Source organism: Camponotus floridanus, unplaced genomic scaffold, assembly GCF_003227725.1.
Source record: "Camponotus floridanus strain SB8 unplaced genomic scaffold, Cflo_v7.5 scaffold261, whole genome shotgun sequence".
NCBI lineage: Eukaryota > Metazoa > Arthropoda > Insecta > Hymenoptera > Formicidae > Camponotus > Camponotus floridanus.
In genome coordinates, this window is record NW_020229394.1 from 116,973 (window position 1) to 189,061 (window position 72,089).

General features: G+C 35.2%; 2 protein-coding genes across 2 annotated transcripts; both read right to left on the minus strand.

Annotated features, from left to right (window-relative positions):
- Nucleotides 1-26,964: 26,964 nt before the first annotated feature.
- LOC112638202 lies at nt 26,965-45,991 on the minus strand. Its single transcript, XM_025409411.1, has 2 exons — nt 43,418-45,991; nt 26,965-27,084 (listed from the first exon to the last, which is right to left on the minus strand). Exons 1-2 carry the CDS (start codon nt 45,989-45,991, stop codon nt 26,965-26,967), a joined length of 2,694 nt encoding a protein of 897 aa, XP_025265196.1.
- Nucleotides 45,992-46,280: 289 nt separating this feature from the next.
- Nucleotides 46,281-48,316, minus strand: LOC112638203. The gene is made up of 2 exons (XM_025409412.1): nt 46,440-48,316; nt 46,281-46,311 (listed from the first exon to the last, which is right to left on the minus strand). Exons 1-2 carry the CDS (start codon nt 48,314-48,316, stop codon nt 46,281-46,283), a joined length of 1,908 nt encoding a protein of 635 aa, XP_025265197.1.
- Between the last annotated feature and the right edge of the window lie 23,773 nt (nt 48,317-72,089).

Here is a 72,089-nt window from a genome sequence, read left to right on the forward strand (position 1 = left end):
GGACATTACGAATATAATCGAATGCCGTTTGGATTAAAGAATGCACCAGCGACTTTTCAAAGGCTGATGAATTCAGTGCTAATGGGAATACAAGGACTTAGATGCCTGGTCTACCTTGATGACATCGTCATATACGGATCAAGTTTACAAGAGCACAACAAGCGATTAAAAGAAGTTATGCAAAGACTGCGAAAAACTCACTTAAAATTACAGCCAGACAAATGCGAATTTTTACGCAAGGAGGTAATATATTTGGGCCATATTATTTCCGAAAACGGAATATCTCCAGATCCATCGAAGTTAACAGCAATAAAAGAATTTCCGACGCCGAAAAAAGTCAAGGATATTCAATCCTTCATAGGATTAGCTGGATATTACAGAAAATTCATCGAGAATTTTTCAAAGATCGCAAAACCACTAACAAAATTAACTAAAAAATCGGAAAAATTTATTTGGACAATGGAACAGCAAGCAGCATTTGAAACATTAAAAGAGAAACTAATGACTGCACCAGTGCTGGAATATCCTGATTTTACAGAAGAATTTATTGTGACCACTGATGCCTCCGACTATGCGATCGGAGCAGTGCTATCACAAGGAGAGGTAGGCAGCGACCGACCGATTGCTTACGCCAGCAGAATATTAACAAAGGCGGAGCAAAATTATAACACTACGGAAAAAGAATTATTGGCAACTGTATGGACTGTTAAACATTTTAGACCATACATATATGGAACAAAATTTAAGATTATCACTGACCATAAACCTTTAATATGGTTGTTCAATGTAAACGACCCCGGATCGAGACTAATCCGATGGAGATTAAAACTCGAAGAATATGATTACGAAATCATACACAAGGCTGGAAGAGCAAATGCCGACGCCTTAAGTCGCAACGCGATACCGGGACCATTGCTGGAAAAGGATAAAGAAATTCTAAAGATAGAAGAAGAAGAAACAGATACTGATAATATAACAACATACACAGAAGAAGAGAAAAAACAGATATTATCAGAGTATCATGATACACCTATAGGAGGGCATCAAGGAATTGAACGAACGATTAAAAGAATCCGCTTACAACATAATTGGAGAGGATTAACTAAAGACGTAGAACAATATATCGCGAAATGCGAATCGTGTCAAAAAAATAAATTATCAAGAAAAAATAAAGTTCCTTTAATAATCACCGACACGCCTAATAAACCATTTGAAAAATGCGCGCTAGATATAGTAGGACCGCTAACTATAATAATGGAAATAAATATTTATTAACCTTCCAAGACAATTTAACTAAATTTAGTAAAGCTATTCCGATCCCAAATCAAGAAGCGAATACTATCAGCAAGGAATTTGTTACAAAGATAATTCTTGAACACGGAATACCGGAAAAAATTTTGACAGACCAAGGAACTAATTTTATGAGCGAGATCTTTAAAAACACGTGCAAACTATTAAAAATAAACAAAATACAAACAACCGCGTATCACCCAGAGAGTAATGGCGCGTTAGAACGATCGCATCGAACGCTAGCAGAATATTTAAGACACTATATAAATGAGGACCAAACAGACTGGGACGAATGGATACCGTTCGCGATGTTCACGTATAATACGACGCCGCACACTACTACAGGATATACACCCTTCGAATTGATGTACGGACATCAAGCCGAAATTCCGACAGCGTTAACAAAACCGCCTAAACCAACATATAATTATGATGACTATGCGCAAGAACTAAAAGAAAGACTACGCGCAACAAACCAACTCGCAAAAGAACATATAAAAGAAGAAAAATGTAAAGCCAAGAAACAATATGATAAAAACACAAAAGAAGCACAATTTAAAATAGGGCATAAAGTGTTAGTATACGACGAGACACTACGACGCGGAAGATCAAAAAAGCTAGAATCGTTATGGACAGGACCGTATACGATTTTAGAAAAGAACTCTGACGTAAATTATACAATAAAAAAGGGAAGGAAAACGATACGCATGCACACCAACAAATTGAAACTATTTATAGAACACTAATAAACACAAAATAAATACACACTAATAATAAATAAACTCACTTACCCATGTGGGCGACCATGTCCACGACCTGCGGGAGGCAATCGCTCCGGTAAACGCAAGGCTGCAGCAAGGACCCTTCCCCTGGGCACCACGTTTTGGCCACCCCGATCCAGGCCACCACCCCGGCCCAAACGCAGGAGGCGCTCCACACGCTGATGCGCCCGCATAGCGCCCAGATCCTCAAAATTTCGGGCCTCCTCCGCACGAAAAATTTCTAAGAAATCCCATTCCCACTCAAGAGACTCACGAGCGAGAGGAACCATCTCCTCAACTACACGCACGCCGGAGTCAAAATTTACGGTGACCCGTAAAGATAACGGGCCACGCAAATATACCCGCACACAGACCTGTTCGAACCGGTCGCGCGGTAAAGGCAAGCCACCGGATAAATCCCGCATTCGAGGCAAATCGGCCTCGCAAACCTCAATGTCGTCACACGGAACTTCTTCCGACGAAGATGGATAAGACGACATTACCAAAATCTTTTTTTTTATTAGCCAACTGTCCAACGACTAGCAAGAGACTGAAGCTCGCGAAGGGACATAATACATAGCAGAGCTAAGTTGAGAAAGATTAAAACTAATCCCACACTGATAAAATTAGCAAGAAATAAAAAATATGATACTCACAGTGTATAATGCAATACCTAACATATATACTTACAGAGCACTGATATGGGAAATCAGCCCCGTTCTCACTAGGGAAGACGAGAACCGTCTTCCGTTCGAGATCCTAGAATAGAACAAACACAACCCGGGGATCTACTATGAAAAACTCGGACATCTATATCAAACCGAGTAAACCTGGAAACTAGTCATCAAATTCGACATAACGGAATTAAATGATCGAACCTGCCAAATCAACCAATATATTAAACAAACTAACGAAATGTGCAAAGAAATAAAACCAGAAAATAGCATAAAACAAACGTGCGATAATTTAAAAAATATTATTAATAATGATTCAAATAATCTAGATAAAATAATAACATTAATAAATACATTATATAAAGTTAAGTCAGATAAACGTAGAGGCTTAATCAATGGCGTAGGCTCTATCACAAAAATCCTATTTGGAATAATGGATGAAAATGACAGAAAATTAATAAACGAACAAATAGGATTATTAGAAAACAAACAACAAATCTTAGAACACGTCGCAAAAAACCAAATTAAAATTTTAAACTCCACCATAATACATCTAAACAAATTGGAAAATATATTAGATTATAATGGAAAACTAATTAATCACTATATTAGAGATTATACTACGCGAGAAGAAATAGACGAACATTTTACGGTAATAATAGCGATGATAAATAATTTAATAAGAGATGCGAAAGATATCTTAGAATATCTAACATATATACGTCAGGGTAAAATGCATCCATTGCTAACACCCATAACTGACATTATAAATCAACTAAAGGAAGCCGTACTTCAATTACCACGAGGCTCATATTTCCCCTTTGAAATTAATCAAAATGAATGGGTAACGATAGAAAATTTTATAAAAATAAATGCGTATTGCGAAAAATCGAAAATATATACAATATTAAAATTCCCCATCATTACGCAACCTATGTACGAAATTTTTAATGTCATTCCGTTACCAACAACCGACTATAAAAACAAATTTGCTTATATAGAAATAGAGAATAAGCTAATGATTGTAAATAAAGAAATGCGTACCTATTTAAGTTTAACAAAACAAGATCTAACTAATTGTATAAATAAAAATAAACAATACATATGCGAAAGCAATCATCCGATATATCACTTAAATATAAATACGTCGTGCGAAATAAAAATATATGTATACGAAACAGATCATCGAGAATACTGTAACGTAAAACACGTAACAGTAAACCATACGATATGGATTGACTTACGTCAACCACACTCCTGGCTATACTCGACAGCATCCGAACAGCAAGCCACAATCGTTTCGCCGTAAGTCTCAACAAGAATTCTGTGTGCTTCAGCTGCAGATTTTTTTTGAATAAAGTAGTGCAGTAAAATTCCCCGCAAATACTCTTTTTTTGGCACGAAACTCGACATATTAACACTATGAAAAAAAAAAGTTGTTTACACTTCGGCGCAATGACATACACTGAATTTCAAGCTTGCTTATAGTACTTCCCTATAGATGCGTTACCATCTTAAATTACACGCACGCAGTTCTGGTAACATCATCTGTTGGAAAACAGCGAGAACTTATTCGAGGTCCTAATATATAAACATGGTTACACTCAAATAAACATGGTCACATTCAAATATTTGATCGCAATTATAGCGTCTAATACATTGGTATTGCCACCCATCTTCTGAGTCTATGATTCGAGTAATTTTACGTTTACTGCCGAAATAAGAGTAATCATCATCATCATCGTACACATCAATTGAGAAGTGTGTCTTTCGAATTTCATGAAAAATTTTCAGTTGTACATGATCAGGCCATTCGATATACCCATCCTCGTACATATTAACCTCGGCTTGTCTGACGAAACGTTGCTTACGCATACTTCATATGCCTAATTCTCGATCGCGCATATATTGTGTTATCGACATCTGTTTAGTGTTCGATTTTTCCATAGCACTATTGTTGTCATCTCGGAAAAGGGTGATTATGCGCCTCCATTCGTCTATACGTGTTTGCAGCTCCATTGTTGTAATATGAAAAAATATTCACTTCTTCACTTTCGATTTCTCGACTCGCGCACTGCCAAACTCTTTGACAAGGCAGCGAGATCTCGATACAAGATCGTATAATAGAGATGTGACATTATCGCCATATCGTCGTAAACGCCTCGTAAAAAGTACGCGCGGTCCCATATATTTATCGAAAGTATAAGCAATATTGTATTGCATGTCCGGTTGATAAACAATATAAACAAATAGTACCTCAGAATCATCTTTCATGATTTTTTTCTCGGAAGAATTTTTAACGTATCAGCGCCGATGTTCGGCTGCTTTATACCCTTGCTTCCGCCGCTCATATATCAACGCCGATGTTCGGCCGCTTTGCGCTTTCGCGGTACACCTCTCACCCCCGATATAGGTAATTCTAGATTTTTTCGTTCGACGTATCCTTATCTCTCTTTCTTTCTTAGTGTTTGCTCTCTCATGATAACTCTCTCTCGCAAGGAGCTATGCATGAAAGCTGGGATAGGCAAACGCAAAGAAAGTACACCATGATATAGTAAACTTAAAACTCTTTATTCATGTTTTTATATATTTTTTTTGTCTTACATATTATATGGACTAAAAGCTAAAGCCGCCAGCTCGCAATTGACCAGTTGATGCTTGTTGAAAGCATCACTCGCGCGTATTACATTTGATATTTCTTTAGGATCCGTTACAGTGGACGCGATATTGGAGAATTGCGTAAATTTGACATCGATTGTTTGGATAATTTTATCTAATCGATCAAAAGTTACATCTATGCAATCATCGAGATCGAAACATACGGTGTAACATCGATTCGACCATCATCATGCATACGTTCGAAGATTCGAGACTTATGAGTTTAGCGTTATTAATCGTACGAACTCGCACTGTTAGCGGTCTAACGCTTATAAAATTATAGATGTGAGAGTCGTTCCGAAGGAGATTTAGAATATCGCGACGTTGCTCGCAGAGTCCCTTCCACGTTTCGAGAGATAATATCAGTTCCTTTCCCCGATGATCTCCTATGACAATCTCCACGTAACTCGGCGGACCCACGTTGATACCAATTTCAAGAAATTTGAATTCCGTAGCTGTCAATGCGTATCGTCTGCCTAATATACGAACCGCACGACGCTCCGATGAAATGCTACGGGAAAAAATAAAATTAAGTAATACTAATAATACAATTTGTAAAAATAGAAAAATAGAAAAAATGTTAAACGAAACTTACTCGTCATATTTGTTCTCAAACGATGGAGTTTTATCACGACTCGGCACGTAATTATTCACGTGTCTTCCGGTGCCGCTGCTGCTTCTTTCAACGTAGTACATTTCTCAGGGAGGTTATGAAAAGTGAATCCAGCGGTTAACGCGACACTGGTCGTACAGGAATTAATCGGTTATACCCGACGTTCCTCTACCAAAAGTATAATGTAGTAGTGGGAGATCAATGCTTCTAACGCATTGGAATTTAAGATAAGAGGGAGGCGGCGCTCGAACAAAAGAATTCTTAGAAACGCAAGCAAAGGATTAGGGTGGGGAAATAAGAAATAACGCATATTAATGTTTACATATTTTATTTTTCTCGCAATTCTTTCTGGCGTCGCGACCACCAGTTAAATATTTTGAATACATTTTATAATGCGCAATTCTTAACATGTTTTCCACATCGCATACTATTCGTATCATCTAATTTATTTACAGCATCGATATCTTCGTAATCCGCATCCAAGGTTTCAATAATATAGCCGTTCCCGGCATCGCCTAGTATACCGGCCAGCCATTTTCGCTTTTCAAGTACTTTGACGCATACGACAGACGATTCTTCTTCTTCTTCTTCTTCTTCTTCGTGTATCGTACCAACGACAGCTGTTGTAATCGCACGCTGAGCCAAGCCATACGGAACGTTTCCGTCTTCCCATTGTAATCCGTGATGATTTCTAATCAGCTATGAGACTTGACATCGCTCAGATTTTGTAAGCGTGTGCCACGGTACGGGACTTGCGAAAAAGTAATACGATAGAACGTATCCCTTTCTCAAGACTGCCGCTTCCTTCACGACAAAATTTTTCCCAACGATAAATCCTTGAAGATCCACAAACGTTGGTACGGACATGACGAGATCTCTCTCTTCATCAGTCGAGAGGAACGAAAAAACTCTAAAACCATCTCGCAAAACTTTGCTTTATAAATCCTGCTCCTCTTTCCCTCTCTCTTGCGTCAATGTTGTCGCAAACACTTAGGTGATTTTCCGCACAACGTTGATCAACGGATTGTACTGGATCACGCGATCGTGTATGATGAGTCAGTACGCAGTGGTATTTGGCGGTACGTTCTCCTTACACTCGAATTCCAATCTCACATCCACGGTTGCGCTCTTGACCGATTCGTTTTGTCGAGAACAATCGATAATCACGAACGGACCATAAAGTAGAAACATCCCGACGGAGAGACTCGGCTCGAGATACTCGTATCCGTAATAATTCTTGCATAAGCGCATATACGTGTCGTACAGAATGGAATATCTGTTTTTATCGAAATCCAGATTCATATCGTCATATCGATGGATAATTCTGAATTCAGATAGAATTTAACGTTGATCAATTTGCAGTGGTCGAATTCACTCGCATCCTTAGACATGACATTCTTCCGACCTGTCTGCAGAGCGAAAACGACGTATCGTGATTTCTCCAGCTGAGTCGCGGTCTTAATGGCCCACGAATGCTTGGTTGTAAGCTGCAATAGCGGATACTCGTACAGATCCCACGAACGAAAAGCCATGCTGAGATATCGTCCGCTTTCCAGAGCACGCAGCATCGACAACTTTTTGATTTCGCTCAACAGCACGTGAGGCATTCGCCATTGAATCTTGAATATGTTGATCACAGGCTCCTGCGCCGAATTTCCAAACAGACAATTGTCGTCGTTCAAAGAAACTGCAAGCACAATTGTCCGCAGATGCTCTGATCGTAAGTTTGAACAGGTATGTGATTGTACTGTATCTTCGTTACGTTTCGTCCGAAATATCGCACCAATTCGTTGGGTGGTCGAAGATTGCCGAAACTGTCGAAATATATAACGCGATTCCCCCTCTTTGCGTACGCTACCCAATGAGTACCCGGTCCTTCGACGCTATCTAAATTTACGATGCCGTTCTCGTTTTGACAAATACCACCGATCGGTAAAGAGTTGCGCATGAAAACGCCTCTAAAATACGGAATGCGCATACGTTTCGCCAGTTGTAGCAATTGTACGTTGGTAGTTGCGCCCTGCGGCATTTTTAACGTCTCTTTGACGTTTTTTTTTTCTTCTCGTTGAGACTCCTCGTTCGTGTTTGTAAGGAGCGAGATATAATCCGCGACCTTCCATGGCGCGATTGTGACGTAGCATCTCTTGCATCTGACGTTGCGCGGCTTTTCCGTCGTTCACCACCTTTGCTACACCCGCCGCTCCGCCGATCAGGGATCCGAGCGCACCCAGCGGGTTGGTAGAATCGACAATACGCAGCCGCATTTCGCTACCGGAAGTATCCGTTTCTTCGCAGTTTTCTTCTTCTTCGTCTTCGTCCTCTTCAAACCCATACCGAGCTTCGTCTTGGCTTTCATCGCCGCCCAGACAAATGTGGTGGCGGCTCTCTCAGCGAGAGTCGAATCTTTCGCATCGATACGATTTCGCGCTTTCTCGGCGAGTATCCTATCCGCCGCGTGTCTCTCGGTGAGATCGTTGCTCCGAAAGTACGTTATATCGTGTTCGCGACACGCCGCGTCCAATAAATTTATACCTCGATCGCCTCTGGCTAATCGCTTCTGCAACCGCGTGCCTGGACCGCAAAACTGATAGCCGGGAATATGGAATTCGATCGGAAGCGCGTTTATCGCACGATTTAAGAGACCGCTGCCTCTTACGATTCTCGCTGACATACGTCGCAATCTTTAATCAACGGAGGCGGACCATCGATGTGCGTTCGTTGCCACGGCTGGTTGTAATGTCGCATGCACGAACGATATTGTCGAACCTCCAGATCAGCTTTTATATATTCTGGAAGCTTGTCCCACAGTCGTTCCACATAATCACCGAAATTTTGCAGTAAAAGAATCTTCGGGATATACTGCAGTTGTTTGGCGGTAAATACGAGAATGTCTCTCTCGTCCAACAGAAGGAGAAACATTTTTGATACTGAGCGGTTTCGAGTCGAGACACCTCTATAAATAGGTCTCCCCCTCGCGATCATTCGCAAAAGTGGTTCGAAACAGAAAACATGCGGTTCGTACGACAGCCTTTCACGATATGCGTGACGAATTGCAACGACAGATTACAATCGATGGGGGACAACGCGGAGATGCGCAGACACGTACGATGTTACCGACTACTATACGCGCGATCGTTTGCAGTCCCTCGAATTGTGGTAAAACTAACGTTCTGATAAGTCTACTGGAAAGTCCACACAGTGTACGTTTCGAGAACGTGTACGTGTACTCCAAGTCGCTGCAACAGCCGAAATATCAATATCTGAAGAATTTATTGATGCCGATCGACGAAATCGATTACTTTACATTCTCAAATAACAGTGACGTCATTCCACCGAGCGAGGCACGTCCAAACTCGATTTTTGTCTTCAATAACGTGGCGTGCGACAAGCAAGATACGATAAGAGGACGGCTGCGAACAAGGCTATAAACATGTCAGGAACGGTTACATACGAGGCGGCATACAAGTCCGGAACGGCTACGAACGAGTCAAAAACGATTGTCAACGAGGCTACGAACGGGTCAGAAACGACTGTGAACGAGGCTACGGACTACTTAAAAATGACTATCAACAGGGTCAATCGCGCCAACAAACAGCTCAAAAACGGCAGTGAACGGCTAAGGAACGACTAATGAACGGCAGTGAACGGCTAAGGAACGGCTATAAACGGCAATCGAACGGGTCGGCAACGACAATCGAATGGTAGTGAACGGCTATAAACGGCAATTGAACGGGTCAGCAACGGCAATCGAACGACTAAGGAACAGCTATAAACGGCAATCGAACGGGTCAGCAACGGATACGAGCGGCTAACGAACGGCTATAAACGACAATCGAACGGGTCAGCAACGACTAAAGAGTAACAATGAATAATAAAACGCACGGTGATACACATATCATTCGCTCGACAAATCGAAACAACGATGAGTCGACGATCGGGAATAACTGAGGAAACGAAGAAACAATATAGTTTAGAAAAACGGCAGGTGGTGAACGAACTGCACGCACCGGCGAGAAAAAATTTCCCCCGAAGACAGGTCATAGATACGCGGGGATACGATGATCTGTGGCAAGCCGACATTGTCGAGATGCGTCCGTACTCTCGTCTCAACAGAGGTTACAACTATATACTCACAGTCATCGATGCGTTGAACAAGCACGCGTGGGCCGTACCGCTCAAGAGTAAAGGCGGAAGCGAGACAGCTGACGCTATCGCCGAGATAATTCGAGATAGCGAGAGGTGTCCGAAAAACATACAGACCGACATGGGGAAGGAATTTTATAACGCCGACGTGCAACGGCTCATGCGAAAACACGACATCAATCATTATTCTACGTATTCGGTATTGAAGGCATCGATCGTCGAGCGATTCAATCGCACGCTGAAAAACGACATGTGAAAGATGTTTACGCTGAATGAATCTTACAAATGGGTCAACGCGTTACCGGGACTCGTATCGGATTACAACGCGCGCAAGCATCGAACGATCGGTATGCGACTCGTCGACGTTACCCCCGCGATCGCCGAAAGACTCTTGGCTACTGTATACAACCGTGTAAATATCGCGGGTCCTGCGAAATTCAAAGTAGGTGACTCGGTACGCGTTAGCAAGTACAAGACAGTTTTCGAGAAGGGTTACATGCCAAATTGGATAACCGAGGTGTTTAAAATTGTAAAAATGCAGCATACTAATCCCGTGAGTTATCTACTTGAAGATTATCGCAAAAAACCTATCGCTGGAGCGTTCTACGAGCACGAGTTGCATCGCGCGAATTATCCTGACATGTATCTCGTGGAGAAAGTACTGCGCAGGAGGGGTGACGAGGTTTACGTGAAATGGCTGGGATTTGACAATTTGCACAACTCTTGGATACATAAGGACAATGTGATTTAATTTATACAGTGTTTATTTTTCAAGAAATGAAAATATACATAAAAATATATAAAATATAAAAAAAATATAAAAAATGTTTATTAATATTTCTTTCAATAATACTATATAAGTATTTATATTCTTAATATAAGTATGTAAGATATGCGTTACATAAAATATATGAAATATAAATGTGTAAGATGTGTATTATATAAAACTATATGAAATACAAAATATATACAGTAATAAATATATACATGTATTTACAAAGGTATCCTATAATGTCCCCATGGTAATGTATCTGTGGTTTCGGGTACGATATACCACTTGTCATCGTACGAACTCAGAGCAATTTTCGTCTCGCGGACCGTATACACTTTGTGCAGTTTAGATCGTATACACGACTGCTGGCATGTCATTTCGATCTCTTCGTTCAAACACCGCGTGTAATCTTCGAAGATTATCGTTCTCGTGACAACGTTGCTCTTGATGCCTTTAACTTTCTTCGTGTCTTTCTTTCCGTCCACTTGTAACGCGTACATCTTTGCCCTGAGCCCGACGAATTCGGTCATTATCGCATCGTTATTTTCGTCCTTCATCAAACCCGGCACTTTTTTATTTACAAGCGGTATATCGTACGCATTGTCCACCGCATAATCGCTCGTGTCAAATCTGGCGATATCGCGCTTCATGTTCTCATAGACATCCGCGCACTCAATGTGATATACGAGATTGTCCGTATCGGTGTACATGATCTTACACTTGTCGCGATACAGAGGATATATGTACTCGTGATGAAATTCGTACAGACACGTCTTGGATATGTCGAGTATGCACATACCCACGTAAATCGGTTTGTAAAATTTCACCTCGAATTTACGCAATTCTACCGCAATCAGATTTTCCGAAAAGACGCTTCTGCTGTGGAAATTTGGTTTCGCGATCATCGCTTCCGCGCCGTACCGTCCGTCCCATTTTGTTAATAATTTTACATCGACACGATTCCGCACATTTTCCATCGTTTTGCCAAACACAGCATTATTCATTAATTTATATAAATATTTCCCGAAATCATTTTTCGCGAGTATTCTGAAATGTGTATTTAATTCTATGTAATTTCGAAGCCACGGAGATTGAGGAAACTGTAAAATTCTATGTATTTTTGTTACAAGGCCGTGACGCGTACACTGCTGTAGGTTACGGTAGTGTCACGTAACGCTTCTTATCGTACAACGTTGCAAGCAGTTTGCATTCCCGCTTACCGGGCGGCTTGTCACGTGTCGGACAAAACGGTAGGTCAGTATGCGTATCATGAAGATGTTGCGGGTACTTGAGATCGACTTCGAGGATATATACCCCGTGGGCGAATCTAACGCTATAGATGATGCGTCAAAATTCGACGCGTCGTCGACCCATCGAAAATCGGCGTAAGACAACGGCTGACACATTGCCCATCCGTATAAATTATTAACGTCAAAATACATCAAGTACGACGATGGTTTCGATGGATCGTACGATTGTCGCATGTACTTGTTATTAGCGCGCGCATATCTGTTGGAACATTGGCTCAGACCACCGCGTATACCGCTATTCTATAAACATGACCATGTCGATGTATTTGTAAGCAACTCGAACGTAATCTTTGTATGCTTTAACATGGCGTTCCACGTGTATCCGGGGAGAGTATAGTAATACGCGGGGTCGAGTCCGTAACTTTTGATGTAGCTATCGCGAAAGTTTTCGAAAGTATCTGCTAATAACAAGACGTCGATTTTGAGATACATATCGCTATATTCGCCCAGCGTTCGATTGGAGAATCGTGTCCAGATGTTCTCGGCGTGCGCGTAATCGCTCTCGGATATAGTTTCACCGGTCAAGGAACTGTAAAACGATTCACGCGGTGGTAAACGCGTATCTTGCAATCTATCTATCGAGTCGACGTATTCGTACGGAAAGATGCCTTTCCGTGTTAATAAACTGAAATTTTCGCGGATAAATTTTGAAATTTCGATTTTAAAATTTTGAGCTTATCTTTGTCTAGATAAGATGTCAATTTGTCGAGACTCGATGTAAGAAATTTGTACGAATCGATGAAGCGTAATTTTACATGATTTTTCCAATTGTCTTCCTTAAGGTCAACATTTTTTGTAAAAGAAATATATTTCTCTTTCGTTATCGGAAGTAACTTGACTCTCCTTTCGAATGCTGTGGCTATTTCCTCGATAACAAAATGCGAATCGTAACCAGAAAATTGTGTAAAACTATCGGAATACAAAAAGATTCTTTATAATTTAAATTACAATTTGAATGCGTGGGGCCTCTGTACCGCCCAGACAAATGACAATGATCGCGAACGCGTGTATCGTCTTCCGCGAACAGTTTTTCACATATGTGACATTGAGTGGCGTTGTAAAATTTTTCACACTCTTCCGATGTTGAATTTACCATAGGGACATTGGTCGTTAAAATATTCTTAACGCGAATTGCTAAATTTTTAAGATCTTCGACAAACCATGCTATACAATCGGCGCTATGACGCGAATACACCGATAAAAATTCATCGTACGAACAATGTACATAGTAAGCTATGCTAAATACTTGATGATGTTGGTACAATTTTTGTCGTTGTTCTTCCTCCATTTTGGCCAGAACGCATTCCAGGTCGGCGTACACGCCGAATGGAAGCCGCTCTTTCCTGTTGTAATTGTTGAATTCGAGCCACTTGTCCTTATCGCTCGGCAATCGGATAGCGCAGTCGTTCATCTCCCCGTAGTCGACGGCATGTAACTGCAACTTGACGTCTGAACTAAAATAATGCAGACATCTGTAAAAAGAAAAATTTTTAAATTAAAATTAGAACAATTTTTATATAAATTATTTAATATAATTATTTTATATTAATATATACATACCGATCGCAAATATATCTTTGACCGTTGTGTTTGCTCAGTTGCGAGCTCACGAGCCGGGATAAATTTTTATCCACGCAAAATGTCCGACGCTGTTGCCATCTTCCACGTATAGCAGATTCACATACTTATCTCGCTTCTGCTCCGAAAGACGTATCGGGATGATACTGTTCTTGTCTTCGATGCCGTACACGTTGATCGAGATACTGTTTGCGAGTTCAAACTTTTTAATTTGATTTAAAGTTATTAGAAACTCAATGGCCCGGAGATTCAGCACTGTCGCGTAATGCGGGTACGATGATTCTCGTTCCACCTTTCTTTCTGCGGGATATAGAGCGGCGACCACTGCCCACGCGAAACACGCATTGTCTTTAGACTGTACGTTCCACCGCTCTTTTCATCATAATCTCCCGCGATAATTTAATGTGGCATCCCGCGCGCATTGGATTATATTTATTTATATTAACAGTCAAATTCTGTATTCGCGACAATGCCCAGCCACTATCGCTTTCCTGAAACTCTTCCAGAGACGCTAAAGTGGGCTCGATAACGCGGCGCTCGAACCACTCGCGTAAATCCGATCTGCGAAAGAGTTCACAGTTTCTCGTATTTATACTTTTATTCGCGCGCTTATCACCCGACACAAATTCACCGTTGAATATAGTATTTACTTTTACACTGTTGTGTCTTTTTATAACGTCTTGCACTTGCTCGAGCACGATGTCTTCGGCATCCTCGAGAAATTGACGAGGTTCGATATAGTTTGCGTTAATCACGGCACCGGTCAGAATACGCCTGTCGAACGCGGTATCGATCTCTCGCCAAACGAGTCTTTCCGCGTTATTGTCACCGCTGTAATCACCACCACTGGGAATAAACCGTCTTTGCAATCGAGTCTTCGCACTTTCTAGTCGCGCAATTTTAGTCACCAGAGATTGTCTATTTCCGATCGAGAGCCGCGGACGCTTGACACGGCTGCGTTCTTCGAGCTCTTTGATCAATTCCTCACAACGCTGCAGCCACGCGAAATACTTGTCCAAGGTGGCAATTTGGCGAGATCCCTCCACCAGATCGCGTTCGGTCTGCTCAATGTTTTCCATTTTTCTGTCGTTTTCACACTCACTTTTAAAACACTACGTCACAGTTTTCTACGGATGACTTTTGCACACGATAAACAATACCGTTCGCTATCTTGAACGGGAAATCGTGCAAAAATCTTTCTAACGGGACACCGCTATACTTTTTTTTTTACTGCCAACGTGTCGATGGGCGTTCGAATCACGTTCTATGATTTGATGCGCTTCAATCATTCTTATATATGAAGGAGAAAACAAAGCAGCCGAACATCGGCGCTGATATACGAGCGGTGGAAGCAAGGGTGCAAAGCAGCCGAACGGCGCTGATCACGTTACAATTCTTCCGAGAAAAAAATCGTGGAAAATGATTCTGAGGTACTATTTGTTTATATTGTTTATCAACCGGGCATGCAATACAATATTGCTTATACTTTCGATAAATATATAGGACTGCGCGTACTTTTTACGAGACATTTTCGACGATATGGCGATAATGTCACATCTCTATTATACGATCTCGTTTCGAGATCTCGCTGCCTTGTTGTAAAGAGTTTGGCAGTGCGCAAGTCGAGAAATCGAAAGTGAAGAAGTGAATATTTTTGTATCGTTCTTGTGTATTTTATACAGGGTGACCCATTTTAACTTAGGCAGCCAAATAACTCGAAAAATAAGCACACTACGAAAAAATGGTTAGAATCAAAATTTCGTCATTTCGAGGGGGACGTACAATGACGTTAAAATCAGTCCCCCCACCCCTCCCCCTGGGCGGTGAGGGGGGGCAAGTTTGAAATCTTAAATGGGAACCCCTATTTTTTATTGCATATTCCTGTAGCTTATCTCGAGAGCTTTCCAAAACACTACAATTAAGTACCTTTTTATTAAGTACTTTTTGAGTTATACGACTTGAAATAATTTCTTAATTTTACATAAACCATAAAATATCTAGTAAACCATTCATTTTTCGATTATCTTACCTTCATACTTTTATGTACAAAATAATGAGAGGAATCAATTGGTGTAAAGAAAACATACAGTTGTTTTTAAGAAAAATATGGAATTGTTAATTGCAAATTACATCGTGAGAGAGCAAACACTAGGAAAGAAAGAGAGATAAGGATACGTCGAACGAAAAAATCTAGAATTACCTATATCGGGGGTGAGGGGTGTACCGCGAAAGCGCAAAGCGGCCGAACATCGGCGTTGATATACGAGCGGCGGAAGCAAGGGTACAAAGCAGCCGAACATCGACGCAGATACGTTAAAAATTCTTCCGAGAAAAAAATCGTGAAAGATGATTCTGAAGTACTATTTGTTTATATTATTTATCAACCGGACATGCAATACAATATTGCTTATACTTTCGATAAATATATGGGACCGCGCGTACTTTTTACGAGGCGTTTACGACGATATGGCGATAATGTCACATCTCTATTATACGATCTCGTATCGAGATTTCGCTGCCTTGTCAAAGAGTTTGGCAGTGCGCGAGTCGAGAAATCGAAAGTGAAGAAGTGAATATTTTTTCATATTACAACAATGGAGCTGCAAACACGTATAGACGAATGGAGGCGCATAATCACCCTTTTCCGAAATGACAATAGTGCTATGGAAAAATCGAACACTAAACAGATGTCGATAACACAATATGTGCGCGATCGAGAATTAGGCATACGAAGTATGCGTAAGCAACGTTTCGTCAGACAAGCCGAGATTAATATGTACGAGGATGGGTATATCGAATGGCCTGATCATGTACAACTGAAAATTTTTTGTGAAATTCGGAAGACACACTTCTCAATTGATGTATACGATGATGATGATGATTACTCTTATTTCGGCAGTAAACGTAAAATTACTCGAATCATAGACTCAGAAGATGGGTGGCAATACCAATGTATTAGACGCTATAATTGCGATCAAATATTTGAATGTGACAACCATGTTTATATATATAAAAATGTCGATTACAGTTGGGTAGATAGGTGTATCAATGACTGCACATACACGCTGTGTATAAATATACGTATCGTAATGGGCATAAACCAAACGTACATAGATTTAATAATCTGGAATGATTTTTATCATAACATTGAATATGATGATTTTAGAAAATGCATTGCTGGTCATCATAAATTATTATATATAACGCGGTATTGTACACAATGTAAATCTCGTAAATGCAAATGTCCGCCTGAAATTATATACAAAAAGTATGCATATGAAAAGAAAAAGCAACAGGAAGAGAATGTACAGGTAACGGATAATTTTTGCTAATATAATTACGAAATTAATTTAAAATATTCAAATAATTATTTTTGGGTGATTTTTTATAAGAGAATGTTTCAGGAGAGATCTGAATGGAGATCAGAATGGAGAACGAAATAATCTGAATGAAGATCTAAGTAGAAATCATAATGACGATTGTTATGTAAATTTTGATGAGCTTTGAGCATCCTATAATATAACGGATTAAATTTTATACTTTATATTTTTTCTTATTATTTTATACTTATTATTTTATTAGTTATACACATTTTATATTGTATTTTAAATTGTATATTTTAATTGGAAAAAATGTGATTATTTACAGACCACTTCTTGCGTTTCCATCCCTGCGTTAGTTATAAGTATCGTTCTCTCTCTCATGCGTTAATCTTAAGTTTCTCTCTCTCTCTCTCTCGCACGCGTTCTCCTCGCGCCATCGCTCCCTCTCCCTCGCACGCGTTCTCCTCGAGCCATCGCTCCCTCTCCCTTGCACGCGTTGTTCTCTCACGCGATGCATTTCAAAGAAATGCTGATGTTTATATTATTTATAAACCAAACATGTTCGTACGCAATACTGTTTATCAGCCGGGCATATAATATAATATTGCGATAAAACATCTAACACGCGCCGCCGCCAAAATCCCCTCCGTCCCGCGTGACGTCATTCCCTCGCGCCACCGTAATCCCCCGCGCGCCTCACCCCCCCTGAGATGACCTAGGTTAGAACTCTCCCTATAATCCTACTACTATATGTATATATCCTGACGATATACCAGCACTATGTAACCAGCACATGTAAGACAATCCTTTTGAAGATAATAAATTACTTTACGAAAAAGTAAGATATAAACGTTTAATTCTAAAAGTAAATTTACAAGATTAAAAGCACATTTACAAGATTATAAACATTTTGCAGCTTAATATACTTTGTATATTTTATATCTATTTACAAGAATATATAAACATTTCATATTATTGCTGCATACTCTTTATATGTAGATTGGCCGAAAGATAAGATGAAACTATATGGAGAAGTGCGTAATGCGAGGGCGAAATGTTGATATATAGAATATCGTCGCATCAATGAAATGATAGAGCTTGATAGATTTCTCATTCCAGAAAATCCTCATTTGAATGTGCGACAAATAGCTTGACAAACAAATAGACGAAATGAGTAATATGTATTCCATTATTCATTATTCATATTGTGACATACGTTTTTCTTTTCAAATATATAGAAATATCCAAATCCTCATCAAGTTCTCATAAACTTTGCGATTATACCGTGACTATATACCGTGACTATACCTCACAGCCTCTCGATATCCTTCAGCACCGCCTTCCACCAGCGATGTCTAGGTCTACCTCTAGGTCTTTTATTATAAATTTTTTCTTCGAGTATCCTTTTTTGCATGGATTGTCATCTTCCATTCTACAAACATGATCTAGCCACCTCAATCTGCCCACCAATTTGTCTGATGAAGGATATAATGTCTATGTCGTACATCTGATATATTTTCGAGTTCCATCTTCTTCTGTACTCGTTCTCTCCTGTTTTATATATATATATATATATATATATTTTTTTTTTATTGCCCTTAAATTTCGATTCGCAATGTCGTCGGCGTATTCCAGAATTTGGATACTCTTGTTAATCAGCGTTGAGGCTCTGTTGATCTTTGCCCTCCTTATAACTGCTTTCAATACCAGATTAAATGCAATGTTGCCAGACCATCATCTTGTTTAAAATTTTTTTTTTTACTTGGAGGGGGTCCGATACACTGTTGTTAATTCTAACTTTGGCTTGCGAGTTTTCGGTGACTAGTTTACACATTAGTATGATCTTGTCTGGTATTCCAAGTTCTGCCAGAGCTTTCCACATTTCTTTTCGATCGATAATGTCATATGCTGTTTTAATGTCTATAAACAGATGGTATAAGGTAATGTTGTGCTCCCAGAGTTTTTCTAGGAGATGTCTTATAGTGAAGAGTTAGTTGGTTGTGAATCTTCCCTTCCTAAAGCCACATTGGTATTCTTCTACCATCTTTTCATACATGTTATCCAGTCTTCTACGTATGATGTATGTAAATACCTTATAAGCCATGTTTAACAGTGTAATTGCTCTGTAATTGTTACAGCATGTCATATCTCCTTTTTTCGGTATCGGGTTTATAATTCCTGTGACCCATTCCTTCGGTAGTTTCCTTTTATCTATCCATATGTTTTCAATGATCTTGTGTAGTATTTGAGTGGTGGTTTTACCAGCATATTTCAACATTTCGCCCGTTATGATGTCAGTTCCAGGCGCTTTGTTGTTCTTCAGCATATTGATCGCTTTTCTCACTTCCTTTATGTCTGGAGGATGTTCTTGGTTTGTCGATAATTGTTCTTCGCAATTTGCGGTGCCTGGTTCGGGCAGCCTCGCATTATCTCCTATGGCGAAGATTTCCGTGTAATATTTCATCCAGCGATTTGTTATGCCTTCTTGGTCTGTAATTAGTTACCCATTGGGCAATCTTATGAACTTACATTGAGGTGAATATTCGGATTTTGTGGTTTTGATTTCCTTGTAGAATTTCCTGGGGTTTCTTAGTAGCCTTTCCGACTCGATTGTTCTCAGTTTGTTAACAAAAGTGTTCTCCTTTTTTACTGCAGAACAGTTTTTTCGCCTTTTTCTTTTCAGCGTTATATATCTCTCTGTGGTTCCTACTGCGTGTTACAATTCAAGGTTTTAAGTCTTACCATATTTTTGCAATCTATGGTCTCCTTGCATTCCTCATCAAACCAGTGGTTACGTGTTGATGATGATCTTACGCCCAAGACTTTGTCCGCTGTGTTCTGCAGCTTATTTTTTAGGAGGTACTATAACTTATCCGAGTCAGATTCTTCCTATCAATTAATTCCTTCCTAAGTTTGATCTCCACTGTACGTTCAGAATGTGTTCTTGTGTCAACATCTTTTAGTTTTTCTGTGTCCCACGGTTTTTGGGCTGGGGTTGTCCTATGCTTCTGATTTCTATGGGTTATTTTGGTTCTAACCTTAGCCGCCACTAAAAAGTGGTCCGAGTTCACGTTGGCGCCTTTTTTCGCACAAACATCTAGTACCTGGCTTGCATATCGTCTGTTGATCATTACATGATCAATTTGATTAATCGTGTTGCCGTCTGGTGCTTTTCATGTTCTTTATGTATCTGTTTATGCAGGAAACATGTACTCGCAATCACCATGTTTTTAGACGATGCAAAATTCACTAAAAGATAACCATTGTTATTTGTGATGTCATGTAGACTGTGTTTTCCGATGGTAGGGAAGTAAACATCTTCTTTGCCAATTTTGCTGTTAAAGTCACCCATGACAATTTTCATGTCAAACCGCGGGGCGAGATCACATGCTCTCTTCAACTCCTCATAAAATTCTTTTTTCTCCTCTTTATTCTTGTCCTCCGTTAGTGCATGGACTGAGAGGATTGTAATGTTATGCGGTTTCAGTCTAAGCCATATTTTACATATCCTTGGACCCAGGTCTTGGTAGTCAATCACTTTACTGTTCAATTTCTTGTTCACAAATACGTCCATGCCAAACTGATTCCTATCGTGCGAACTGCCACTATAGTATAAGGTATCCAGGTTCTTACTTAAAATTCCGCCATTTGGCAATCTGATTTCTTGTATTGTACACAGGTCTATTTTGTACTTCGTCAGTTCATTTAGGACTTCACCAAATGCTGCCGCTTTCCAGAGACTTCTTACATTGCATGTAGCAAATTTCATCTCGTTATTCTTTAGTCCGATGCTTCCGTCCTATCCGAGGCTCCATCTTCTGTCTGCTAATAATGGCTTTTTACGGGGATAGGTTATCAGCCTATCCCCCAACCTCCAACCTGGAAGGCCGTTGACTGCACTCCTTTGTTCCCGTCTTCTATCGAAAAGTTATTTCCGATTTCCAACTAGGGTTAACAGCACCACTAGACGGCGAGGCAGGGTCGGTAAGGAGAAGTGAGAGGCCTCACTTCTAACTAGATCGGCCATTCGGTGCACTTCACTCCCGGGATGGAGCCATCGGCACACGATCACATTCGCGAATAAGAATACAGTTCTTTGAACAACTTTAATGAAACCACGAAGAACATACAAGAATTCAAAAAAACCAGATGACGAAACACGGGTTAACACGTCCGATCAGCTTGACAACTGGTCTCGGACTCAAAGACAGTCGTTTTTGAAAACAATATCTTGACAACGCGCACGGAGATGATCTTCTTCCGTTGACGAACTTCTCGCTGACAAAATAAGGGGTGGCGAATACATCCGCAGGGACGGGACACGGGGACGCAACACTGCCCTCCCCCCCCCCGTCTTCCAAGATTGTCGTCCCGACAATCCCAAACTGCCTTTCCAGGATCCTGAGTTTTCTTGCTACAATTCGGTTCCCGCCAAAAGTACTGAGCGATTCCTTGCAGATCCAAGGCATGTCGACTCTGTCCAAAGAATTAGGCATGGTAGAAGGAAATAAGGTGAGGCAATGCGCATCATGAGTTTCAGTTTGGGATCAGCCAATAGAGAACGTCGCACAGTTGTCGGCCATTACTAGCGATTTATTTGAACAGTATACTTATTAATCAGGGAATTCAAACAAATAGGAATGGATAGAAAAATCTTTTTGGGTTCTTACTCAACGGTTCCCTCCACAACTAATTTTCAAAACATTTTAATAATAAAAAATGTCATAATTATTGAAAGATGAATAAACATTTTTCCGAAATCCAATGCCAAAAATATTGAATACCTTTTCCAAAAAAAGTACTGAAAATTGACCCTACAAAAGGTGATTCTAACGAAAGATTGATGCAAAAAGCGATTACGGCAAATAAAAAGCTCGAGGAAAAAGACAAGATAATTGAGGAAAAAGATAAATTGCTTGGAAAGAAAGATAAAAAACTTTGCGTGCAAGAAAGGAGAAAAGAAAAAAAGATGGCGGAAACTGTGCGGATCCCCCACCTGGGCTGCGCAGAACAGAACGAAACTCGTCACGAGGATTACCTCATTATATTTCCATCCACAATGGAATTAGCTGTGTCTTACCGCTTTTAACGTGAACTGCTGCTGCAGGGTACCAAGCGGCACGCGTTAATCTCAATCGACTTTCTTTAAGTTTCATCCCTCGGCTGCCTCGTCATCTTCGGATAAGAGGGGAGTAACCACCGTGAACCCATCGTCCACAAGAGACTCCTCAAATCTGTGCCTCGGCATTTGCCCTCCGTCCCGCGGGAAAACCACAGCTCGAAAACCGCGGGCGAAGCAGTCTTCAATTATTGACTTCTAACTTTAGTTTGTTTTTAAAAAAAAATTGGTCAGAACGCTCCAATGCAACTTAGATGCAACTCTGCATAACTCTCTTCTAAAATAAAAAAATAAACAAACGAGTAACAAAACTTATCCATTAGCTGAGTTTCCCCAAACTTCTTTAAACAAATCTACACTCGTCTTTCAAAATGAGAAGCTAACCTGTCCAAATGAACAATTTTATTTTTGTCTATTTGATTTCTTAATCACTATACAATATCGTTTAATTTTTTCACTACCTCGTAGAGTCTTTCCCAATTGCTCTGTAATTTAGAAGTTCTTTCTTTAGTTCTTCGAGGATTGAACAACCATACCTTTCGTTCGGGTTCGAAACATATTCGACGGGCTTTGCGATCAAACGAAGCTTTCGCTCTTAAAGATTTCATGTTCAACCGTTGCCTGATATCGTTATGGATTTTATTTAATTTTTATTTCAATCTTGAAACATAACTTTCTTCTGAAGAATTTTCTTTATTTCCAGGAGGATTACAGCAAAGAGGATCAAGAGGTAGTTTTAAATCTTTTCCTAAACACAACTCAGCTAGAGTTATTCCCGTGATCTCATATATGGCAGACCTAAACGCCAGAAGACTCATTCCTATCCAATAATTTCAATCTCGTTGGTTATCGGACACAAATTTAGCCAAATAATCTGTTAAAGTCTGATGTCGTTCCACTATTCCATTAGATTGCGGATGAAACGAAGTAGTTCGAGTTTTTTAAATTCCTAGTAAATGTGACAACTCGTGGAAAACTCGCGAATCAAAATTTCTCCCCTGGTTTGTATGCAACTTCGAGGGCACACCACATCTTGAAATCACTTGGTTCACAAAGACCTCTGCAACAGTGCCTGCCCTTATATTTCTTACTGAAAACGCCTTTACTCATTTATCATAGTAAAGCAGTCACACATTACCAATAATAATAAGTATTTGTTCCCAGCTGTAGACGTAGGATACGGACCTAGAATATCCATCTGCATCCTTTCAAATGGAGCTCCGGCATTGTAAATTTGCAAATTAGACTTTCCCTTTTTAGAGGGCCCCTGTTTAGCTATACAGGTTCTACTTACACCAATCCTTAATGTCTTGTTTATAAGATGCCCAATAAAATTGTTTTCGAATTTTTCCGAGGGTTTTACTTACCAAAGTGCCCTCAGGAAGGAGAGTCATGAACCTCCTTCAAGATCTGTGAAACTCATTTCTGCGGGACTATTGTTTGGAAAATGCAAGTCTTTAAATTTGGAAATTCCCATCTTCTATGAAGAACACCGTCCCTAAGCACCAGAGAATCCCATTGTAATTAGTAGAGTTTACAGGGTGACCTTTCGGAAACAATTTTTTGTCAAAGAGAACGTCCTCCTCCTTTCCGCAAAGTATCCTACTTATCGGATCCTACTTATACAGTCGGATTTTCCAACTGATTTATTCTCCAATTTTCCCAACTACTCCCTCCTGAATATTCTTCTGACGAAATTCTCTTCCCTAGAATCTATCCTGCTGCAATAACTGTAGCCGCTCTCCTCACAAGGTCGCCTAGATAACTCGTCAACATTTCCAAGCAACTTCCTTCTCCGATGAATTATTTCAAAATCGTACTGTTGAATACGTTCCATCAATCGGGCTAACTGAACTTCCAGATTCTTAAATGATAATAACCAACGCAAGGAAATATGATCAGTTCTGATCGTAAACTTATTCCCGTATAAGTAATGATGGAAACTTTTCATGGATTTCACCACAGCGAGCAACTTCCGATACGTAACAATAATTCTTATCCGTCTTGCTGAGAACACGACTAAAATAAGTAATGACTTTCTCTATTCCATCTTGAACTTGAGATAATACAGCACTAATCCCATGATTTGAAGCATCGGAGTCAAGGATAAATCGCTCATCCTTGAGAAAAAATAAAATTGAAGAAGATATCAAACGTTTTTTTCAATTCTCTAAAAGCGGTATCACATTTGCTCTGTTCAAACAAATTTCCCCTGACATTCTCAATTAATGAAAATAACGGTTTTGCTATCAGAGAAAATCCTTTGACAAACTTTCTATAATAAGAACAGAATCCCAGGAAGCTACAAACTTGCTTTTTGGTGCGAGTGGCGAATTAGCCAATCCTTAATGGAAGAAATCTTTTCAGGATCTGTTGTTATCCCCCTTTCGGAAATCACATGTCCTAAATATTTAATTTCTCTCCTGAAGAAAAAACACTTCTTCGGATTCAATTTCAAATTAGCCATGCGTAATCACAAAAAGACTTGTCTGAGATGACCCAACATTTCTTCGAAAGTGCCACTGAAAATGATAACATTATCTAGATATACTAAACATATTTTAAATATCAACTGCTGTAATACCTTCTCCATTAAATATTCAAAAATGACAGGAGCATTACATAAGCCGAAAGGCATAATGGTAAATTACTACAAATTATTTCCAATAGAGAACGCTGTCTTTTCATGTTCCAGGTGTAGTATCGAGATTTATTAATTGTTAATAATTAACTGTGATTGATCAGTTGTCTTATGACCTTACGGTTACGACTAAAATTTTTGTACGTGCAAAGGCCTTAAGCGTCTACAATGAGTACGTTTACACAGCAACATTAATCAGGTTTAGTAACAATCGTAGTTATAACTCCCTAAAAGTGATGTTTGTTTACACGCAAGGAGCAACACAAGCAATTACATAGCAATTACACGAACAGGAACCGGAAGCTATATCCTCTCCTCCATCAACGCCATACAGCGGCCCCAGCTATTCTCCAATCCTGAGCCTACAAATTCGCCCAATTATTCAAGAGAATTCTCACCGAGCTCTAGTCTTTTACACATTTTGCCAGACGAAGAAGGCTCGTCTGATGAAACCGTCGACTATTCAATACATTATATTAGTAGTGAAGAAAGTACAGAGTTATATTCAAAATACGACGAATAATAAAATAAACATAATATAATTTGGTGGCAGCGGTGGAATCTGCCAAAAGCAAATTAATTTACTAAATACTGTGGCAAGGACAAATAAAAGGAGAATAGAATACATATCTCAATTATAATCTCCTATTTCTTGACACGCACAATCCTTCAAAAAGCAGATAGAGCTCTCGGCGATCCCGAGGTATAGCGCAGGTTGCCTCAAAAGATAAATTGGAAGACACACCTCGCTCGTCTACATGATGAGCCAAGCAGGTCTGATCCTTGAATCAGAGAGTGAGAGACGAGTTACGGAAAACTGAAAAGTAAGATGTAACACTATCCGTGAAAAAGCGTTTATTTCTCGTTTGTATGTTGCATAGTAGTGCGCTATCTGGAAAAAAAGAGTTTATTTCTAGTTAGTTCAGTAGTTCGCATCGTCGCACGTTATCAGGAAAAAAAGGGTTTATTTCTCGTTTGTACGTCGCATAGTCGTGCGCTGTCCGGAAAAAAAGCATTTATTTCTACTGAACAAGTTACATTTTTCTGTGTCCAACTGAACAAGTTGCATCTTTCTGTGTCCTACTGAACAGGTTGCTTATACCTGTGTTTAATTGAACAAGTTGCATCTTACTGTGGTCAACTGAATAGGTTGCATCTTTATGTGTCCAACTGAACAGGCCGCTTATTTCTGTGTCCAACTGAACAGATTGCATCTTTCTGTGTCCATCTGAATAAGTTGCCTATTCCTGTGTCCAACTGAACAGGTCGCATCTTTCTGTGTCCAACTGAACAGGTTGCATCTTTCTGTGTCCAACTGAACAGGTTGCTTATTCCTGTGTCCAACTGAACAGGTTGCTTCTTTCTGTGTCTAACTGAATAGCTAGCATCTTTCTGTGTCCAACTGAACAGGTTGCTTATTCCTGTGTCCAACTGAACAGGTTGCTTCTTTCTGTGTCTAACTGAATAGGTAGCTTATTCCTATGTCCAACTGAGCAGGTTGGATCTTTCCGTGTCCAACTGAACAGGTTGCTTAATCCTGTACCTAACTAAACAGGTCGCATCTTTCTATGTCCAACTTAATTGGTTGCTTACTCCTGTGTCCAATTGAACAAGTTGCATCTTTCTGTGTTCAACTGAAAAGGTTGCATCTTTCTGTGTCCAACTGAACAAGTTGCTTATTCCTTTGTCCAACTGAACAGGTCGTATCTTTCTGTGTCCAACTGAACATGTTGCATCTTTCTGTGTCCAACTGTACATGTTGCTTATTCCTGTTTGCAACTGAATAGGTTGCATCTTTCTGTGTCCTATTGAACATGTTGCTTATTCCTTTGTGCAACTGAACAGGTTGCATCCTTCTGTGTCCAACTGAACAGATTGCATCTTTCTGAGTCCAACTGAATAGGTTGCCTATTCTTGTGTCCAAATGAACAGGTTGCATCTTTCTGTGTCCAACTGAACATGTTGCTTATTCCTGTGTCCAACTGAACAGGTTGCATCCTTTTGTGTCCAACTGAATATGTTGGATTTTTCTGTGTCCAACTGAATAGCTTGCATTTTTCTGTGTCCAACTTAACAGATTGCTTACTCCTGTGTCCAATTGAACAAGTTGCATCTTTCTGTGTCCAACTGAAGAGGTCCCTTATTCCTGTGTCCAACTGAACAGGTCGCATCTTTCTGTGTCATCTGCATTGTATCCTTCACCTAATGAAATGCCAAGTTATGGTCAACTTTTTATTGTGGATATTAATGAAGCAACAGTGTGTCGGTTACATCGAAATTCTAATCTTGATAAAGAAATTTTAAATTCAATAGATAATACAATGCGTACGAATAATATTTTTGCAGAATCATATCTAATGATGCATAAAGAAATTCAAATGCAATAACAAATAACTGAAAATAATAATATATGTGATAATAATAATATATGTGAATTACAATTGGGATTTTTGACAAAAAAAGACATTGATCGTGGCCGATACAATGTGCAAAGAGTAAATGAAGTTGCAGCTATTTTTTCTACTACGGCAGATGGTGAAATTCCGGAAACTTATGTAACAATATATAACAAAAATAATAAAACATTACAATAAGTCAATACAATGAATCCAAATGTATAACCATGGATTTATCCATTATTCTATCCATATGGTAATCAAGCATGATAATTTACAAAGTAAAAATTGTAATAAACGATTAAGTAGAGCTGCATGTAAAATATTGCATAGCTATACGTGATAATTTTAATATTTTCATTATGGGAAGACGATTATTTCAACAATGGCTTGTTGATAGTTGTATAAAAATTGAAAAAGATCGAATTAGTTATTGTAAACAGAATAAAAAACGATTACGAGCTGAGATTTATCAAGGATTAATTAATTATTTAGCAAACACCGCCAATAATAATAATGCTCATATTGGAAAAATGATTATACTTCCATCGACATTTGTAAGCTCACCGCGTAATATGTTGCAACATTATCAAGATGCTATGGCTATTGTTCGGAAATATGGAAAACCAAATATCTTTGTTACTATGACTTGTAATCCAAATTGGCGCGAAATTAAAGAAAATTTACTTCCAAATCAACAACCTGCAGATAGGTCAGATATATGTGTTCGAGTATTTAATATAAAAAAAGATTATTTAATCGATATTATTGTTAGACAAAAAATTTTTGTTGAAGTTTTGGCATATGTTTATGTAATAGAATTTCAAAAACGTGGATTGCCACATATACATTTGTTGATTACCTTAAAACAGAATTATAAAATAGCAAATGCTGAAATAGTTGATAAATTTTTTTCTGCAGAAATTCCTGATTCTAATGAAAATAAAAGTTTACATAATATTGTAATGAAACATATGATTCATGGACCATGTGGAGATTGGTGTTTGATAAATAATAAATGCTCGAAACATTTTCCAAAACCATTTCAATCTGAAACGATTATGGATGAAGATGGTTATCCGCAATATCGTCGAAGAAATAATGGATTGCTATACAAAAGACCTGGACGATATGTTGTTGATAATCTATATGTTGTTCCATTTAATCCAACGCTCTTACTTTTATTCAATAGTTATATTAATGTTGAAATAGTTTCGAGTATACGATCTGTAAAATATTTATATAAATATATTTATAAAGGTCATGATTCTGCATCCGTAGTTATTGGAGAAAATGTAGATAAAACTATAAATCATGATGAAATTCAAGATTTTATTGAAGCTCGTTATGTTGGACCCATGGAAGCATCTTGGCGTATTTTAAGTAAATCTTTGCAAAAAAAAAGTCACGCTTTATTTCGTTTACCAGTTCATTTACTAAATGAACATAATGTAATAATCGATGATAATATTAATAATGATACGATAAGATCTGCTGTAGAACGAATAACAATGTTATTAGATTATTTTGAATTAAATGCTCGAGATGAAGAAGCAAAACAATATTTATACAGTGATATTCCATCTCATTATATATTTAAAAAAATTAAAATTAATGGCAGAATTATTAATCGCTGGGAGAGACGTCAAAAATACTTTACTTTTCAGATAGAATTGTTTCATTTATGTATATTTTTACTACTGTTAAAGGAACTACAAGTTTTCAAAAATTAAAAACAGTTAATAACGAAATACAAACTTTCACTGCCGCATGTTTAGCATTAGGACTTATAGAAGATGATGATGAATGGTATCGTGCAATGAATGAAGCAAAAGTTTGGATGATGCCAAGACGACTTCGAAATTTATTCGTACGAATTTTAATTCATTGTCAATCAGTTCATCCGAAAAAGTTATGGGATGAGTTTAAAAAAGATATGTCAGAAGATTATATAAGACGATTTGGATCTATAATAGGAATGAAAAAAGTTTATAATCATATTATTAATTTACTTCAAAAAGAAGGATCAAATATTGCTAATTTTCCTGAAATGGAACAAGAAATAGAAGAACAAGAAATAAATAATGAAGAACAGATTGAAGAAGATACATCAATAGATATGCGACGATATGAACAATTAAATACAGAACAAAAAGAAATTGTTGATACTATTTTAATAACAACAACAAATAATAATATTGAGAAATATTTTTATATTGATGATCCATGTGGGTCTGGTAAAACGTTCATTTATACAACCTTCTATTATCTGCTTAAAAGTAGAGGCAAAATAGTTACTACGATGGCATTTACCGGTATTGCTGCAACATTACTTCCAAATGGAAAAACAATGCACAAAATTTTTGGGTTACCTGTATCTCTTTTCAGCGATTCTACATCGAACATTAAAGTTCAATCTAAAGAAGCTAAAAATTTAAAACTTGTAGATGTATTCATTATAGACGAAGCCCCTATGGCACCACGCTATGTATTAGAAATAATGGATCGAACATTACGTGATATAATGCAAAATGATTTATATTTTGGTGGTAAAATTGTTCTTCTTGGTGGGGATTTCAGACAATTATTACCCGTTAAAGAAAAAGTAACGCTTTATGAAATTATAAATTTATCGATAAAATTTAGTATTCTTTGGAAGCAATTTAAGATATTTTCATTTACACAAAATATGAGAACTTTACCACAGGAAAAAGAATTTGCACAATTTTTACTAAATTTAGGTAATGGTTCTTTAAATGATCATTCAGAAAATATTTGTATTCCAGAAAAATATATAGCAAATGCAAATTCGAACATAGTTAAAGACATGTATGAAGATATTATAAAACGTGAACAATATCAAATTATGATTAATTACGTTATATTATCTGCAAGAAATGTCGATGTTGAAGAAATAAACGAAAAAGTAGTAAATTTATTGAATGAAACGACAGAAAGAGTTTATACAAGTATAGATACTCTTGAAACAACTGGAGATAATCATATATGAAGCAATTCCGATAGAATATCTCAACTCTTTAAATCCAACATGTCTTCCACCATATAAATTACATTTAAGAAAATACACTATTGTCATGCTTATTAGAAATTTTAGTATCAATGAAGGTTTATGTAATAGTACAAGATTATTAATTTTAGATTTAGATAATAATTTATTGCGTTGTGAAATTTTAACAGGTAATAAAATTGGAGAAATTGTTTTTCTTAATCGTATCACTTTGTATTGCGAAAATATATATCCATTTACATTCAGAAGAAAACAATTTTCAGTAAAATTGGCATTTGCTATGACCATAAATAAATCACAAGGACAGACTTTCGATAAAATTGCAATTGATCTTCGAAAATATATTTTCAGTCATGGACAACTGTATGTCGCATTTTCACGAGTTCGTTCTTGGGATTCGTTGAAAGTTTATTTAAAAGATAATAATGCGAACAAAAAAATAAAAAATTATATTTATAAAGAAATACTTGATTAATGAAACAAAACAAATTAATATATGACATATGATTATGTTATAATAATAATAAAAAATGATAAAATTAATTAATTAATTAAAATTAAATAAATAATTTCAATTTTAATTTTTTAAATTGAAGAATAACATTTATGTCATTCTATTAAATTTTCAAATTATTATAAAAAGTACACATATAATATATATTAAAGAATTTTAATTATAAATAAAGAATTTTATTTTAATTATTAATATACATTAGAAAAACATTAATTGTACTAAACTAAGTTACATATATCATCGATTTTTTTTTTCAGTAAAAACTTCAAGATACCAATAATTGTCGAGTTAGAATGGAGTAAAAATAAAGGTTTTCTCACAATCTAAATCTTATGGAAATAAATTATTAACAAAATCACATTCTTTTATTAATTTCAAGTAGAGTTTAATAAAATTTTAATTTAAAGCTTATTGTTAGTTGCAAAAATATATGATAGCAAAAACTAGAAACATACAAAAAATCATAACTTTTCTCGATATTTTTGAAGAAAAATTGTCTCCAAATGATCCCACGCACTTGCCATTAACAAATAATATTAATATTTCTATATTTTTGCTTTAAATTTTTATTTTAAAAGAATTTTAACAAAAATTAAAATTATTTTTTAAAATAAATAATAAAGTTAATTAATACTAACTATTAAATTTTAACTTAAAAATTAAACAAATTTATTTTAACATAAGTAATTGTTTAATAATTAAATTTAAGTCGGTATATATCGCACGTATTGTTGTCTCTTTTCCGTGTACATGATTAGTGGTCGAATTGAATAAGAATGAACATTGACCAATTTGATGATTTGGGTACAGTAAGTTATAAAAGTTTAGTTCGATATTTGACAGTGATACTTCGAAGGGGTTAAATATGAAAATGATGAATAATGAGAAGAGGAAAAGGAATTAGTTAAGGGAGAAATATAGAAATGAGAGAATGGGATGAATATTTTAAAATAAAAATAATTAAAATTAAATGCGTAGAAAAAAAGCCGCGCGCGTTAGCGCGCGCTGCGTGATAGTCCTCTTTAAAAATTGCTGTGGGATCGTGAATTGGCGTTTGCATTGTTGTCGCTTTATTCCGTTTGTGATTGGCCGTCTCGATTTCGCGATGTGACGATGTAAATCTGGTACGGATTGCGAATCAGGTGGCACTCATTTGACAGTTCAAAAAAGTAGCAAATGAATTTTTTTAGTAATTATGTTGTGCTATAAATTATTTTAAAGAAAAAAGTAATTTGAATAAAAATTATTGAGGGAGAAATAATACTAGAGAATAGAAAATAATATGAAAAGATAAAGGAACAGAGAAAAAATATATGCGGTTTGTATGTATGTTTGTATGCATCTATGTATGTGTGTGTGTAAATTTTATAAATAAATACAACTTGTGCTTATATAAACTTTATTGCGTGTAAAATATAATATTTTAGAGTAAAAAACAGATTATAAGATTATCAGATTATAATTGCAAATTCTATAAATTTAACTGCATTTATACAAACATTTTATTGCAAAAAGTATAAATTTTTTAACATAGATAATTATATTGTAATCTTACAGCAGTATTCTATATTATAATATAGATTTTTCTAACATAGATAAAACGCAATAATAATTATATTATAATATAGATTCTTTTAACATAGATAAAAACGCAGTATAAATTTAACTGTATTTATACGAACATGATGACATTTATTGCATAATATAAACAGTAAGAACATAAATTTTTCTAACATAGATAAAATAGATAAAACGCAGTAATAATTATATTGTAATCTTACAGCAATATTCTATATTATAATATAGATTTTTCTAACATAGATAAAACACAGTAATAATTATATTGTAATCTTACAGGAGTATTCTATATTGTAATATTATACGCCATATTATACGTCATATTATACGCCATCAAACATGCTGAACACATTATTAAGGCATGCGGCACTTCTGTTCAAGAGTGTCAGCATTGTTTTGTATTTTTGATAAATATATAGAGTATCTATTTTAATTTATAAAAACAAACAAACCTGTAATAATTTGAGTTTTATATTAAAAAAATTTAATATTTTATTAAAATTATCATATAGAGTATATATTTTAATTTGTTCAAAAAAACCTGCAATTAATTTAAATTTTATGTTTTAACAAAAAGTTTAATATTTTATTTTTAATATATAAAATTAAGATTAGTAAATTAACCTATTTTATTTCATTTACATTAATAAACAACTTTCTTAAAAAAGTTTACATTAATAAACAACTTTCTTAAGAAAATTAACTTACCGAATGTTTTTTAAGGAATTGGATGATATCCGTCTAAAGTTTTTAAAAATGGCATCTTTTCTTCGTTAAATAATTTAACATTGTTTATTGAAGAAATTGAAAGATATGGGGGTTTGTCTTCAGATATTCGCATTCTTCCTGTTATTTTGATTTTTGAACCATAAGTAAATTCATCTTTAAATTCTCCGTCGTTTGTTATTAAAACACATAGTGTGTAATAACCATCTGTGATTGCTCCAATATAAAAATTATTATTTAATGGTTTTTTAAAAACCATTTTAATATAATGTATCATTTCTGCAAATACAGTAAAATATTTTAATAATTAATTTGGATAATTTGTAATTTCTTTAATAGCAAATTATCTATTATGTTATTATTATTATTGTTATTATTATTATTGTTATTATTATTATTATTATTATTATTATTATTATTACTTATTATTATTATTATTATTATTACCTATTATTACACCATTCTTTGCTCTAGCATGACGCATTTGTATTAATGAAATTTCTTCAATTTGGCGTGGAATTTTATAAATTCCCAATGGTATGACAATGGTACAAGTTCGAATTAGCAATTCAAACGGAAAAGATGCATTATGTAAAAACTCTTTTTTTACAGGAATTTTAGGTACTACATTTTGGAAAGTATAAACCTGTAATTCAGTAAATTTTTTAAATTATTATAATAATCTTGGAAAAATTGATATGTGATAATGTTATTAAAGTTAATACTATATACTCTTGATTATTTACTAAAATGATATTATTGATATTATTGTTAAATTTTCATAAATTTTTGCATAAATATGGCTTTTGTCAAAAACTTTGTACTTCTCACATATTTTTTCTTTATTGTTTATTTATATCTTTTTTATTTTTTTTTCATCCAGATAAAAAAACATGTAAAAAAATTTTAGTAATTTTAAAATATAAGATATAATATATCATATTAGAATTTTAAAATTTGAAACCATTTTAAATTTAATTATTGTAATATGTAGTAATCTACTTAAAATTAACACCTAAAATAATATAATTACAGTATTAGCAAGAATTATCTTAGCACATTATTTTTGGTGAATACATTTTAGAAACTAAGTTTGCAGTTGTGAAAATTGTTACAGCATAAAATTATACAATTATTATTAGAGTATTCTTAAATGAAAATTTCGAAAAAGAAATTGGAAGATTTTATCTCGGAAATAGAGCATTTTATAGAAAAATGTTTCAGATAAAAATTGGATAATTTCTAGGGATATATAAGGTGTCATTGATTTGATCTTGCATAGTTGTTTGTAAGTCATATATGGTCATGATTTTATATGGTCATTTTTTTAAATGGAACACTCTATTTTTGATTGCATATTCTTGCAGCTTATTTCGAGAGAGCTTTTCAAAATACTATGACAAAATATTTTTTTCATTTAATGATTTTCGATTATAAGGCTTCAAAATTGCATTATTTTTAACATAAAATACAAAATATCTTGTAATATACATGGCCTTCAAAAGATTATCCAAGGTTAAACCATCTTATGTTCCCCTCGAAATCATACAACTTTTGTCTGAAACATTTTTCTCTAAAATGCTTTGTTTCTGAGATAAAAGAGGTGTACGGATGGTCTCAGACTTTCTGTACATTGTATATTATTGTAAAATTATTTCGAAACAATTTTCTTTAAAATTATCTAAAATATTTATTAACTTATAATTAGAAAATTCTTTTTAAGAAAAAATGTGCATTTTGCAAAATCATATTATGGCATTTATTACCAAACTAAGACTTTTCTATCTAAGTGTTATATAATAACATATAAAATTATTTTTTTTATATTTTTATTTATCTATTTACTTTTCATTGAAATCGTAAAAGTAATTTGACTAGAATTAAAAACATACTATCGATATCAATTTAGTATGTGCGATAAAGCGCTAACGAAATATAAATTGCTAAATTTTGGTATCAATTAAATATATACAATACATCTAAAAAGAAGTGCTAAGATTAATTTTAATTATTGTAATTTCAAATTAAAATTATTAAAAGAATTCTGACTCTAACGAAGAAGTTTATACAATCAATAAACTCATTGTTGTTAACATGTATATCTATCTTATTTATCGTTATTGTTTGTTATATTTATTTTTATTGTTGAATAAATAATAAAGAATTAATAATAAATTATTAATATTAAGTAGAGATTTATAGTAATTATATATGTATATATATATTTGTGTGTGTGTGTGTGTGTGTGTGTATAAATAAATATCTTACCCGTTCTGTTTTAGTTATTAAGCTCGCATATTTAAAAGCCAAATTATTCCAAGCAGTGACTTGTATAGTGGTTTCGCCGGTACTTAAAATAAAGTTAAAAAGATCCCATTTCTTGTCATTCTTCTCATATGATTTTATTTGAAAGATTGAACTCACATAACCTGTTATTTCACTGTAAAATGAAAAACATATTTTATAATATTTAAAATACAAAGCTTATTTGAGTAAAATTAATGTATCTAAATTAAAAGTCGTGTATATTTGTGCGCGTGTACGTGCAAATATGAAATTATTCAACTCTGATTTTGACGCGTAATTTTCTTAAGCAATATCTAAAACGATTTTTTTATAAATAAATTATATCATTATAAATTATAAAATTTGTATCAAATGTATGTATGTGCTTTATAGTTTCAATCGATTTTATATAATATATACTTATTCTTTATAATTATGTGATTATTAATAAAATAAAAAGTTGTTTACTTACAAAGTTGTATCGTTTTCAACAATATCCTCTAAAATTTCCTTGTGTGTAAATAAATTTGAATCGGTAATTTCCTTTAAGATCATGTTCTCGTTTTTTGCAATGTCTTTTTTTTCTTGTGTTGAAGTCATTTTTATTTTCGTATTTTATTTTATTAATTATGCAAATAATTGTTTTTTATCTCAATTACTGCAACAATATGATTAATATGCAATAATTAAACTTTGATGTTAACTTTTGTATATTAATTTAAACTTTTTATGAGCACAACTAATATCTCGTATTATTTGTAGGTTACTACATTTATATGTTTTTGTTTAGAAAACAAAAGATATAAAACAAAAAAGAAATTTTGTTTTTTATGGAAAAAAAAGTTAAAGCAAATATATATTAATGGATTTCTGAAGAATGTATCGTAAAAAAAGGATTGGAAATTCAATTTTAATTCTGCAAAATGTGATAATATTTATATTAATTAAAAAGCAAGATTGCAAAGATTATGTACATTTTTTGAATCATTAAATTTTAATTTCGTTTATTTAGATTGAAAAAGTTTGTTTCTAAAAGAGAAACATTAAAATATTTTAATTTATAAGGATGTTTAGTATCTACGTTTAAGATATTTAGATAGGAATTTAACAAAAACAAATTGTTGTTACATATGTTTAAAGATTTATATAAAAAGTTGAATCAATGAAACAATCAAAAGTTATAAGGAATTTAATTTTCAACAAAACATTTCATTGCATTGAAAAATAATTAAAATCGATAGCTAGAATTATTAACACAAAAATTAGGAATTACATTAAAACAAAAGTGCAATTTGCATATAAGAAAGACATACTACATTTCATTAAATAATTTTAACTAAATATTCAATTATATAATATATTAATATAATATATTTATATAATATATCAATTATATTATATATTATAAAAATATATGTTTACCTTGTAAAATAGATTACTCCTATAAAATTGCTGTAAGATTACTTTTCATGTTTGGATTACTCCTATAAATAAAATATTAAAATTAATAATTTAATTTTTTTTAAAATAGAAGTATGTTATATTTTTTTTGTTTGTGTACTTTATTTTATATGTACTTTTATCTTGTTTGTGTACTTTATTATATAATATATAATTCAAAACTAATGTGTAACTTGTTGAAAAATAAGATTTAAAAGGAAAAGTTAAAAGAAAAGTTATTAAATAAAAAATTGAGAAGAAAACTTAAATGCATGTATAGATACATTAATGTTAATTTTAAAATTAAATTATAATTTTAACTAATAGTTAATAAATATTTTACTGTTAAATTTGCGGAAATATTCAAAGTGAAATAAAATGAATAAGTAAACAATCAAAGATAAAAAAGAAGAAGAAAGAAAATAGAATAAAAGAATATACCATAATGTCATTTTCGGATTTTCTTTTCCTTTTCGGAAGAAATACTGCCTTCGAAAGTTCTTCATCGGTAATAGTACCTGGTATGATTTTTATATCTGATACATTCTCAACAAGCAAAAAATTTGGCATTCTATCAATTTTCAAAATTCCAGATATTTGAAGCTTTGTTTTTACTCTAAATTTATTTAAAACATTACGATCTTTACATCGTATTTCAAACCGAAATTTTCCGATTCCTACTGATGAAATATAAGTAATTTCTCCAAATGTATCTTCAATAAAATCGTGTTTTAAGAAAGCTTCCAAAGTCACTATAATTAGAATAAAAATTAAATAAGAAAAAGGATATACATCTAATTATTTTGATAAAAATTAAAATACTTCTTCAGTTCTATTCTTGACATTTATTTATATACGTATTCTATTTAATTAATAAATTTGTTTTAATAGAAATGTGTCAAATTAAACTTTACATTTACATAGTACATCTTTTTAAAAAAAATTATACTTACCATACTTCGTTGGAGAATTTAAAATATTTTGAATATCAATTAATGTATAAGATTGCATTTCCTCCGAATTTCGAATTTTTCCTATAACATTTACGATTGTATAATCTTTTAGTGTTAAATCCATTATCACATTTCCCAAACTTATAGAATGACGAGGCTGAGAAAAAGCTCCGGATATATGTATTACCTATAATAATAATAAAAACATTTTTGTAAAATATTGTATGTTGTTTTTTAAATATTTTATTTAAAAAATAGTTTTATATTACTTAAAATAATTAAATCGCCTGTTTAATTCAAGGTTAAAAGTAAGATTTTTTTTATTCATAACTTAATAACTAGACATCATGAATATAAAACAAAGTGGAAATTAAAGAAGAAGCTTTTCTTTCGCAATTCTCTAACTTTAATTTCCATTGTGGTTTATATATATGCCTGATTATTAAATAATTATAAAAAATGTCATTCTAAATTAGACTTGGATAAAATAAAAAAAATTATGTAGATGAATTAGAACTAGAGTACATACTTTTGCATAACATATAACACATATGCATAAGAAAATTGATTGTTCCAAAAGTAACTACATAAAGTATTCAACCAAAATGCAAATGTGTTTTGGCCTTTAAAGTAATTAAATATTTTTTTATTATTAAAACTAAACAATTTTAAAAAATTTTTATAAATTATTTTACAAAAATAAAATTAAATTCTATAACAATTAATACTTTTACTTTTTATTCAATAACAAATTAAAGTAAAACATTATTATCATAATTTGTATTTTAATTTATAGTAAATATTTATAATAAAACATAATTTTAATTTTATGACAAAAACTTACGAATGATGTTTGGAAGTTATGTATTACTCTATTTATATTATCGCCCCATATAGTAAGTTGAACTTTCCAGTCAATATTATTTGTTAAAAGCACTCGGCAACGTTCAACATTACCGTTTTTAGTTTTTACAGTAATTTTGCCATCGACTCTTTCCACCATAGCGATAAAACATCTGAAAATATATATAAAAATAATTAACACTTTATATTTGTTATAATATTATTTGTATTTATAATATATATGTATTATAATTAATATTACATATTTGTATTAAAACATAAGAAATTAATAAAAAATTAAATAAAACTTTTAATGTGTTTTTTATATATCAGCTTAATTATATGACATTGCGCAATAACTTATTTTATTATAAATTCTTCATTCATAATTATTATAATTTTACAAATATAATAATAATATTAACTTTATGAGAACAAATTTATAAATATGAAGTTAAAAATTAAAAAAAACAATTTATTGTGATAATACTTACATTGTGCCATCATTAGGTAGCATAACTTCAAAAAGTTCCCTCGGTGAGACATATAACGTAGGAGTATCACACAAATCATAATAAATGTCTGAATCACTGTCCATGTTTGAAATTTTATTTTACAATTTTGTTGTATTAGACAAATAAAACACCAAAATATAGTAAATATTGTAATTTCGTATTTATATTTTGTTTTATAAAAGTACAACCAGATGCACTTCTATTATTTGTAGGTTACTATAGCATTCGCTTTTAGCAAAAAGATTCTGATATAAAACAAAATAAGAAATATTTGCTTTTCTGATCTTCATTTGCATTGCTGAAAAAAAAGAAAGTTAAAACAAATAAAAATTAATGGATTTTTAAGGATACATGTACACTCAGTTATAGAAATACTTCAACATATGAATTGAAAATTAAACTTTTGAAATTTTACATTCTTGAGTAATATCCTTAAGGAATAATTTTTTTATTTTATTATAAATTATTTATTTTTATTAATTATATTTATTTTATTTATTAAATATATTTATTTTTATTAATTATAAAATTATCAATATTATATAATATATATAGTGTATTTTATCGATAATGTAGAAAAAAGAGAAAAATAGTATTAACTTAAATATACATAATATATAAATATATTTAATTTTTAAATATTTATAAAAAATATTCTTGATATACATTTTTCCTTATATTTTCTATTCTTTTTTATAGTTTCTACATATGTATGTATATTATAATAGGAATATCTTTTTATTATTTTTTATTATATTTCTTGTCTGAAATATATTGTTAAAATGATACTTTTTTAATATAATATTAAAAATATATTTATAATATTTTTAATATTAAAAACAAATGCACTTTAATGTAACCAATGCATTAAAATTAATAATTACACATATCTTTTAAATTTCTTCTTGTTGTACTGGACCAATTTGTAGAACTTAAAATCCTATACTTATGTGATATATTTTATTATATTTATGTGAGAGATATATTTCCTATACTTATGTGAGAAATATATTTTATTAAAATAAAAAGCCTGTTGAGTAAAATTATTGCATCTAACAATAAATTAAAAATTGTGTGTATGTGTGTGTGTATGTGTGTTTGTGCGAAGTAACAATTTATAATTTAGTATGCGATACATATTGTGTTAATAGAACTTAAATTAATAAGTTTTAGTATCTTTTTATTATTTGCACTATATATGTATATAAAACTGCTTATTTTAATTATATTAACTTCGAATTAAAATTATTAGAAATATTCTGATTTTGAAGAAGCTAAAATTGATATGGACATCTAGATATAGACATCAATATTATTATTTACCTTTATTATTTATTGTTATTATTTATTATATTTATTTTTATCTATTATATATATTTTTGTTATGATAAACAATAAAAGATTAATATTAAATTATTTATTAATATTTAATACATTTATAGTAATTGTATATATATATATGTGTATATATATATATGTATATATGTATATATGTATATATGTATATATGTATATATGTATATATGTATATATATATATGTATATATATATACATATATATATATGTATATACACACACACACACACACACACACACACACACACACACACACACACACACACACACACATATATATATATATATTTTTTATTACCTGTTCTGTCTTATTTATTAATGGCCAAATCACTTATTCCAAGCAATTATTTGCATACCGTGGCTTCATCGTTGCAAGAAAAAATTAAAGAAATCCTATTTCTTGTCACTGATCATTCTTTTCGAAATAATTTCATTGAAAATTTAAAATCACGTAACCTGCTATTTTCCTATATGTTAGAAAGATATTTTATTAAAATAAAAAGTCTCTTAAGTAAAATTAATGTATTTAAATTAAAAATTGTGGGTGTGCATGTGTGCATGTGTGTATGTGTACGGAATAATTAAAAATAACCTGATTTGCTATTACGTCCGTCCTCATAAGAGGTCGACAATGGCACAGTATATTTTTTTTTCATTTTTTATGACCGTAATTGATCTGAACAACGATCAATATATTCAGGCCAACAACTGATTTAAATTTTGTCTACGGCTAAAGTCCTCGTAAGAAGTTAAACTCAAAAATTCTTGTTCGAAGGACACACACGTAAAACATGTCCGCACCGGTTCAAGGCCAGTAACCGTCTCACGGTACAGTAATGCAACTCTCTGTCGGCATCTTTGAGTGACTGATCTGAAATTGTATATTTCAAATAAATCACCCAGTATAGTGTATGTCCCAATGTCAGATGTCTCGTCCTGTATAGTGTGTGTATAATAGGTTAAGGTGTATAATAGGTTAAAAAGAGATAAAGAGAGAGCAAGCGAAACAGAAGGTCACTGCCGTGATTGGTTCCCTACAAAGTTCGCGCATGTGCAATTCATTTTTACCCATGCTGAAATTACCAAAGTTGGGCTACTATACTGTGACAACGGACTGACGAATGTCAACAAATAACGAATGGTGACATCCTGGCTTCCTTTTCGCGACGCTCAGCATCATGCTCTTTCTTTAATATATAATGAGCAACAAAGATAAAATGCTTTCAGCGCGTCCAAAGGAAACGCAAAGAAATTGACCAATCACAATACGTAGTAATAATTTCGCTTGCCTTACGATGCACTATGATTGGTCGTGTATAGTCAAAGATTATGATTAAAGATTAAAACATTTTTATATACAAATGCCTTAAAAATGTTCTACGTTACATGTCCACGATACAGAACTTAGTCCGAGTTCTCGGTTCAAGAAATGCGTAACTAATAAAGCTTGATTTATGCAGACCGTAACTAGTAATTTATGCCGTAAACTATAAGAAATTGTTCGCGAGCGGATCCGGCAAGAGATTGCGCGAACGTGGAGGATAGGCCAGTGCAGTGAAACTCGTGATATTCACACAAAACGACAGTTTATTAGAGTTCAACGTGACAAGTGTACAGTGCAACGAGCGGTGCGACAAGCGAAGCGGTTAAACTCGCGGGAGATCGCGAGCGGCGTGATAGATCGAGCGTGCGGAAAATCAAAGTCCGAGAAGAATAGCGGTTGACGTATAATATTTTGCGGTTTAACTGAGCGGTGAGATTAAGCGGTATAGAAAGCGAAAAGTGCGAGACTTCGCCGTGCCCTCTCGCTGGGCTCGTTATATACCGGGCGGATTTTGGGCCCCGTTGCGACGTGGCCCAATTAACTTTGAAATTTGGCGGTGACCTCATGGCGCCACGCATAATTGGCCGCCGATGAGGTCAGGAAATAGCGTTGTGACGTTTGCCATGCGCACGACCCTTTTCGATCAGCTGATTGGCCATCAGCTGATCGTGACGTATGGGCGCGCATGCCCGTATGTTGTTTTAGTTTTGACGGCGGTTGACAATGTTATTGTCAACCGCTTAATTTCAAGCGGTTTTAGGCGGTGCAAAAAACGAGCGGTGACTCGAACGTTCGAGTTTTGTTTACCGAACGAAGGCTCGAGAAAGTTCTCGATGCCCGTTAGATTTGAAATACGGATTTTAGCAACGCGAAATTTTACATTGAGATGATCGATTACGCATTTCGAACATCCCGCCCGCCTCGTCAGCGCGTGACGAAATTCGCGAGTATGAACGGGGACGGACAGATGTCGCAAGCGATTCAATTGGCGGTATCTGGATCGCGATCGATGAATGGAATGTGTGACGCAATATGACAACACGTGTTGTTCAGTTGATTTCTATCTTTCGCTAGACTGAGAGTTGCGGTAGTGAAATACGGTGATATTTACAGTGAAATAATGAGAAGTAGTGCGATGTGAAGTGCAATGACTAATGGAGATCGATTGTGCATCGCTCGGGGATGCACAATGTACAGTGAGTGGGTGACTAGTGATGTGCGAATGAGGAAATCGCGGCGAGAACGCGAGATGGACGACGGACGGCTGTAATAAACAAAATATATACACGATATATACACTATGTACAATGTAGTGAGGCGCGCAAGACTCTACACAACGCGGGGAGAATAGTGCCCGAGCATTATTCGTCTACGGACGCGCGAGCCTCCTTGACTCCCGGTAAAAGGACGAGTTTTACGACTGGCCGAACGAGATCCGAGGTAGAGGTGCGGACAGTCACAACGCGGACCGTGCCATCGCTTCCTGGATGCAGGGCGAGTATTCGCGCGAGGGGCCATCGGGAAGGCGGGGTGATCTCCGAGCGGATGAGGCACAATGAGGCACAATGTTCCGACCTCCGGAGCGGGCTCGGAGTTGAGCCATTTTGATCGAGGTGCCAAGGCGTGGACATACTCCTGAGACCATCGCTGCCAGAAGTGGTCACGCATTCGTTGTAGCAGCTGCCACCGGGATAGGGCGTTCGGAGGCCGTTCGGCTAGGGAAGGCTCTGGGACCGCCAGTAGAGGGGCGCCTATTAGGAGATGCCCTGGAGTCAATGCGGTGATGTCGTCGGGGTCATCTGATAAAGCCTGCAATGGACGAGAATTTAAACATGCTTCGATTTGTGAAAGAAGAGTACTCATCTCCTCGAAGGTGAGCGTAGTCTCTCCTATCACCCGTCGCAGGTGATGTTTCATGGATTTCACCGCCGCTTCCCAGAGGCCTCCGAAGTGCGGCGCGGCGGGAGGATTGAAGCGCCAGGATATTCCTTCCTTGGCAACTTCCCGAGAGATGCGACGGCCGTCGGAGGACGACGCGCGGAAGAATTCTCGGAGTTGGTTGTCCGCTCCGATGAAGTTAGTTCCGCAGTCCGAGTACATTTCCTCGCACAGTCCGCGACGGGAAACGAACCTGCGGAATGCTGCGAGGAAGGCGTCAGAGGAGTAGTCAGATACTACCTCAAGATGGACGGCTCTGGAACAGAGGCAGACGAACACGGCTATGAACGCCTTGTGAGCTCGATGTCCTCGCCCCTTGGAAGTGCGGAGGAATATCGGGCCAGCGTAATCGACTCCTGTCCTCAGGAAAGGGCGTGCTGGAGTGACTCGCCCCCGAGGGAGGTCGGCCATGAGGGGCCGTGGAGTGTGGGCTCGCCAGCGGGTGCATGTCACGCACCGGTGCAGTGTCCGCTTGATTACGGCTCGACCTTGCGGCACCCAGAAGCGGAGGCGAAGGAGCCCCAAAGTGAGCTGAGTGCCTCCATGAAGCGTCCGGCGATGGCAAGACTCTATCACGAGCTTGGTGAGCCATGAAGTGGGCGGCGCTATCATAGGATGTCGTTCATCGTACGTGAGTATTGCGTGTTTCAGGCGGCCGCCGACGCGCAGGATCCCGTCATCGTCGATGAATGGATGCAGCCTGGCCAGGTGGCTACCGCGAGGCACTGGGCGAGACTCTCGTACGGCGGTTAGTTCAACGGCGTAGTGGATCCCTTGGACGATTCTCAGCCAGCGAATGAGGGAGGCGTCGAGCTCGTCCGAGAGCAGTGCGACGCTGGGAGGATGACGAGTGGTCCGGCGCCAACGAAGGCACCAAGCAGAGACACGTAAGAGCCTATGCAGTGTTGAGAACTGTAGGAGTATTTCAGGCTCCGGTCTGATCTTGCTGATGGCCGTTAATACCGTGGTTTTTGTTTCAGGAACGCTGACCATTGATGCCTCGTCGCTGGCTGGCCATAGTGACGAGTCGCCGAGAAGCCAGCCGGGGCCCTGCCACCATAGGGGGTGGTTCAGCAGATCCCTCGGAGCGATCCCTCTGGAAGCACAATCGGCAGGATTCTCTTGACCCGGGACGTGTCGCCACTGCGCTTCGGGGAGCCGCTCCTGGATCAGCGACACTCTATTGGCCACGTAGGTTTTCCATCGTGAAGCATGACCCTTGATCCAGTGGAGAACAACCTTGGAGTCGGACCAGAGATATACTGGCGCCGACACCTCCAGTGATGACCGGAGGTGGTGAACGAGATTGGTCAGCAGGGAGGCAGCGCAGAGTTCCAGCCGTGGGAGCGTCACGGGCTTAATCGGCGCGACCTTGCTTTTCGCGGCCAGTAAGTGGATGGACGTCTCTTCCGTACTGGACACGCGAAGGTAGACGACGGCCGCGTATCCACGCTCAGACGCGTCGGCGAAGCCGTGGATCTCGACCGTCGGATCCTGTTGAATGACACCCAGCCAGCGCCTTATTCGGAGGTGCTCCAGCAAATGGAGCTCGGAGAGGAGGCGCTGCCAAGACTGAGCGTCCTCCGCTGGGAGCGGAGAGTCCCAGTCCAGCCTTTTCAACCATGCTGACTGGATTAAGATCTTGGCGCGGATGATCACAGGAGTGAGCCATCCCAAGGGGTCGAATAGCCGTGCCGTTTCCGCCAGGACTCGCCTCTTAGTGAATTCGCCAGTGCTTCGAGGCTGGATGGCGAAGGAGAAGTCGTCGCTGGCTGGATGCCAACGCAGGCCTAAGGTGGAGTGTACCTCGCTCTCCCAGGAATGGTGTGCCTGTTTGAGTCGATGATCGGGAGGAACACCCTCAAGGATGGCCTCGCTATTGGCGGCCCATTTCCGCAGCGGAAACCCGCCCGCCGTGCAGAGCTCTCGGAGCTCCGTCTGCAGGGCGACCGCGTGCTGCAAGGTGTCCGACCCGGTGATCACGTCGTCCATGTAGCAGTCATGGCGCAGAGCGGTTGCTCCCTTTGGGGCTCGTGCCTCCTCGTCGGCCGCCAGTTGGTGGAGAGTGCGGACAGCGAGGAACGGAGCACAGGCGAGCCCGTAGGTCACGGTGTTCAGCTCGTACTCTTGAATCTTGCCGGAAGCCTTTGGACGCCAGAGTATCCGCTGGAAGCGACGATCTTCAGGGTGGACGAGTATCTGCCGGAACATCTTCTCGATGTCGGTGACGAACACGAAGCGGTGCCGGCGCCAGCGAAGGAGGACATCAGCTAGTGCTGGCAGCAAGTTGGCGCCGATCAGCAGATGTCGGTTGAGGGAGTCCCCCGAGGCGGTACGTTGCGACCCGTTGAAGACGACGCGGAGCTTGCTGCAGGAGTTGGACTGGCGGAGGACTCCGTGGTGAGGTAGGTAGCATCCTGCGGTACCGACCGTATTCACAGGACTCATGTGTTTCAGGTCCTCGTACTCCTGCATAAACTCCCGATACCGGACGCCGAACTCAGGATCTCTCTTGCTCCGAAGGTCCATCGCTGACAAGAGACTTTCAGCCGGTTTACGGGTTCCACCAAGCGACGTTGGCGGGGAAGAAAACGGGAGTCGTACTACGTATCTTCCGGACGCCATCCGCTGGTGAGTACTTATGAAGAGGGTCTCGCACTCTTGATCCTCCGGTCTAAGGGCACCGGAGGAGGGGAGTTCCCTTTCCTGCTCCCAAAAGCTGTGCACAAGCTGATTGAGCTCTTGGTCGACAGTGCACTGCAAGGAGTTACGGGGTCCTTGGAAGGGTGCTGCGCTGGACCCCCCTGACAGGATCCATCCCAGGGCTGTTTTCTGGGCAATGGGATCTTGAGGACTACCCTTGCGAAGGCCGACTTCAAGGATGGTTGAGCAGACTTCCGCGCCCAACAATAGTTCTACCGGATCGAGCTCCTGATACCTGGGGTCAGCGAGCTCAAGACCATGAACGTGAGGCCAGGAGGGGAGGTTCTTCACCGAAGAACCCTGATAGGCCGACAGGCGCGGTAACACGAAGGCGACGGCCTTGAGTTTGGCTCCGGTGATCATCGAGGAGAGACTGAGTGCCACTCTCCCGCGGGTTGACCCGGATCGTGATTCGCCGATGCCGATTATGGACACTGAGGAGCGGGAGCGGGGAAGTCTCAGCCGTTGGACCAGTGCTTCGGAGATGATCGACACCTCGGATCCTTGATCGAGCATCGCTCGGACCGGATGAAGATCCCCGGCGCGGTCAGTGAGGTGCACGCGAGCTGTCGCGAGGAGGATCGCTTTACGCTCAGACGAGGAGTGCATCGCAGACAGGGCGTTCACCTCGTTGGAGGAGGGCGACGTGTACGCGTCGTGCAGTGTAGTATGGTGCTTGCCCTTGCACGTCAGACAGGTCTTCACAGACTGGCACTTGGAGATCATGTGGTTCCCGAGACAGTTGTAGCACAGTCTACCTTGCTCTACAAAGGACTTTCGGTCTATCGCGGACTTCGCCTTGAAGTCGTTACACTGCATGAGGGTGTGCTTCCCCTGGCACAGTGCGCACTTCAAGTGATCGGATCCGGTCTTCGTGTGGTGAGCTTTCGCGGTTCGCGACGCGCCATCGGAGTTTGGTTGCAATACTCGTGGCCTAGCGGCGTTTAGCGTGAGAATGCGCTTAGCGATGAAGTTGACGAGAGCGCCGTGGTCTGGCGGATCAGTGGAGTCGCAGGTCGAGGACTCCCATTCCATCCGTGTACGCGAATCGAACAATTCGACGGTGAGAAAATTGAGGAGATCCATACCGTGGGAGTTGATGGGTCTCCCTATACTCTCCTGCGCGTTCACCGCGGTCGTTACGGCGTTGTGAATGCGACCGAGTTCTCCCGCTGACTCGCACTTCATTTTGGGAACGGAGGTGAACGCGGCGAAATTAGAACGGATAAGCTCCCTTTTGTTTTCGAAGTGCTTGCTCAAAATCGTCCAAGCGCGATGGTAATTATCACCGGTCACCGTTAATGATTTTATCAATTTTTCAGCGGCTCCCTTGACACAAGACCGGAGGTAGTGAAATCGCTCGATGTCGGAGACTGACTCATTCGCCCCGATGACTGATTGGAAGAGGTCGCGGAATGACGGCCATTCTTCGTAAGATCCCGCAAACGTCGGAAGCTTGATGCGCGGCAACGAGGTTTTAGGAGCCCGATCGTGGTCCGGCTCGCCTCTGAGCGCGGCGGGCGTTTCGCCCTTAAGCTTCTCAGCGTAGCTGGTCAGCGTGCTACGTTGTGTCACGTAAGTATTCTCCGCGACTTCAATAAAATCAGATACAGCGTACTCACTCTCCTGATACTTGTCCTTCAGCGCCGCACGAATGAGCTCATGCTGGGTCTCCATTTTTTGCCAGAGATTGTCCAGGATGCCGAGGCGAGCTTGGATGGCGTCGCGGGTGATGTTGCTCACGCCCATCTTCCTCAGATTGTCCACGGCGCGGGAGATCCGACCATGAATGTCGTGCTGCGCTTCCAGCAGCACCTTCACTTCAGCACTCATGTCTAATATCTCTTTTGTCTTTTCAGAGGTCACTTCACTCCACAAACTGCACGAGAGGATCACTCACGAAACAGCGGACGCGGATGATGGAATCCGGCTCGAAGGACCAGAAATGTTCGCGAGCGGATCCGGCAAGAGATTGCGCGAACGTGGAGGATAGGCCAGTGCAGTGAAACTCGTGATATTCACACAAAACGACAGTTTATTAGAGTTCAACGTGACAAGTGTACAGTGCAACGAGCGGTGCGACAAGCGAAGCGGTTAAACTCGCGGGAGATCGCGAGCGGCGTGATAGATCGAGCGTGCGGAAAATCAAAGTCCGAGAAGAATAGCGGTTGACGTATAATATTTTGCGGTTTAACTGAGCGGTGAGATTAAGCGGTATAGAAAGCGAAAAGTGCGAGACTTCGCCGTGCCCTCTCGCTGGGCTCGTTATATACCGGGCGGATTTTGGGCCCCGTTGCGACGTGGCCCAATTAACTTTGAAATTTGGCGGTGACCTCATGGCGCCACGCATAATTGGCCGCCGATGAGGTCAGGAAATAGCGTTGTGACGTTTGCCATGCGCACGACCCTTTTCGATCAGCTGATTGGCCATCAGCTGATCGTGACGTATGGGCGCGCATGCCCGTATGTTGTTTTAGTTTTGACGGCGGTTGACAATGTTATTGTCAACCGCTTAATTTCAAGCGGTTTTAGGCGGTGCAAAAAACGAGCGGTGACTCGAACGTTCGAGTTTTGTTTACCGAACGAAGGCTCGAGAAAGTTCTCGATGCCCGTTAGATTTGAAATACGGATTTTAGCAACGCGAAATTTTACATTGAGATGATCGATTACGCATTTCGAACAGAAATTAACCAATTATAGTCGATTATTCTTCTCATACTTAATTTTGATTAGTCAGTTTAATTTCTTACAGTTTACGATATTTACCAGTTACGACCTGCATAAATCAGGTTTAAGATTACTGCTTTTCCATAAAAATTGCAAGTTGATTGGTTAAACATTTTTGGGATCAAGAAAGTTCTAATATTCATGAACACTGAGTCTCTAAAAAAGTTAAATGTTTAATTGATATCGATACTTGAAACTCGAATATCTCGAAGTATTGAAAGTTGAAACCTCTTTTTGCAATGCTAATTGTCTGTGCAGATTCATGTTGTTAAACTGTTAAACTGTCAAACAAATTTAAATAGATTGTAACACGAATTTATTTTAACAATTTATAGAAAATAATAGATATAAAATATAAAAAAAAGAAAGAAAGAAGAAAAAGAAAACGATAGAGAACAAAGCAGATAAAGAAGAAGAAGCGAATAAAAAGAAGTATGCATAAATTGTAAATAAATTTTAATATTATATGTAAATATGTAAATAATTTTTAAATATTCTGCTATTTATAATTGTTATGTTCGTATATATAGCAAAAAAATTAGGAGATCACTTTAAAACTTATAAATTTTATCGACATTTAAAAAATTATATTTCAGCTTCGGGAGGTCGTACAATGGTGTTCCAAAGCGCATTTTAAAGGGTGTCTCTCTTTAGTGTCAACTTTAAGGTGTCAACTTTAAGGTGTGTAAGGTCGCGCCTCATCGAATTGTATCACGTCTGAGGTCCAAAGTAAGACCATAAAAAAATTTCAAAAATTTCATGATTTTATAATCATGCACGGAGAAAGCAGAAATGGGATAAAATATGCCACTACATTGGCTTTAAAGTGGGCATCTTCCCCTTTAAAATGCGACCACGTAATACAATTCGATCAGACGAGCAATGCGATCTCACACGCTTTAAAGTTGTTACTTTACTTTTTAAAATGCGCTTTGGAATACCGTCCTACGACCTCCTGAAATTGAGATAGCTTTTCAAAAATCAACAAAATTTACAAGTTTTAAAGTGATTCCCTAATTTTTTGCGTAGTATATGTACAATATTAATCTATTTAAGAGTATAAAATAATAATTGCAGAAGAATTGACAAGAAAAAGAATTGTGTAGTGAGAGTAAGAGAGACAAACAGAGATAGAGAGAGAGAAAGAGAAGGAGAATTAAAAGGGAGTAAGAAGAAGAAGAGTCAAAAGAGGTGTGTGTGTGTGTGTGTGTGTGTGTGTGTGCGCGCGCGCGCGCGCGCGTATATTCTTATTATTTTGATTTTTATTATATATATGTATTAATTTCATAAATTTTTATTTAAAGAATAAATGGAGAAGGAAAGAAAAATAAAAAAGAAGAAAAAGGAGAGAAAATTAAGATAAACATAAAGAAGAAAGAAGGAAAAAAAAGAAAAAAATAAAAAAGGTAAAAAGAGAAGAGAAGAGAAAGAAGAAAAAGATAAAGAAAGAATCAATATAGAGACAAAAAAATAAAAAAGGAAAAAAAGTGTGTTAAAGTAATTAGTTTTTGTAATATACCATACATTCAATTTTGTAAAAGTTATTATTGTTATTTCTATTTAAATAAAATTTAACATTATATAGTATTTTGTTGTTTAATTTATTAACTACAAATTAATAACATTTATGTTATAAACAAAAACTTTGTTTTTAATATTTATATTTGGTACATTTTAATATTTCAATTTTATTTAGTCTCTTTTTCTCCATCTTGTGTACATTTTACACTGAATAAAAGTAAAATTTAATTTTTAACAGAAAAATTAAGTTAATCAATTATGGGTAAACGAAAAGTTATTCGTACTCCAGAAGAAGAGGAAGAATTTCAGCGATTGAAAAGAGAACGAAAGGCTTTAAATCAACAAAAATACTATGAAAGAAAGAAAAAAAATATTGCAAATAATACTATTGTGTGTGGGCTATCTAATAATAATTTGTCCAGAACTAATAATGGACAAATATTGCAAACACATAATATTACAAATTTATGGAAAAGAAATATGCAAAACGAAAATGTAGTGAATAGTATAGTTGGACCATCTAATGAAAATTTATCCAGAATTAATAATAAACAATTATTGCAAACACAAAATAAAATAGATTTACACAAAAGATATAAGCAAGAAGAAAATATAGCAAATAACATAGCTGGGTCATCCAATGATAATTTGTTCAAAACTGATAATAGACAATTATTGCAAACACATAATATTACAGATTTATGCAAAAGAAATATGCAAAAAGAAAATGTAGCGAATAGTATAGCTGGACCATCTAATGAAAATTTATGCAGAAATAATGATGAGCAATTATTACAAACACACAATAATACAGATTTAAACAAAAAAAGTAAGCAAAATTATAGAGCTAAATATAAAGGATTTCAAAACATAGACTGCCATAATTTAAATCAACATTATATAGGAAAAATGAATGTAGAATGCCAATATTGTAAAGCAAAGCATTTTCAGGCTGAAAAAGTTCACAATAAAGGTAATTCATTCAACGATTGTTGTAGTCATGGCAAAGTTATGTTAGAGCCTCTACCACCACTTCCTGATAAATTACAACAATTATTTTCTGGAAATCATCAAAAATCCAAAGAGTTTTTAACAAATCTACGAGGTTACAATAGTGCATTTTCTTTTGCATCTTTTAATGCTAACTTGGTTAATTTCAAAGCACAAAGACGAGGACCTTATTGTTTCAAAATTCAAGGTCAAATTTATTACCAAATTAACACTGCATTATATCCTGCTACAAAAGAACAATCAAGTTATGGACAGCTTTTTATACTTGACGCTAACGAAGCTACAGAATATCGTTTAAATGCAAATACAAATCTCGATGAAGAGTTATTGCATACGTTAGATAATATTATTCGCAGCAATAATATATTTGCTCAGTCATATGAAATGATGCACGAAGAAGTTCGTAATCAAGAAAATTTAGGTTTAAATGTACCTAATTTAACAATGGCATTCTTAAATAAGAAAATAGGTATTGATCGCGGAAGATATAATGTTCAAAGAATTAACGAAGTTGCTGCAATTTTTTCAACTATCGCAGATGGAGATATTCCTGATTGTTATGTTACAATTAGAAACAAATGTGATAAAACTTTAAAATATATTAGTACAATGAATCCAAACGTTGAACCTTGGATTTATCCCATGTATTATCCACATGGCACGCAAGGTTGGCACGATAATATTAAACAAATTAATGGAAAACGTGTAACTAGATCTATGTACATTCAATATTGAATGGCTATACGTGACAATATCAATATTTTTTTAATGGGTAAACGATTATTTCAACAATGGCTTGTTGACAACTATGTAAAAATAGAAAAAGATAGAATTAATTGGTGTAAAGAAAATCAAAAACAGTTGAGAATGGAAAAGTATCAGGGACTGATCGATTATTTAGAAAAAAAAGCGACTGATGCTAATGCTCGTGTTGGACGAGTAATGATACTTCCATCGACATTTATTGGTTCACCTCGAAATATGATGCAAAATTATCAAGATGCGATGGCTATTGTTCGCAAATATGGTAAACCAGATGTTTTCATTACAATGACCTGTAATCCAAATTGGCTTGAAATTAAAGAAAGTTTGCTTCCAAATCAACAACCTGCTGATAGACCTGATATTTGCGCCAGAGTTTTTGATGTAAAAAAAAATTATTTGATAGATTTGATTATTCGACAAGAATTTTTTGGTGAGGTAAAAGCATTTGTTTATGTAATCGAATTTCAGAAACGTGGTTTGCCACATGTGCATATGTTAATAACTTTAAAACAATATTGTAAAATTATTAATTCGGAAACTGTTGATAAGTATATTTCCGCTGAAATTCCGAATCCTGCTATTGATAAAAATTTGCATGAAATTGTCATGAAAAATATGATTCATGGACCATGTGGTGATTGGTGTGTGGTAAACGGAAAATGTTCAAAGCATTTTCCAAAATCCTTTTATGAGGAAACAACTATGGATGAAAATGGTTATCCACAATATCGTCGAAGAGATACTAACATTTCGTATGAGAAATCTGAAGAATTTGTAGTAGATAATCGATTTGTTGTTCCTTATTGTCCAATATTATTAACGATTTTTAATTGTCACATTAATGTTGAAATTGTTTCAAGTATTAAGTCGGTGAAGTACTTATATAAATATATTTATAAAGATCACGATGCAGCATCTGTAATCATAGAAGAAGATGTGAATAATATAAAAATCGTACATGACGAAATCAAGGATTTTATCGAAGCACGTTATGTAGGACCAGTTGAAGCTTATTGGCGCATTGTAAATAAAACATTGCAAGAGAAAAGTCATGCTATTATTCGTTTACCTGTACATTTACCAAATGAACAAAATGTAATTATCTCTAACCATTTAAATGAACAAGACTTACAATCTGTTTTAGAACGTATAACAATGTTAATGGACTATTTTGAATTAAATAAACGAGATATTGATGCACGCCAATATATGTATACAGATATACCTTTATATTACGTATTCAAAAAAGTAATTCTTGATAGAAAACAAATTAGTCGTTGGGAAAAACGTCAGTGTAAATTTAATTGCATCGGACGCATGTACTCAGTTAGTCCAACTGAAATCGAGTTATTCCATTTACGTATCCTTTTATTGAATGTTAAAGGAGCAACAAGTTATAACGATTTAAAAACAGTCAATGGTGTATTGTATCAAACATTTACTTCTGCATGTTTGGCTTTGGGTTTAATTGAAGATGATGATGAATGGAAACATGCAATAAGCGAAGCTTCTATATGGATGATGCCAAGACAGCTTAGGTCACTTTTTGTTCGAATACTAATGCATTGCCAACCATTGCATCCAAAAGAATTATGGAATGAATTTCAAATTGCAATGTCCGAAGATTACATACGACGATTTGGACGAGCCACTGGAATAAAAAAAGCTTATGCTCAAATCGATCAATTACTTCGCAAAGAAGGTTGGGAACTTTTGCAATTTCCAGAAATGGAACAACTAAATATAAAATATGAAGAAGAAGATGCGGAACAATTGCAAAAAGAAGCTTTATGTGGTCAGCAACAGTACAGTCAGTTAAATTATGATCAAAAAAATGTTGTTGATTATGTTTTAACTCTTTTGGAGAAAACTGACAATCAACAGAAAAAATGCTTATACATTGACGGTCCAGGAGGTTCAGGTAAAACTTTTGTTTACACAACATTATACTATTTACTCAAATCTCAAGGCAAAGTTGTTAATGCAATGGCTTTCACTGGTATCGCTGCAACATTACTTCCAAATGGAAGAACAGCTCATAAAACTTTAGGTTTGCCTGTGCCTCTTCTTGATGATTCAACATCGAATATAAAACTTCAATCCAAAGAAGCTGATTATTTAAAAAAAATAGATGTTTTTATTTGGGATGAAGCACCAATGGCACCACGATATGCCCTTGAAGTAATGAATCATCTCTTACAGGATTTAATGCATAATGATATACCATTTGGAGGAAAAATTGTTATTCTTGGTGGAGATTTCAGACAATTATTGCCAGTAAAACAAAGAGCTACACGTTCTGAAATTGTAAATTTATCAATTAAATTCAGTTCATTATGGCAACATTTTGAAATTTTTTCATTAACGGAAAATATGCGTATTTTACCACATGAACAGGAATTTGCTCAATTTTTATTAGATTTGGGTAATGGTACTCTAAACGATCAGTTTAATAATGTTGAAATTCCACTAAGATGTACAGCAAATTTAAATGTAAATATAATAAAAGATACATATGAAGAAATAATCAAACACAATCAGTATAGACTTGCAGCAAAACGTGCTATACTTTCTGCAAGAAATGTTGATGTGGATGAACTAAATAAACAAGTTGTGAATTTACTTGATGAATCAACAGAAAGAGTATACACAAGTATAGATACTACTGAAACTACTGATAATAATAATGATATTAATGAAGTTATTTTAACAGAATATTTAAATACTTTAAATCCAATAAATTTTCCACCTTATGAACTCCGATTAAGAAAATATACGATTATCATGCTGATTAGAAATCTGAATATCAGTGAAGGTTTGTGTAATGGAACAAGATTATTAATTTTAGAATTAGGAAATAATTTATTAAAGTGAAATTCTGACTGGTGATAAAAGAGGAGAAATAATCTTTTTAAATCGTATAACTTTATATTGTGAAGATGTTTACCCATTTGTATTTAAAAGAAGACAATTTCCAATTAAAATTGCTTTTGCTATGACAATAAATAAATCACAAGGATAAACATTTGATAAAATTGCAATCGATTTAAGAAAAGATGTGTTCAGTCATGGACAACTTTATGTTGCATTTTCACGAGTTAGATCTTGGGAATCATTACAAATTTATTTAGGACAAGAAAGACAAAGTAGATTGGTTAAAAATTATGTATATACAGAAATGTTTCAGTAAGAATGTTGGACGTATAGATTCTACAGTGTAATTATAATTATTTTAAATAAATTTCAAAATAATAAATTTTATATTATATACATATTTATAATAAATACAAACAGATATAATTTTGTATCAATATTTTATAATACAACATTTTTTATATATTCATTTATTTAATAGTGCATCCTGTGATGAAAAATGCTTTTTGGAAATGGATTATTCCATATTCCTTTAAGCATAAACCCTGAGGATGCATTATCTATAACAAAATAATTTGTCGAGTAAAATAATAGAAAATAATTTATTTTGTATACATAATGACAAGAAATATTATTAAAACAATAAATGACAATTCAATATTTAACATAAAAATATGTCTGAAAGAAAATAACCAAAGTACTTTAAAATTGAACATAAAATAATTTAAAATTATATTAAAAAATTATTTAATTAAATATTTATAGCATCATATCATAATATTTGTAAAATTAATAGAAATTTAGTAATAATGTAGTGATATAAACTTTATATGTGCATATATATATATATATATATATATCGTAACATGCATATATATATATGCATGTTACGATTAAAATAAGAATGTAAAAAAATTAATTTTTTATTAAAAAAATATTAAATTTTAGCTAAAGAATTTAACATGTAAAATAATAGTAAGGTGTAAATCATAATATTGATAAGAATATTTATTTATGCTCATGACATAAATAATACATAAAAATACTTCAGTTCTCAAATTTACAATTGTAATTTATAAAAATTATATTTAAGATAATAACAAATAATGATAATAGAAGAATAAAATTATCATTTATGATGAAACAGATGTGAATCATAATATTAATAAGAATATTTGCTTGTTCTTGATATACAGGGTGTACCACCTAAAAATAGTCACCCTCTTTTATCTTTTAAACTAAAAAGGACTTGAAATATCGCGGGCCACCATTTCATTTTCGGCCCTGCGATATAGTCAACTTCTGACTCGTGCATTAGAGGTTGACATATGTCATGTTGTCATTTCATCATGATACTCAGTCAGAAGTTAGCTATATCACAGGGCCGAAAATGAAATGGTGGACGTCGCCTGCGATATTTCAAGCCGGAAAATCTCGTATAATATGTAAAATATTTACATTAAATCATATATCGTTATATTTGTTTCAAACAGCGCTACAACTTTTATTATGTCAAAATATCTACATTATTATAAAAAATTATACATATCTCTCCGTTCTTTAATACAGATAAATTTTGTACTCAACCACTATGCTCACAATAAAGTTCAGTTAAAGCCATTTAATTTCATATATATTTGTTATGGTCTATCTCTTTTAGTTTAAAAGATAAAAGGGGGTGGCCCCTTCCAGGTGGTACACCCTATATATAACAATACAATAAAATATAATAATATGTTAAAATAGATAAGTTTCAGTTTTGCAATAATATATAAATTATATGCCGTAAAATAATAAAATAAGAAAACCGCATTGGCGCGCGCGAAGCGCGCGCGACGATCTAGTCCACTATTAAAAAAAGCATGTTAAATCGATTCTTGCATGTATTGTTGCCGCTTTTCCGCGATGCTGATTGGTTGTCTCGATTCTCTCTCATTATGAATATATATTCAGAGTATAAATCGGCTGTCATCGCGGGTAATCGTTTATATTAATAGGTTAATAGTGTGTTAGGAAAATATTTTTATTATTGTATAATTATGCTATGCTATTGTTATGCGATTAATAAGTTGCTATGTGAAAAAACAGAAAAAGTAGATTTTATAAGAAGTACACTTTAGAAGAAGAAATTATCTTAGTAGAAGCGATATGTCGGATCAAAAGGAATTTGGAAGAATGTATGAAGAAGTAGATAAATTATCTGAATTTGAACAATTATTAGATGGAAATGGAAGTTTTGTTTTCTAATGAAACGTTAGATAATATTCGAATTAATGATTCGACCGTGTACGTACTTAAATTATATATCATTTTTTTAAATTAAAATTTAAAATATAAATTCTTATAACTTTTACATTATCGAATTGTTAATGATTCTTGTTAGAAGTTCGCGAGAGACGCGCAAGAGAAAAGTTGGGAAAGTTTTCAAGCTAAAAAAACTTTAAATAAAAGATAAAATTTTCTTTTTTGACAGTTGGTACACAAGAATTGTTTACGTTTTATTTACTGTGTTTCTCTCACATATATTTATATTCTTTTAACATATTATATCATTTTATTATAATATATTATTTGCATTGTCACACGAACAATATTTTATGAAAAAATTATTTATTGAAGAATTATATAATTAACGTAAAATTATATGTAGTATATCTATGAATATAATAAATAATTACATTTGTTGTGTGTGAATTTTTATGATATTGTAAATTTCTTCATTACAATTTTTATTTAAATCATGTATGATTTATTTTTCATCAAATTATATTAATTTTTTTCGTAATTATTATTCGTAATTTTTTCTTTTTTTCGTTAATTTAAGGTATAATTTTTTTAAATGTTAATGTTTTTGAAATTTTATAAGAAGTACACTTTAAAAGAAGAAATCATCTTAGTAGAAGCGATATGTCGAATCAAAAGGAATTTGAAAGAATGTATGAAGAAGTAGATAAATTATCTGAATTTGAACAATTAGATGGAATGGAAGTTCTGTTTTCTAATGAAACGTTAGATAATATTCGAATTAATGATTCGACCGTGTAAGTACTTGAATTTTGTATCATTTTTTAAATTAAAATTCAAAATATAAATTCTTATATCTTTTACATTACTGCTTTTATATATCTCGTTTTTATTAATAATTCTACATATTTTATACTGTAAATATTGTGTTTTATAATTTTGTGTGAAAGAAATTAATTTTTCCATATATATTGTAAATTATTATATTGTGTATTTCTGTTTTTTGTTTATTTATTATTAATTTTATAAACGTTTGTAAATTTTTTAAATTATTTTTTAATAATAATTTGAAAGAAAATTTAATTACACAGTAAAAAATTTTGTGTTAAATTTAACATATTTCACATGTCCCAATTTATCCACTCTAATTTTAATGTTAATTTAACAGAAGGCAAGTATGTAAATAAATAACACAAATAATATGTTTAAAAATTAACACAAAAGTGTAACACTTAAATTTGATCTGGAAATAAAGTTTATGTTAAATTAACATATTTATAATGTTAAATTTAATTAAAAGGAAATGTTATTCTTACATTTTTATGATAAATAACAGAAGAGATATGTCGATTTAACATATGGAAACTGTTATAGAGAGAAAAATAACACAACTTATCTGTTCATTTTAACATATAACATATTTCATATTTCTTTATATGTATGTATATATATATATATATATATATATATATATATATAAAGTTTAAAAGAATCGTATGAAATTAAAGGAATAAATGTCATTGGTATCATTACTAAATATTAGTTGTATGCATAAGAAAAAAATGAAAAAGGTTTGTAAGAGGTATAAATTTAGGAAATATATATATAAAAACTATATAAAAGTTATTACAATATAATTGATTATTAATTATTAATAATAAATAATTATTATTGTGGTGTTATAATTAGTTTAATTAGAAAATGTGATATACAGAGATTGACGAGGGAAATATTTCTTTCTTCTATTATTAAGTACGTCGTTCGTGCTTCGCGTCTTCGCTATGACTGCTATTCTCCACCGCTTGCTCGCTTTTCGAGTCCCGTATTTGCGCTTACAAAGGACGAACACGTCGAACAGTAAATATTATCGCGCTACCTTATTATAGCAGAAACATCTCGTCAATAAATCGACCGTCCAAATCGACTTAAATATAACAGTCTTTATTTCAGAAAACTTTATCCTACACTCGGCCGTCCTGACTGAACAGTCATTCAGACTGTTCATCTTCTTCATTTTGAGAGTCGTCCTCAAATGCGTCGTCGCTGCTGCTTATCCACGGCTTCATGAAATCCGAAACCGATGAAGTCCGAAGGGGTCCCTCATGTTCACCGATTTTATAAACTTGATATCGATTATTCCGTAGGACTCTGGTAACCTCGTACGGTCCAAAATATTTGTTAGCTAGTTTGAGCCCAGGGCCCTGCTGCGTCCGTTTAATCGCAACAAGATCGCCTTCTTGATAACAGCGCGGTTCTTTCCTTTTTTTATCGTAACATCTTTTGTTCTCGATTTGCATCTTCGCGATACTCTCCTTCGCTTGATCCCGCAGTTCGTCTCGATCCTCCTGGAACGATGCAATCCACTCGCTCTGCAGAAGGTCTCTCACATCAGGGTCGCCACGGAGATGCGGATAAACACCGAACAAAAGATGGAAAGGTGTCGTTCCGATACTTCTGTGCGGCGTAACATTTAAGCATTGCTGCGCTGCGTTCAAATGCTTATACCACTCACCAGGTTTCGCAACAGACAGCTTTGTCAGCAAGGGAATCAGCGTTCTATTCAGTCTCTCGACTTGACCATTACCTCGCGGCACTCCCGTCGCAATCAGCAAGTGTTTGATGTTTTCTCCTTGGCAGTACTCTTCGAATTCTTTCGACGTAAAGGCGGAACCTCTATCGGAAATTATTCTCTTTGGATTCCCAAAAACAGTCGATTGTTTTTTCAATCGATCTATGACCTCCGTAGTACCGGTTGATTTGGTCGCGTATAGCCAAGTGAATTTAGAAAAAGCATCCACCACAGTAAAAATATGAGCGTAGCTCTTCTTCGTAGATGGCAATGGACCTAAATGGTCAATATGGAAAGTATCCAACGGAACGCTACCCTTCTCAATCGGATTAAGCATACCTTCTTGTTTCCCCTGCTTTCGTTCGCCAGAATGCAGGCGATGCAATTGCGCACGACTTTCTCAACCTTAGGTCGTAATTTTGGAATGTAGTAGTCCTTTTTACTAGAGCCTCCGTCTTGCCAGTTGCAAAATGACCTCGTTCGTGCGCTCTTCGAATTATTTGCATCTGCATTGACCTGGGAACAACAAGTCGTATATCGTCGTCAATTTCTTTATACAACAGTCCACCGCGTAAAATATAATGGCTTGACTGTCCTTGCTTCAACATATCGAGGATCCTCCTCACATCATCGTCCTCAATTTGTGCTCTCTTCAGTCGAGCAGTTAATCCCTCTTCACATTCGTCAACAATCAGACACGACGATAGCGGGCTTCTGCTTAGAGCGTCCACGTGACACATACCTTTACCGGGTCTATGCTCTATAGTATAACAAAATTCTTCTAGTAGTAACGCCCATCGGGCTACACGCACGCAAAGATCTTTTTTATTCATAGTAAGTATGAACGCACGACAATCGGTTACAATTTTAAAAAGATATACCGATCAAATACACGCGAAATCGTTTGAGCGCCTTAACAATCGCGAGCACCTCTAACTCATAACTTGAGTACTTTTCTTCCGCGGACGTCGTCTTGCCACTAGCATAATAAATGGGATGTAACATTCGGTCCTCACTATTCCGCTGCAAAAGAATTGCTCCATAGCCATATTTCGATGCATCCGTATGCAACTCCGTCTCGGCACCCGTACAATACAAGCTTAATACAGGTTTGTCGCTTAAGAGGGCTTTCAACTGTATAAACGCATCTTTCTCCGCTGCTCCGAAACAGAATTTAACGTTTGCCTTCAAACAAGTCAGACAACGGTCGCGCAATAGTAGCATACTTCGGAATAAATTATGGAAGTATCCAGTCAGACCTAAAAACGCCTGCACCTGTCGAATAGTTTTCGGTTCGGGAAAACGTCTCACGGCTTCGGTTTTTCGTTCAGACGGCTGAACACGACCGTCGCCTATCGTGTGCCCGAGAAATTCTACCATCCTCTTTAAAAAACAACACTTACTCCAATTTACTATTAAACCAGCCTGGCCGGCAACATCGAATACGCGTGTCAAGTTTTTTTAAACCGTTCTCGTCATTATCAGAAAGCACGATCAAATCGTCCATGTAAACCAATATTATTCCGTCTCGTATTAAGTCCTTGAAAACCGAGTTGATATATCGCTGAAAAACAGAAGGTGAGTTACAAAGACCAAACGGTACCCGCAAAAACTCATATTGACCGTCAGGCACAATAAATGCAGTATACTTTATACTTGGTTCGTCTACTCGAACATGAAAGAAACCGTTTTTCAAATCGATAGTAGTAAAAACTTTCGTTCCCTGCAACATGTCCAGCTGATCCTCTATCAAGGGTAAAGGATAACGATCTTTTATTATTTTCCTATTCAACAATCTATAATCTACGCATAATCGGCGTGAGCCGTTCTTCTTCTTTACTAAAACAATCGGGCTAGCGTAATCGGATGAAGAGGGACGAACGATCCCTTGCTTCTCCCACTCTCTAATTACATTATTTACAATACTTCGCTCGAATGGCGCTAGGCGCCTCGCTCGCTGATATACGGGTTCGTCATCTTTTAAAACAATCGACATCTTTATGTCAGTCTCGCGCGTCCTGTTCGGTTTATAGTTTTCGACTAACGTCACGATAGTACGTCTATGCTCAGCGTTCTGGATGTGAGATACGTCTACTTCGTTCGAATCATACGTGCCCTCTACATCAATTCGAAATATCTCTAGAATATCTTCTTCGACTATTTGTTTATGAATCGGATTGATAGTTATTGTACCCTGCCTCACGTTGACCTCTACCGTATCCAAGAAATCCGTACCAATTATTAATTTTTGTCGCAATAACTGTATCTGAGACAACGCGTATGAGAATCGGATAGGAACGTCCGTCTATTGTGATGTGCGCTTGAAATTCTCCCAATGCAGCTATCTCATCAGACCCTATACCTGAAAAACGAATTTTAGTTTCCTGGAATCGGGGCGAACCTATACTTATATATTCGTCTGCACGCATTAACGAGATATCGCTACCGGTATCTATGAGCGCTTCGATCTTAACAATCGTCTATCGCAACGTCTTTTGTGTATTTCTTACGCGAGGAGGAACGTGCCGCAACACAAGAACTGTGGAGAGCAGTTTTTCTTTTTCGAGCATTTCGCCGCAATNATCAATATTTTTTTAATGGGTAAACGATATTCAAACAATGGCTGTTGACAACTATGTCAATAAATAGAAAAAGATAGAATTAATTGGTGTAAGAAAATCAAAAACCAGTTGAGAATGGAAAATTATCAGGGACTGATCGATTATTTAGAAAAAAAAGCGACTGATGCTAATGCTCGTGTTGGACGAGTAATGATACTTCCATCGACATTTATTGGTTCACCTCGAAATATGATGCAAAATTATCAAGATGCGATGGCTATTGTTCGCAAATATGGTAAACCAGATGTTTTCATTACAATGACCTGTAATCCAAATTGGCTTGAAATTAAAGAAAGTTTGCTTCCAAATCAACAACCTGCTGATAGACCTGATATTTGCGCCAGAGTTTTTGATGTAAAAAAAATTATTTGATAGATTTGATTATTCGACAAGAATTTTTTGGTGAGGTAAAAGCATTTGTTTATGTAATCGAATTTCAGAAACGTGGTTTGCCACATGTGCATATGTTAATAACTTTAAAACAATATTGTAAAATTATTAATTCGGAAACTGTTGATAAGTATATTTCCGCTGAAATTCCGAATCCTGCTATTGATAAAAATTTGCCATGAAATTGTCATGAAAAATATGATTCATGGACCATGTGGTGATTGGTGTGTGGTAAACGGAAAATGTTCAAAGCATTTTCCAAAAATCCTTTTATGAGGAAACAACTATGGATGAAAAATGGTTATCCACAATATCGTCGAAGAGATACTAACATTTCGTATGAGAAATCTGAAGAATTTGTAGTAGATAATCGATTTGTTGTTCCTTATTGTCCAATATTATTAACGATTTTTAATTGTCACATTAATGTTGAAATTGTTTCAATATTAAGTCGGTGAAGTACTTATATAAATATATTTATAAAGATCACGATGCAGCATCTGTAATCATAGAAGAAGATGTGAATAATATAAAAATCGTACATGACGAAATCAAGGATTTTATCGAAGCACGTTATGTAGGACCAAGTTGAAGCTTATTGGCGCATTGTAAATAAAACATTGCAAGAGAAAAGTCATGCTATTATTCGTTTACCTGTACATTTACCAAATGAACAAAATGTAATTATCTCTAACCATTTAAATGAACAAGACTTACAATCTGTTTTAGAACGTATAACAATGTTAATGGACTATTTTGAATTAAATAAACGAGATATTGATGCACGCCAATATATGTTACAGATATACCTTTATATTACGTATTCAAAAAAGTAATTCTTGATAGAAAACAAATTAGTCGTTGGGAAAAACGTCAGTGTAAATTTAATTGCATCGGACGCATGTACTCAGTTAGTCCAACTGAAATCGAATTATTCCATTTACGTATCCTTTTATTGAATGTTAAAGGAGCAACAGTTATAACGATTTAAAAACAGTCAATGGTGTATTGTATCAAACATTTACTTCTGCATGTTTGGCTTTGGGTTTAATTGAAGATGATGATGAATGGAAACATGCAATAAGCGAAGCTTCTATATGGATGATGCCAAGACAGCTAGGTCACTTTTTGTTCGAATACTAATGCATTGCCAAACCATTGCATCCAAAAGAATTATGGAATGAATTTCAAATTGCAATGTCCGAAGATTACATACGACGATTTGGACGAGCCACTGGAATAAAAAAAGCTTATGCTCAAATCGATCAATTACTTCGCAAAAGAAGGTTGGGAACTTTTGCAATTTCCAGAAATGGAACAACTAAATATAAAATATGAAGAAGAAGATGCGGAACAATTGCAAAAAAGAAGCTTTATGTGGTCAGCAACAGTACAGTCAGTTAAATTATGATCAAAAAAATGTTGTTGATTATGTTTTAAACTCTTTTGGAGAAAACTGACAATCAACAGAAAAAAATGCTTATACATTGACGGTCCAGGAGGTTCAGGTAAAACTTTTGTTTACACAACATTATACTATTTACTCAAATCTCAAGGCAAAGTTTTAATGCAATGGCTTTCACTGGTATCGCTGCAACATTACTTCAAATGGAAGAACAGCTCATAAAACTTTAGGTTTGCCTGTGCCTCTTCTTGATGATTCAACATCGAATATAAAACTTCAATCCAAAGAAGCTGATTATTTAAAAAAAATAGATGTTTTTTATTTGGGATGAAGCACCAATGGCACCACGATATGCCCTTGAAGTAATGAATCATCTCTACAGGATTTAATGCATAATGATATACCATTTGGAGGAAAAATTGTTATTCTTGGTGGAGATTTCAGACAATTATTGCCAGTAAAACAAAGAGCTACACGTTCTGAAAATTGTAAATTTATCAAATTAAATTCAGTTCATTATGGCAACATTTTGAAATTTTTTCATTAACGGAAAATATGCGTATTTTACCACATGAACAGGAATTTGCTCAATTTTATTAGATTTGGGTAATGGTACTCTAAACGATCAGTTTAATAATGTTGAAATTCCACTAAGATGTACAGCAAATTTAAATGTAAATATAATAAAAGATACATATGAAGAAATAATCAAACACAATCAGTATAGACTTGCAGCAAAACGTGCTATACTTTCTGCAAGAAATGTTGATGTGGATGAACTAAATAAACAAGTTATGAATTTACTTGATGAATCAACAGAAAGAGTATACACAAGTATAGATACTACTGAAACTACTGATAATAATAATGATATTAATGAAGTTATTTTAACAGAATATTTAAATACTTTAAATCCAATAAATTTTCCACCTTATGAACTCCGATTAAGAAAATATACGATTATCATGCTGATTAGAAATCTGAATATCAGTGAAGGTTTGTGTAATGGAACAAGATTATTAATTTTAGAATTAGGAAATAATTTATTAAAGTGTGAAATTCTGACTGGTGATAAAAGAGGAGAAATAATCTTTTTAAATCGTATAACTTTATATTGTGAAGATTTACCCATTTGTATTTAAAAGAAGACAATTTCCAATTAAAATTGCTTTTGCTATGACAATAAATAAATCACAAGGACAAACATTTGATAAAATTGCAATCGATTTAAGAAAAGATGTGTTCAGTCATGGACAACTTTATGTTGCATTTTCACGAGTTAGATCTTGGGAATCATTACAAATTTATTTAGGACAAGAAAGACAAAGTAGATTGGTTAAAAAATTATGTATATACAGAAATGTTTCAGTAAGAATGTTGGACGTATAGATTCTACAGTGTAATTATAATTATTTTAAATAAATTTCAAAATAATAAATTTTATATTATATACATATTTATAATAAATACAAACAGATATAATTTTGTATCAATATTTATAATACAACATTTTTTATATATTCATTTTATTTAATAGTGCATCCTGTGATGAAAAATGCTTTTTGGAAATGGATTATTCCATATTCCTTTAAGCATAAACCCTGAGGATGCATTATCTATAACAAAATAATTTGTCGAGTAAAATAATAGAAAATAATTTATTTTATATACATAATGACAAGAAATATTATTAAAACAATAAATGACAATTCAATATTTAACATAAAAATATGTCTGAAAGAAAATAACCAAAGTACTTTAAAATTGAACATAAAATAATTTAAAATTATATTAAAAAATTATTTAATTAAATATTTATAGCATCATATCATAATATTTGTAAAATTAATAGAAATTTAGTAATAATGTAGTGATATAAACTTTATATGTGCATATATATATATATATATATATATCGTAACATGCATATATATATATGCATGTTACGATTAAAATAAGAATGTAAAAAAATTAATTTTTTATTAAAAAATATTAAATTTTAGCTAAAGAATTTAACATGTAAAATAATAGTAAGGTGTAAATCATAATATTGATAAGAATATTTATTTATGCTCATGACATAAATAATACATAAAAATACTTCAGTTCTCAAATTTACAATTGTAATTTATAAAAATTATATTTAAGATAATAACAAATAATGATAATAGAAGAATAAAATTATCATTTATGATGAAACAGATGTGAATCATAATATTAATAAGAATATTTGCTTGTTCTTGATATACAGGGTGTACCACCTAAAAGTAGTCACCCTCTTTTATCTTTTAAACTAAAAAGGACTTGAAATATCGCGGGCCACCATTTCATTTTCGGCCCTGCGATATAGTCAACTTCTGACTCGTGCATTAGAGGTTGACATATGTCATGTTGTCATTTCATCATGATACTCAGTCAGAAGTTAGCTATATCACAGGGCCGAAAATGAAATGGTGGACGTCGCCTGCGATATTTCAAGCCGGAAAATCTCGTATAATATGTAAAATATTTACATTAAATCATATATCGTTATATTTGTTTCAAACAGCGCTACAACTTTTATTATGTCAAAATATCTACATTATTATAAAAAATTATACATATCTCTCCGTTCTTTAATACAGATAAATTTGTACTCAACCACTATGCTCACAATAAAGTTCAGTTAAAGCCATTTAATTTCATATATATTTGTTATGGTCTATCTCTTTTAGTTTAAAAGATAAAAGGGGGTGGCCCCTTCCAGGTGGTACACCCTATATATAACAATACAATAAAATATAATAATATGTTAAAATAGATAAGTTTCAGTTTTGCAATAATATATAAATTATATGCCGTAAAATAATAAAATAAGAAAACCGCATTGGCGCGCGCGAAGCGCGCGCGACGATCTAGTCCACTATTAAAAAAAGCATGTTAAATCGATTCTTGCATGTATTGTTGCCGCTTTTCCGCGATGCTGATTGGTTGTCTCGATTCTCTCTCATTATGAATATATATTCAGAGTATAAATCGGCTGTCATCGCGGGTAATCGTTTATATTAATAGGTTAATAGTGTGTTAGGAAAATATTTTTATTATTGTATAATTATGCTATGCTATTGTTATGCGATTAATAAGTTGCTATGTGAAAAAACAGAAAAAGTAGATTTTATAAGAAGTACACTTTAGAAGAAGAAATTATCTTAGTAGAAGCGATATGTCGGATCAAAAGGAATTTGGAAGAATGTATGAAGAAGTAGATAAATTATCTGAATTTGAACAATTATTAGATGGAAATGGAAGTTTTGTTTTCTAATGAAACGTTAGATAATATTCGAATTAATGATTCGACCGTGTACGTACTTAAATTATATATCATTTTTTTAAATTAAAATTTAAAATATAAATTCTTATAACTTTTACATTATCGAATTGTTAATGATTCTTGTTAGAAGTTCGCGAGAGACGCGCAAGAGAAAAGTTGGGAAAGTTTTCAAGCTAAAAAAACTTTAAATAAAAGATAAAATTTTCTTTTTTGACAGTTGGTACACAAGAATTGTTTACGTTTTATTTACTGTGTTTCTCTCACATATATTTATATTCTTTTAACATATTATATCATTTTATTATAATATATTATTTGCATTGTCACACGAACAATATTTTATGAAAAAATTATTTATTGAAGAATTATATAATTAACGTAAAATTATATGTAGTATATCTATGAATATAATAAATAATTACATTTGTTGTGTGTGAATTTTTATGATATTGTAAATTTCTTCATTACAATTTTTATTTAAATCATGTATGATTTATTTTCATCAAATTATATTAATTTTTTTCGTAATTATTATTCGTAATTTTTTCTTTTTTTCGTTAATTTAAGGTATAATTTTTTTAAATGTTAATGTTTTTGAAATTTTATAAGAAGTACACTTTAAAAGAAGAAATCATCTTAGTAGAAGCGATATGTCGAATCAAAAGGAATTTGAAAGAATGTATGAAGAAGTAGATAAATTATCTGAATTTGAACAATTAGATGGAATGGAAGTTCTGTTTTCTAATGAAACGTTAGATAATATTCGAATTAATGATTCGACCGTGTAAGTACTTGAATTTTGTATCATTTTTTAAATTAAAATTCAAAATATAAATTCTTATATCTTTTACATTACTGCTTTTATATATCTCGTTTTTATTAATAATTCTACATATTTTATACTGTAAATATTGTGTTTTATAATTTTGTGTGAAAGAAATTAATTTTTCCATATATATTGTAAATTATTATATTGTGTATTTCTGTTTTTTGTTTATTTATTATTAATTTTATAAACGTTTGTAAATTTTTTAAATTATTTTTTTAATAATAATTTGAAAGAAAATTTAATTACACAGTAAAAAATTTTGTGTTAAATTAACATATTTCACATGTCCCAATTTATCCACTCTAATTTTAATGTTAATTTAACAGAAGGCAAGTATGTAAATAAATAACACAAATAATATGTTTAAAAATTAACACAAAAGTGTAACACTTAAATTTGATCTGGAAATAAAGTTTATGTTAAATTAACATATTTATAATGTTAAATTTAATTAAAAGGAAATGTTATTCTTACATTTTTATGATAAATAACAGAAGAGATATGTCGATTTAACATATGGAAACTGTTATAGAGAGAAAAATAACACAACTTATCTGTTCATTTTAACATATAACATATTTCATATTTCTTTATATGTATATATATATATATATATATATATATATAAAGTTTAAAAGAATCGTATGAAATTAAAGGAATAAATGTCATTGGTATCATTACTAAATATTAGTTGTATGCATAAGAAAAAAATGAAAAAGGTTTGTAAGAGGTATAAATTTAGGAAATATATATATAAAAACTATATAAAAGTTATTACAATATAATTGATTATTAATTATTAATAATAAATAATTATTATTGTGGTGTTATAATTAGTTTAATTAGAAAATGTGATATACAGAGATTGACGAGGGAAATATTTCTTTCTTCTATTATTAAGTACGTCGTTCGTGCTTCGCGTCTTCGCTATGACTGCTATTCTCCACCGCTTGCTCGCTTTTCGAGTCCCGTATTTGCGCTTACAAAGGACGAACACGTCGAACAGTAAATATTATCGCGCTACCTTATTATAGCAGAAACATCTCGTCAATAAATCGACCGTCCAAATCGACTTAAATATAACAGTCTTTATTTCAGAAAACTTTATCCTACACTCGGCCGTCCTGACTGAACAGTCATTCAGACTGTTCATCTTCTTCATTTTGAGAGTCGTCCTCAAATGCGTCGTCGCTGCTGCTTATCCACGGCTTCATGAAATCCGAAACCGATGAAGTCCGAAGGGGTCCCTCATGTTCACCGATTTTATAAACTTGATATCGATTATTCCGTAGGACTCTGGTAACCTCGTACGGTCCAAAATATTTGTTAGCTAGTTTGAGCCCAGGGCCCTGCTGCGTCCGTTTAATCGCAACAAGATCGCCTTCTTGATAACAGTGCGGTTCTTTCCTTTTTTTATCGTAACATCTTTTGTTCTCGATTTGCATCTTCGCGATACTCTCCTTCGCTTGATCCCGCAGTTCGTCTCGATCCTCCTGGAACGATGCAATCCACTCGCTCTGCAGAAGGTCTCTCACATCAGGGTCGCCACGGAGATGCGGATAAACACCGAACAAAAGATGGAAAGGTGTCGTTCCGATACTTCTGTGCGGCGTAACATTTAAGCATTGCTGCGCTGCGTTCAAATGCTTATACCACTCACCAGGTTTCGCAACAGACAGCTTTGTCAGCAAGGGAATCAGCGTTCTATTCAGTCTCTCGACTTGACCATTACCTCGCGGCACTCCCGTCGCAATCAGCAAGTGTTTGATGTTTTCTCCTTGGCAGTACTCTTCGAATTCTTTCGACGTAAAGGCGGAACCTCTATCGGAAATTATTCTCTTTGGATTCCCAAAAACAGTCGATTGTTTTTTCAATCGATCTATGACCTCCGTAGTACCGGTTGATTTGGTCGCGTATAGCCAAGTGAATTTAGAAAAAGCATCCACCACAGTAAAAATATGAGCGTAGCTCTTCTTCGTAGATGGCAATGGACCTAAATGGTCAATATGGAAAGTATCCAACGGAACGCTACCCTTCTCAATCGGATTAAGCATACCTTCTTGTTTCCCCTGCTTTCGTTCGGCCAGAATGCAGGCGATGCAATTGCGCACGACTTTCTCAACCTTAGGTCGTAATTTTGGAATGTAGTAGTCCTTTTTTACTAGAGCCTCCGTCTTGCCAGTTGCAAAATGACCTCGTTCGTGCGCTCTTCGAATTATTTGCATCTGCATTGACCTGGGAACAACAAGTCGTATATCGTCGTCAATTTCTTTATACAACAGTCCACCGCGTAAAATATAATGGCTTGACTGTCCTTGCTTCAACATATCGAGGATCCTCCTCACATCATCGTCCTCAATTTGTGCTCTCTTCAGTCGAGCAGTTAATCCCTCTTCACATTCGTCAACAATCAGACACGACGATAGCGGGCTTCTGCTTAGAGCGTCCACGTGACACATACCTTTACCGGGTCTATGCTCTATAGTATAACAAAATTCTTCTAGTAGTAACGCCCATCGGGCTACACGCACGCAAAGATCTTTTTTATTCATAGTAAGTATGAACGCACGACAATCGGTTACAATTTTAAAAGATATACCGATCAAATACACGCGAAATCGTTTGAGCGCCTTAACAATCGCGAGCACCTCTAACTCATAACTTGAGTACTTTTCTTCCGCGGACGTCGTCTTGCCACTAGCATAATAAATGGGATGTAACATTCGGTCCTCACTATTCCGCTGCAAAAGAATTGCTCCATAGCCATATTTCGATGCATCCGTATGCAACTCCGTCTCGGCACCCGTACAATACAAGCTTAATACAGGTTTGTCGCTTAAGAGGCTTTCAACTGTATAAACGCATCTTTCTCCGCTGCTCCGAAACAGAATTTAACGTTTGCCTTCAACAAGTCAGACAACGGTCGCGCAATAGTAGCATACTTCGGAATAAATTTATGGAAGTATCCAGTCAGACCTAAAAACGCCTGCACCTGTCGAATAGTTTTCGGTTCGGGAAAACGTCTCACGGCTTCGGTTTTTCGTTCAGACGGCTGAACACGACCGTCGCCTATCGTGTGCCCGAGAAATTCTACCATCCTCTTTAAAAAACAACACTTACTCCAATTTACTATTAAACCAGCCTGGCCGGCAACATCGAATACGCGTGTCAAGTTTTTTAAACCGTTCTCGTCATTATCAGAAAGCACGATCAAATCGTCCATGTAAACCAATATTATTCCGTCTCGTATTAAGTCCTTGAAAACCGAGTTGATATATCGCTGAAAAACAGAAGGTGAGTTACAAAGACCAAACGGTACCCGCAAAAACTCATATTGACC

Bases quoted from the DNA above. Each gene is read 5' to 3' on its own strand.
- LOC112638202 (XM_025409411.1), bottom strand. From the start codon at position 45,991: ATGTTCCGGCAGATACTCGTCCACCCTGAAGATCGTCGCTTCCAGCGG. The intron at 27,085-43,417 runs GTCGGAACATTG...GCATTTCATTAG, and splicing joins ACTCCGAGCCCGCTCCGGAG to GTGAAGGATACAATGCAGAT.
- LOC112638203 (XM_025409412.1), bottom strand. From the start codon at position 48,316: ATGAGTGCTGAAGTGAAGGTGCTGCTGGAAGCGCAGCACGACATTCAT. The intron at 46,312-46,439 runs GTGCGAGACCCT...GTCTCTTGTCAG, and splicing joins CTTAGACCGGAGGATCAAGA to CGATGGACCTTCGGAGCAAG.